Source organism: Streptopelia decaocto (assembly GCF_964273445.1).
Source record: "Streptopelia decaocto genome assembly, chromosome: 4".
Classification (NCBI taxonomy): domain Eukaryota; kingdom Metazoa; phylum Chordata; class Aves; order Columbiformes; family Columbidae; genus Streptopelia; species Streptopelia decaocto.
The window spans coordinates 44,821,755-44,892,778 of NC_138658.1; the positions used below are offsets into that span (position 1 = coordinate 44,821,755).

General features: G+C 39.4%; 3 protein-coding genes across 5 annotated transcripts; all 3 read left to right on the plus strand.

Moving 5' to 3' along the window:
* Window positions 1–1,717: 1,717 nt before the first annotated feature.
* FAM149A (family with sequence similarity 149 member A) lies at window positions 1,718–19,359 on the plus strand. Of its 2 annotated transcripts, none has more exons than XM_082050494.1 (14): window positions 1,718–1,925; window positions 4,366–4,476; window positions 5,481–5,604; window positions 7,065–7,207; window positions 9,528–9,650; window positions 9,809–9,985; window positions 11,788–11,981; window positions 13,449–13,603; window positions 14,753–14,856; window positions 15,013–15,240; window positions 15,552–15,672; window positions 16,516–16,656; window positions 17,044–17,122; window positions 17,990–19,359. In XM_082050494.1, the coding sequence occupies exons 4-14, from the start codon at window positions 7,122–7,124 to the stop codon at window positions 18,061–18,063; spliced, it is 1,482 nt and encodes a 493-aa protein (XP_081906620.1). In that variant the 5' UTR covers window positions 1,718–1,925; window positions 4,366–4,476; window positions 5,481–5,604; window positions 7,065–7,121; the 3' UTR covers window positions 18,064–19,359. The 2 variants fall into 2 exon arrangements, with proteins under 2 accessions (XP_081906620.1, XP_081906621.1); XM_082050495.1 differs by having other exon boundaries at window positions 16,516–16,644.
* A 6,499-nt stretch (window positions 19,360–25,858) lies between these two features.
* On the plus strand, window positions 25,859–44,248 carry CYP4V2 (cytochrome P450 family 4 subfamily V member 2). Of its 2 annotated transcripts, none has more exons than XM_082050798.1 (11): window positions 25,859–26,151; window positions 28,991–29,103; window positions 29,969–30,054; window positions 32,642–32,832; window positions 33,248–33,317; window positions 34,205–34,331; window positions 36,145–36,336; window positions 38,685–38,787; window positions 39,139–39,276; window positions 39,448–39,627; window positions 41,273–44,248. In XM_082050798.1, the coding sequence occupies exons 1-11, from the start codon at window positions 25,935–25,937 to the stop codon at window positions 41,446–41,448; spliced, it is 1,593 nt and encodes a 530-aa protein (XP_081906924.1). In that variant the 5' UTR covers window positions 25,859–25,934; the 3' UTR covers window positions 41,449–44,248. The 2 variants fall into 2 exon arrangements, with proteins under 2 accessions (XP_081906924.1, XP_081906925.1); XM_082050799.1 differs by having other exon boundaries at window positions 25,968–26,068.
* Window positions 44,249–48,705: 4,457 nt separating this feature from the next.
* Window positions 48,706–66,086, plus strand: LOC309439110 (coagulation factor XI-like; the record flags this gene model as incomplete). Its single annotated transcript, XM_082051248.1, has 15 exons — window positions 48,706–48,743; window positions 49,306–49,364; window positions 52,106–52,268; window positions 52,900–53,006; window positions 54,586–54,745; window positions 55,307–55,416; window positions 58,093–58,252; window positions 59,040–59,149; window positions 59,238–59,397; window positions 59,508–59,623; window positions 59,888–60,062; window positions 62,038–62,213; window positions 62,521–62,616; window positions 64,373–64,512; window positions 65,931–66,086. Exons 1-15 carry the CDS (start codon window positions 48,736–48,738, stop codon window positions 66,084–66,086), a joined length of 1,896 nt encoding a protein of 631 aa, XP_081907374.1. The 5' UTR covers window positions 48,706–48,735.
* Window positions 66,087–71,024: the final 4,938 nt, after the last annotated feature.

Below are 71,024 nucleotides of genomic sequence, written 5' to 3' on the forward strand. Positions count from 1 at the left end.
TGTTTTTTGTTTGTTTGGTTGGTTGGTTTGGTTTTTGTATTTTGTTTTTGTTTGTTTGGTTTTAATTTTTTCTTTTAACATTTTTAAGTGTTGAGTTGTAAGGCATGTTGAAGTGGGTGGAAGCTGAGGTGACCACAGCAATCAGCTGGGGCATGGACAGTTGCTGTGGATGTCAGTCTTCCTTGTGGTAGTGATTTTGTAGGATAATCAGTTATGTGACATCCATAACTGTTACTCTCAACACAAAGATTTTTAAAAAAAAGTTATTGATAACTTTGTGTCTGCATTTTTGCTTGCCATCCTCTGCTGCTTGTACATGCGAACAAGAGAAGTATGCAAATACATGTTGTCCCTGGACTGATGGTGTAAATCTCTGCTGCAAAGCTTGCCTGCTTCGACTTTATGCAGGGGCATGTGGTCTTGGCCCTTTGTTACGCAGTGTGTTGCCTTTCTTCTAATTTGTTCTAGCAGATTAGAAGATAGAAAAAAAAATAGTAAAATACTCTTAAAGATTACTTATGTACATGTGTGGGTAGTTCTTTAGGACAGAAGCGACCAAAAGCTAGATGATGGTGAAATCTCTTTAGAGCCTGCATAGTGCTACAGTGTTTAGTTCCCTTCACTCAAAACACAGTTTCATTATATCTAGTTGAAATAAAATGTAGAAAATATTTGACAGGGTTCAAGAAATATTTTGTTTCATGTTCTAAATATTCTTGGAAGCGCAGTTGTAGTTCTTGGGGACTTACAGTATTCTGTTCATAAAACATATATATGTGCAGTGATTTAAAGTTAAAACTGCATTTTCTAAACCTGAACGTAACTCGGCTATTTTAGATCTTAATCTGCTTGTTGGATACATGTAGCTTGACAAAGAACTATGTTTTTTAATGTGTGCGTTGGAGGTTTTGGACAAACCTACTCTTACAGAAGAATGATTGCTAAGGACAAGGAGAGTTGTTACAACATGAAAGTAAAATCTTTCTTAATATTTTACTGGATCAGAAAAAAAAATATATATCTATATATATATATATTTTTTCTTTAAAGCTGTGTTTGGCAAGAGTTCTTTGTATTTTGTTTGGTTGTGAAACTTGAAATACCATACAAATGCTGCTCTTTGTTTTCCTGTAATGAGAGGTTTCATATGCCACACTTTTTCAGTCTTAATTTTCAGCATTTTAATGTTGCCCTTCTTCCTCTTTCCCAGTAAGAATACTTATTTTCTTTTTGCTTATGGAAAATATACTTCTCCCTTTGAGAGACCCTTTCACAAAAATACATAGACACCAGAATTTATATAGTGGAGGTAGACATGGATGGTCTAGTATAAATCTGCAGTTGACAGCCTAGACTCCGCCCTGTCACCTGTGCTCCACGAGATCAATGATTTGCACAGGGATAGTTCAGAGGCGAACTCAATTAACATGGAAAAGTCTTACTCAGTTGTAGAGCACAACAGAACTTCTTTACCATCTATAAAGGCAAGGGAGAACCCCTCTGGGCACAAGGGCCCTAAATTGAGCCTTTTTTGGGCTGCGTGTTCGGAGGCGAGAGGCCAGAGAGATGCGCAGCCCCCCCATTCAGGCTGCGGACGTAGGGCCGATTTATTTCGCGGGCACCCGTTTGGGCCGGGAGCCCAGCGCTTGCCCTGGGGCGTGGCGGGGAGACCCATTGCGGAGCCACCCCGGCGCTGCCCACCCGCGGGGCGGGGGGATCGAGGCGCGGCGCTGCGGGGCGGGCGCTGCGGAGCCGGCGCTGCGGGGCCGCCGCCTCCTCGCCACCCTGAAGCGACCCGGACCCCGGCCAGGGGCCGCCCAGGGGCTCCGGCCGCGCCGCCCCCGCCCCTTCGCGCCGCCCTCCTGTGCGCGGGGCGCCGGCCCGGCAGGCGGCTGCTGCGGCGGCCGGGGGCTCCTCGTCGTGGGGTGAGTGCGGGCGGCAGGGCCGGGGGGCTGCACCCCGGTTCTTACCTGGTTGTGGGGGGCTGCAGCGTGCAGCCCGGGGGTGGCCGGGGCCGGCCTGCTAAACCCTCCTGGGCGGCTGAAGCGCTGGCGGGAGTAGGCAGACAGCGTTATTATTTTGTACCGTCATCATTTTAATGCCTGCGATTGCAGAGAGTTCGGTTAGAGCTGGAGAGCAGCCGGGAGCTGGCTGCTGCAGTCCCTGGCGTTTGCTTGCCAGCGGTAGGGAGATGTGCTGTGGATGTGCTGGGGGGTGATTTTCCTTCCGTTTTGTTTTATGGCAATCGTTTTCTGGCTCATCTTCTGATGGCATGAGGTCCGAAGAGCAAGGAAGAGTCAGACCATGGCATGCAGTGGAATGATGTGGCAGAAACTCTTTTTTTGCTACATCTCACACCATTAAGTATGATGGATATGCTCTGTTGCAGAGACAGTCTGTGAAACTTTATTGGTGGTATTTCAGGTTTTTTCATGTTTGTAGGTTCAGATTTCCCTCAAAGCCACCAAAAAAAAACCAAACCCACCCTATCTGGAGTTTTTTAAGAAGTTGGAAAGCCTTATAGATACAGGGGATCCAATCGGTGTAGTCAGCTCAGATTGCCAGAAGTCTGTCAAGTAAATGGAACATCTGGAATCTAAAAGCAAAGGTTTCTTGCACAGGGAAATCACTGCAATGGGAAACAAAAGGTAGCAGTAAATGGTTTCTTACTCCAGTGGTGATTCATAGGGTTCTGTCTCGAGCAGTTCAAGCAAGTTGACCAGGTAAAGGGGTGAGCAGTGAACTGAGAAGTGGTGATATTAAGCTGTGTAACAATACCAAAGACAAGGGACAGCTATGAAGAAAAATACTAAAGACGTTATAAGATTGCCTGGGCAATAACAGGGCAAATGGAATGACAGAGAGGCATGTACGTGAACAGAAGGAGCTGATTTTCCATGTAGAAAATGGACTGTGAGCTCACTGCTGTTGCTTGGAAGATAGGTCTTGGTGTCATGACAAAATGAAGGACTGTGTCTTATTTCATAGGACCTCTTGGTTCTGACAGTGGCCAAAAGCAGGTACCTAGGGAAGAGGGAGGAAGTTTAGGGCAAACACACAGAGATGCTTTCTAGTGCTGTTGTCCCAGACTCCAAGAATTTGCCATTCAAGGTCTTTCTTGATGAGAAGTTCAAACTTGTGGGTTTGGTGACTTTTTAGCCAAGGCATAGGAGTAGCACATGTGATGTGGTCTGTTTGAGTGGGGAGTTAGGCTTTGACATGTGCGTTTTTGTAATCTGTGCAAGGGCAAGACATATCTGAATCGTAACTGTTGCAGGGCCAATCTACAGTTCTTGGCTAAAGAAATCCAGGAAATGCTTGAACTCTCAGCTGTTTCCTTACAGTTAATAATTCACAAATGTACTCTGATGTTATTCATGGTTATGACCTGAGGATTTTATGAGATGAAAACAGGAACTTCCACAGATTAAATAACCTGTTGCTCTAAAGGTGTTTCTGAGGAACACTTTGACACATTTGAATATATTCTGAAGGGGTGGGTTTAACATATTAATGACAGAATTTAGTGAGATTATGAAAATATATGGTTACAAACAGTTTCAGTTTAAAAAAAAAAAACCCAAACCAACAATAATTCTTCTATCATTAAAAGGTATTATTTTAAGGCTAGCAGTAAAAGTGCAGGCATTATTCTGCTTTACTCTGTTTTAATATTCATCTGTGTTGTTTGTAAGACATGGCTTTAAAGTTTGAGCATGTGTTCAGGTATTCGGAGAACTAAAAAAAAAAGTTCTAGCATCTCATATGCTGGAAAGTTTGTGGCCTGGTTTTTAATACAGTGTTAAGGAGTCTTTGATGCTGAAGGAACAAATGCTTCGTGGCCTCTAAATGTATTGAGAATATGCCCATGATTCCTGATGTACTAATATCTCTGTTCACTTAAAGCAACCAAGTTGAGAGTTCATGGTTTTAGTAGAGGCCACTGTTTGCTTGACACCATGTCTGCAACTTCTTTTTATGTGGAGACATGTCTGAGAAAATGGGCTCTATGTTAATGAATGAACAGAAACACAGAACTACTGTGTGGACTATTAGTGGTTTGTGCCTTTGCTCTGGTCCTGCAATAGTGAAGTGCTGCTGCATTTGTGGACTTCATGCAAATTTCAAAGTGCAAAATTGAATTAGAATGCCTCTGGAGTAAAATAAGTCTCAAATGCACATTTTTCTGAAAAATACTTCTGCAAATAAAAACTACTTTAAAACAAGGTAGTTTGTTTCAAGCAAATGTTTGTGTTAGTGGATAGGATTGGAAAATTCAACAGAGTTGCTATTTTTTTTTTCTCCAGTGGAGGTGTGAGTTAACCTTATTTAATATTATGAAATGATGTGTTTCTGTGTTTTTAGGAAGGGACTGTCCAGAGGTTCTACAAATCAATGTCTCTCAGGAAAAAGTGGAGAGTCTCTTCCAGTACTTTTTGAGAGAAATGTGCAGGAAGCCATCAACAATTATACTTGGTATGCATTTATTTCTGAAATAGTATTGCATTAATGAACTCTTGGCTTAAGTAGGTATTTCAAGATTGGTATTTATTTTCATGCTTCTGGTAATTTTCATGGATGACAACTATTTCAGGATATAATGCAGGATATAAATGAAACTAACCCGATGTTTAGAGGGTTTGAACTTTATTCCTGGTTTGTGTTATGGATTTCTGTATTTTTAAAGTATAGTGAAGGGCAGTGATTGAGTCTGAAAGGGAAGTCAGACTTTGTGGTTAAATGCAAATAATGCTCACTAGCGTTGCAGTTATGTTAATTTTCAAGAAGTTTCATTCCAATTGGTGCTGGTTAGGATTTGCCTGGCCTGCCCACCTGACTGCCCCTGCTTTCACTGGATCCCAGGGTGAGTGGTAGCTGGCAGGGACCAGATAGAGCTTTCTGAGAGCTGGAAGGTTTAAAGTGCACCAAGTCTAACAGCATAAAAAACATTGTGTACAGATATGTAATGCAATGCTATTTAAAACATTTGTGGAAATGTTGTGCTCAGTTTTGCATAATTTTCTTGTGATAGCTTCTAATAGACTTAAAGAAGGCTTATGTTATCTTTAGTGTATAGTTTTGATGTGTCCATTAGCTGAACTGGAGAAAACAAAATTATTAGGGGTGAAAATGCTTGGTACGTCTGTGGGTATATATGTGTAGATATGTATCTGAATATATATGCATGTTCTAGAGTGCCCTTACAGTTGCAATGACACACATACATACACATAAAAGTGTAATGCCGTAAAAGCAATTGCCTTTGAGGCAATAAATAGTACAAAAAGTAGCATGCACTCACTGCACTCTACTTAAAAACATACACTTGCAACTCTTCACATAGACTGTAACAGCATGTTCTGAAAATCTTGCATCTGACAGGAATATGTATCACTGTCCATTTATGTGATCAGTTGCATTATTTTAAAAATGTTTATACAGAATACTATTCTGTTCTTAATTTTAATTTCTCTTAACAGTGAAACGCTTTCATCTAGTGGTCATACAACACCCACGGAGTTGAATAATTCTTGGTCTGGAATAAACAGCTGTACTACTGGTTTGTCTACTGAAAGAAGTTCAGTTGACTCCTGGAGGGATGATGTATGTCACAGAAACTTTTATAGCACATTTTATCTAAATATTGTAAAATAGATTAATTTTTACAGAAAATGCACATGCAGCGTATGTTCTGTAGGGGAAGTTAACCACTTTCATTCATTATAGCCTAATGATTAGGTATATTAATTGAATATTTAAAAAATAGTTCTGTTTGCAAGTTGGTGCAACTGATATGTAACAAAAAAAATGAAATAAAAATATGAAAAGAATAAATCTGGGGAAAACAAACCTGTTTACCAAAGAGGGTAGGCTTAAGTTTCTGAGTCCAAGAGAGTGATAAAATACGTGTTTTCAAATACTGCATAATGCAGGCAGTGTCTAAATTGAACTATTCTCAGTGTTTTGAACCATAAAGTACATTCATGAGCATGCATGTAAATGTTCCAGTCTGAGTAAATATTTAGCTCTTACCTTAGCTCAGTTCTGTTTTGTAGATGATGCAGAGGGAGGTTAAACCTGTTATGAAGGCTGACCTTGGAGGCACACCTGCTGCAGGCTGCAGCGTTGAATAAATCCAAAAGCATTGTGGTCACTGCCACTTTCATTTAAAAAAAGCCACCCATGATGGTAGTTCTGCCATACTTTTTGCATAATATCCTAATCTTCAGGGTACTGACCCTATCTGTTATTTCCAGCTCTCCAGGAGAAAGTCTCACCCTGGATCTTAGAAAAACCTGGTCATTTTCCTATTCCTTTTCAGTGAGATTCCTTTCACAGCCTGAAGTGGGTGGGGCACTTGGCTGGAAGTGAACAGATATGATCTGAGCCTTGAGTACTGTTAATTTTTTCTGTGTTTCGGTATCTAATGTAAGTGGCCAAATGTCACTATGAACGGTGCCCCAGCCGAGGAACCCTCAGCCGTGTGCTTGTTTCCACACCACTGGATGAAGTCAGGCTCTTCCCTGCTACCATCATATGTTCCTGCACTTGCCTGTTTCTGGTTGGTCTGGGTTGTACCTTCAGTGGAGAGGTATGGAAGGCCATTTCTCACACTGACAGCTGTTTCCTAACCACCAGCTTGTCATGCTGAAGGAAGGTGCCTCTTTACCTTCTTAGCCATTTTACTCAAGAACGAAAAAAGCTGCTCAAAAAAAGCAGGAGACTTTTGTGTTGTGAGTCCTAGAGGTGCAGCGTGTGTGCTTCACTCCATGTTGGAGCAGGGGTGGAGCCAGGAGTCCAGACACCTTATAACTGGTGGTGTCTCTGGACTGGTCCTAGGCAGCTAGTTCCTTTTTGCTAAATCACCCTGCTGAGGCCAGCTACCTAGGTTTTTGATTTTGCACTGCAGCGTAAAATTTGCATCTCCAAAGAAGGTTGTTTGAAGATACATTCAGAGATCGTCAGCCTAATCTATCCAAGTTGTCCTGTTCTTTAAATATTATGGGTTTTATTATAAATATATATGCATATTTGCTAACGACTATTATTTTTATAATATATAGGAATTTGATGAAGCCAACACACAGAGAGTGCGCCAGTTATTTTGGGAGATTGATGAAATGCTGTTTGAAGGAAAAGTGACCCCTCAAACTCAGAGCCTGCAGGCAGAATGTGCAGACTGGGTTGAACAATTTCCTCATCTAAGGTAAGGAAATGTCTTGCTGGTACTAGTTTTAACCAGTTATCACTCTAATTTGATTTTTTGAGGTACCCTTGTGTGAAGTGCTCTTGATATGTGGTATCAGTAACACTTGCATTCAAATCTGGATCCCTGGGAGTGAGTTATGCCGTAGTTGTGCAGTAAGTCTGGGTGGTGGTGTACTAGCAGCTAATGCTTTTTATTTTGCTTAATACGATGAGTGGAGACAAAGATATTTTGGCAGAATGTATTGACAATATAATACTGCACCATTTTCATAACGACTTTTTCTAAATAAAGAATACAGCTTTTAAAGAAATATTTTTTTTGTTGTTTTTCTGTTTGTTTTGTTTTTTGTTTGTTTGCTTGTGGTTTTTTTTTTTTTTTTTTTTTTGCAAGTGAAGCCATACTGTGAAATTCCAAGAAAGTTGGTGTTAACTCTGTTGTTTCTTTTTAGGAAAATCAATGAAAAAGGAAGGCAACCACATGCTTCACATACATTGCACAGTCTTCATGGGCTGTGCATTTACATCAATGTAAAATGATGTGTGATACTAATATGGCAATAACTAGTTGAACAGATAGGAAGGAGGATGCATGCATGATGAATCAGAATTGTTTTGCATAGATGTGTGAAACGTCTAGGCAGCCTCATAACTGCTTCTGATAAGGAAGGGGACAGTAGTCAGCATTGCACTGCGCTGTGCTGTCCTGCCTTCGTGAATGATGGCATGTCATTCTTAGTGAGATGCAGGGACTCTAATAAGCTGTTCTGAACATAGATCCACATGTGTCTTATTTTCTAGTCAGTTGTTTGGTAACACCGTTAAAATGAACACTGTCAATAACTGTGGCATGCTTTTAGTGCTTTTAGATAATTTGCACAGGTTTGTTACTAGTAAATATAAGATAAAATCAACTAACAAAGCTTGTCATGCTTTCTCTGGAACAAGAGAGAATTGTTAAATAAATGAGACGATTTTCATTAATATTAAGCCATACTTTGCCCTTTTAAAATCCTACAACAGTTAATAGAACATACATAAAATGGAGGCAGGTTTTTGTGCTGTGTAATTCATTCAAAATATTAAATAATTTCACTATATTTTCAGAGTACTTTCACTAGGTGGATTTTTTTTTTTTTTTTAAGTAAGTGATTCCCTGTACTTATGATTTTTTTTTTTTTTTTAATTCAAATCTAGTGCTGGCAATACCAACCAAGCCCAGGAGGTTGAAAGTGAACTGAAGAAATCTGGGTGCTTGGTGTCATTTGGCACGAAGGGATGTGCTACGTCCTGTGGTTTAGAAAGAAGAAAAAAAAAAGCTATTTTCATTATTAAGCTTAAACCTTGAAACTCAGTTTGTACTGACTAGTTACTCAAAAGAATAGCTTCTGGGATAACAGATTTATTGCTGAGAGTTGTGCTTCAAAGAGCTCACTGTCCTTTTAATTTGTAAACCAGCTATGTCAATATATGAATGCTTAGATCAGCATGTGGGAATAAATATACTTGAGAACCGTCATCCATAAGAGAAACATCAGATCTATTTAAAGAGAGGATTTTTTTTCTCGGCTTACAGAATAAAAGTAAAAAAGGCTGTTGCTTAGAGTTTCATGTGGCATGAAGTGCTGTTTTGTGAAAGGTAGTCTCAAGAAAATGTGTTGAGGTGAATGTGAATGTTGCTGCTTGCATTACAGCCATGATGGGCAAATTCAAGATTCCTTGTGAATTCCTGTGAAACACAGTTCAGTTAGTGATTATTATTTACCTGTACTGTGTTCTGAAATTATTTTATTGAGTAATTTTGTGTGCATTTAAATAGATTTTACCTCTTCTCTCTGCCTCTGAGCATTATGCATGTTGGATTTTGTGCATTTTTCTGAACTTTAATTCTCGTCTCAACTATCCTTTTAAACATTTTGGCTTAGGACTTCTGTTCACATTGATAGATACTGGGGCTGGATAAGTGAAGTCATAGCAGATGTTATTTGTCTTCTGCATCCATTTTTAAACATTCTTACTGAGTTTTGATAAGAAAGGAAGTGTGTTTACCTGCCTTTAGAATAATCTAACGAGTTTGACTGTTTGCTCCTAAAAATTATAAGCTAGAATCTCATGTTACATAAATTGCCTTTAATGACTTACATACCAGGCAATGTTAATGCATTACGCAAGGCCCTGGCCCCTCCATAAATTGCATTTTCAAAGCAAATGTAAGGTGTGCTTTTGCATCACCTACTGCTTGTAGGTATTTATATTCTTGATATTTGCATACAGAGTGGATTTCCATCTAACATCTCACTCACTCTCTCCTTTTTATTCAGGGTTCTAGGGAAGCAGCTCCTGTTGCCAAAGGATGAAGGCTTTCAGCATTTTCAGAGCAGAAGTGATTCTGTGGATACTAAGTGCTTACCTGGCCTCCATGAATGTACTAGTAACATAAAAGAGTACGTTGTTTTGTTTTTAAAGCTTTCTTTTTGGTCTTCCTCTTCAGAAATATGTGCAAATATTACTTTTGTATTACTGAATCATTTCAGTATAATTAAATATGCACTTTCTTCTTTCTTTGAATATTTAGTTCTCATTGTGTTTATGTTTTTTTCAGGCTCTGCATTTCAGGCTCTAAGCTGATCCCAACAGCATCTCCAATACATAAATCACTAGATTCAAGTTCCCCTAGGATTTCTGCCCCTGGCTTATCCACGTATTCATTCCTGGAAGAAGAAATCTATGATGTGGATGGAAAAATAGAAGAATATCTTGCCTTTGACAACAAGGAGCTGTAAATAACAGATATGTGTATTTTTGAAGAAAATAATGAAAAAATATCAGTGAGCCCAGTCAGTGTTCACAGACTGTGTTTCTCTTTTGTAAAATAGAGTTTCTTCTGTCCCTGTATTCAGTAGCACAGTGGTCAGAGCGCTCACTGGGCATGTGGAAGATTGGGTATGTTGTCTTTCTAGTGGTTCAAAACTCACATCTCCCATGTCAGAGGAATGTGTCTTAACCACTAGTTGTTTTGAGGTGTTTTTGTGCATGGACATTCAATAGAATAAATATTTAATTTTGAGACAGAGAGTGGGATGAAGGAATCCCTTCTTCCCAGGTGAGTGCCTTGGCAACAAGGTTGTTTAGGATCATTACACTGTATGTGCTCTCACTGGCTATCCTATTAAATCTTAAATGCTTTTTCTGTGGTGTATAGCAGCTTTGTGACGAGAGGTGCAGGGTACAACCTGCACTCTCATGAGTAACAGCAGTAATGCAGTGGTCTTTCAGAAAATGCAACCTAGGTTTCCCATGGCCCAGTTGAATGTTTCAGCAACTGAGCTACTAAGTAGAATAAAGACCATAATGTGGTGTTTGCTAAAAGACCTCTACGAGGGGGAAAGTTTTGTAGAGCACAAAGCATGACTTTTTGTGCTAAAGCTTGATGCCCTTACAGGAAAAAGTCATGGTTGTTCTGAAAAACTGAGAAACCCGACTGAGACCCAGGTTGACCCTTTCAGTCCTGTTTTTGAAAGAGGGGGCCTGGGTGCCTACCATTTGAGAAAGGATTTCAGGATTAAGAATCCTTTTAGGAGTGAATTATCACTTTATTTTGCTAAGTAAGCAAACTTCATTTTGGAGGACTTGACTTTGTGCCTCCTTGATATGTTGTTTCTTATTTCCTTCTCAGGATTTGATTCTGAAATATCTTACTCTTGATAAGTGAAACATTAGGAGCTACAAACCCTGATATGAAAAAACATGGGTCGTTTTGTGAGTTATACCATTCAGCCAAGTGTCAGTTATAGTTAAGAAGTTTGCAGTTCACTTTGAGGAAGAAGTCAAAGAAGAGAAAGGGGAGATAGTAGAAACCAGTGAGAATTTGGGATCATGCTTGAAATCTCAAAAAAATTGTGTTTCCTTAGAAGGAAATATCATGGCATTAAAAAAAAAAAAAAAAAAGAGTGGGGGGTTAAATCTTTCTTAATGAGTGTTTTAGAAGTCCAAATTAGGAAATGTTGCCACACTGTGCTTCCCTAGTTAGGAAGGGAGGATGGGGGGACAGGGAAGAAGTAATTGTCCACACAGCAGTGGAAGAGAAGGAGGTGAGCATAAGACTGCTATTCTTGTCAGGCTGCAGAAATCCTTTAAAGTTGTCATTGATCAGTGGTGAAGTTTTGCAGATGTATGCAGGTACACAGGACGTGATTTAAAAAAAATGTTCTGTGTGATAGCCGTCCTGCCAAATGCAACAGAAAATATTTATGTTATGGTAAAAAGCAAAGCATAGGATTTAGTCTCAAATGATTAAGTGTCTCGTATAAAGTTTTTCCTTCTAGAGCTGCAGATCCTTCTGTTAGAATGCCCTGACTGGACATTTAACTTTTTACCAGTAAGCAGAAGAAAAAAAAATATCATTATATGTATTTGATAGGTTCTGTTCCCATAGGTACTCCATGTGTTTGAATTTGAATTTTTTGGGGATCTACCTCTGACTTTTCTTCCATATGTATGTTTCTATTTATTTGATGTGTTAGAAAGGGGGAAAAAAAAAGTCAAAAGCCATGGGAATTCATTTGAGTTTGCTTCCTTTAGTAGTGATGATGAGAGTTGGGAACAAAAGAAAAGGCATCTCGCTGAGAAGAGGAGTAAGCGTGGCATTCCCCCTGTTTCTCCCAATGCCTGTATCAAAGATGCTGTGGCCTCTGAAGTATTTGATCGTATCTGGAGCAATGTAATTGGAATATTGGAGGAACTGATTAAAAAAAATTGGGAAACTAATATCACAGGTATTTGTTTTTTTTGATATAGTATTTATTGAATCTAACTCAGGAAAGGTTTGTGGGTGTGGGTGTGTTTTTTTGCCTATTTTTTTTTAATTTATACCTTGGGAAATCTGGTTATTTTAACAATAGCCAGGTCAGTAGATACGCAGATATGTAATGCCTTGCCATGTGCACACACAACCCCCTGCACCTAAACTAGAAACATTGCTATTATTTTTCAGGGAGAAAAAAAAAAGGAAGAAAGGAAGAACTTAATTGCAGGAGAGCATTTAAAAAAAATATTATTCACTGGCTTGGGATGCAAAAAATTGATGCTGTTAGCAGGGGATCACTGACGTGATCTGAATCTGCAGCCTAGGCATCAGAGTCTCCTAGTTCTCATTGTCTGAGCTTTGTTAATTAAAACAACCCTTAGGCAGTCAAATTGTTAAAGTGAGATAAACAGCCTTGCTGACAGTGCAGGAGTTCATGAGTTTAATATAGGATGAAGAAATGGTGATGTATGCAGTTTTATTTTATGTTTTGGTATTCTGACAGATTACAGTGAGCAAAAGCAAAAGGTGGGAAAATTAACTAGAAGGGAAATTCTATTTAGTGTGCATGTATTTTCTTTGGAGGCAGAGGGAAATTTCAGTTCTTCTTTTAATGTATTTTGAAAGGAGAGTAACAGAAGTATACTTGGGGTCCAGTTTTAGAAACTACCAAAATTTAAGGTACAGCCAACCTCAAATATAAGTCTACAACAAAGTAAGAAATGGCAACATTTCTCAAAATACTTGCAGCATCAGAACTTAAAATTTCAGGTGTTAATGAAATATAAAAGGGCTTTTTCACAGCACAGGTGGGTTGTTTAGCTCAACATTTGGGAGGATAGCTTAGCAGTTTTGTGATAGGCATGCTCTTTTATCTTTGTGAAGGTCGTCAGCTTATGACAAATAGGTAGTTAACCAAAGTATTTTGACTAGGAATGCAAAAGAATTTGCGTTTCTGATAGACATAAGATTGTAGTATATACCCAAAATGGAACAGTGTGTAGCTGCTGTCAGCCGAGGATAGAGCCAACAGACTCTTTTTTCTCTTCATCTGTGTGTGGTGTGGGTTTTTTTGTTTGTTGTTTTGTTGTCATTGTTTGGGGTTTTTTTGTTTTTTTCTTTCTCCTGCTTCAAAAGAAACTCTGGGAAATTTCAGGTAACATTCAGAAAGTCTTAGCAGGATTTGTTTAAACCATCTCCAACTTAACTTGTATGGACTGCCTTGTTCATCAGTGTCAGAGAAAGCAGAAACAAATGGGAAATGCTTTCAGAAAAACATAATTTATGGTAGATTTTTAAATACCGTGTAACCTTAAAACTATATGAAAGTCTTTATTTACTATGCTGTGTAATATTTTTTGAATCTCAACAAAAGACGGCTGGTAAATGTACAAAAAGCAAGTTATTTCCGGAACTTTTGTTTTCCCCTATTGTGCAGAGGGTGACAAACAGGTTGAGAAACTGAAAGCTGTTACAGCAAAGCTGCCACATTTGCCAGTCATTCGTATTAAGGCAGATGCTGGGATCGTTCCTCTTTCCAGAGGTTCTGAAGCACGAAGTGTATCTTTTGGGTCTCATTCTGTTTCCTCGCAGGTAAAAATAACTTTCTGTCAAATGGTGTTCATTTTTCTGTTAACTTTGGACAGTTCTGGTTGAAGCTAGAAAAGGGTTTTGTTTATTTTTTCTTCCTTTTTTTTTTTTTTTTTTTTTTTAAACCAATTAGATATACTTAAAGTAATCTCATTTAAAATGAAGGTTCATTAAATGTGCATTTCTTGTTTACTATAACTTGTTTTTTGGTGGTTCTTAAAGGTGCCATTTACCACTAAGATATTGCTGAAAACCCATTTGTTAAACTGTATTTCATCCTTAGAAAATAATGCTGCTTTTATTGTGGTCCACTCATTTTCTCTTGGTAAAATTAAGAAAACAAATGAGGCTCTTCCCTGGACTGTAGGGATATGAAGTTGCAACTTAAAGGGCTTTGCTCACAACCCTGTGAGTTTCAGACTCTCATTCATTTTCATCTCCTTTGCCTCTTGCAAAAGGGGACTCAGCTGTACATCCACCCATGTGCTGGCATGAGACCTTACCTGTCTTTGTGGAAGCTTGTGTTTGTATTGATAAAATGCCTTTTTTTGTTCCACTTGATGCCTTCTCTGTCTGTCCCCAGCTCCTGTTTTGCATGTTTGTGGTTTTTTTTTCTTTGCCAGCCACTACTTCTGTGTTTTGTGTGTTTTAGTGTTTTTGTTTTGTTTTTCCTACCCTGTCTCTCTATTCAGTTCAAACAACTTTGTTCTGCTTTGTCTGTTCTTTTCCCATGCTTGATAGGTAGATAAGAAACAGGAAAGAGAGTACAGAAGTCTTGGTGTTCCCTGCTGGCACGCTTGGCTGTAGTGGTCCCAGTGGCCAGATGAAGTAAAATGCTTAAATAAGTAACACCCAGACTCTGTGTCCTTGGGCTGGACTGTGCTGCGGGAAAATGGAAACTTGGGAGAATCAAACTCCATCTTCAACTGAAACTTACAACACAAATTGAGTAACTAAATTACTCAAGGTCTGTTTGTAAGAATCTGTTTAAAATAAACAAAACAACATATCCCATCTACTACTGGGAATTCTACTGAACTATCTTAACAGAAACTTTTCTAAGAAGCAGGTAAAATATCTCCTAACTATGGGCTTTTTGAGGTCTTCCTTCAAAAAGAGTAAAGGTTAATGCGTATTTGTTGTTTTTACTAGGTTCACCGTTTCTCCAGCAACTTCTGTAGTGATTTGAATGGTGTGATGACAATTCAAGCAAAGCCACTCCAACAGAGGCATATTGCCACAGCAGAAAAAATGCAGTAGGTGTCAACATTGATATTTTCAAAATGCAAGTGCAGCATAATTCATATTATATAAAAGATGTCTCACAATTATAAAAAGGCATCCTTTTACTTTTTTTTTTTTTTTTTTAAATCCTTATTCCCTATCTCATTCTCCTTCCTTTTTTTCCCTAGGAATGAGCAAGAGGATAAACAGCCTAGCATTGCTTCGAGTGCTCCATATTCACTGCACACTAGGTTGGGGAGAATTGCTGATAACAGTGTTCTCTCATCATCTCGGGTACTGATGGCATCTTCTAGGAAGCTACCAAGCCATTGTAGGTTACCTTCTCTCACTTCTGACCAACTGTCCTCAAAAGCTCCTGATATGTACAATGGTGAAATCCTTCGGGAGACTAAATTGTGAGTTTCTTCATTTTATTCTTTGCTTTCCTCAGAACTTTACTGAAATTTCACCAGTGAAGGATTTTGCAAAATACCTGAGAACTAGCCCAAGATTTATTATTGATACTAGAATTTGGAGAGAAAAAGAAAGCAAGCAGAACTATGTTTTTTGAGGAGAGGCATTTGGTTTATTTTTCTATCGTTACATTAGGTGCTGTTACTTTCTGTAGCTGAGCTTTATAAAGAAACGTACTGCTCAATAATTTCATTTTATTTCAGTGAAGAAGTCTTTAATTTTTCCTAAAAGAGGAACTCTTAAAATTCTGTAGGGGTGCCAGCTCGGATCGTTTATCTTCTGCTCGTGCATCTAGAACCCAGAACAAGTTACCACCAATAAACTCAAAGGCTGTTGAACAATATCTTTCAGCACCTCGACAGCAACAGAACTCTGTAAGTTGTGTTCATTTTTGTACTAGTGAAGAACTTCAAGCTGTTTGGAAATAAATTGCTCTGTGTCAGTGGTTGAAAATGAGCCATTTTACAGTTCGTATTGGTTTGTATTGGTTTGTATTAGGGGAAATTTAGGCTAGATATTAGAAAGAAATTCTTTACAGAGAGAGTGGTCAGGCATTGGAATGGCCTGCCCAGGGAGGTGGTGGACTCGCCGTCCCTGGAGGTTTTTAAACTGAGATTGGACATGGCACTTAGTGCCATGATCTAATAAACGGACTAGAGTTGGACCAAGGGTTGGACTCGGTGATCTCTGAGGTCTTTTCCAACCCAGTCGATTCTGTGATTCTGTATTTAATACGTGGTCCTAACATGCTAATGTGTGTTACATTGGGCTACCATTAGAATGCAAGAGAATCCTGTTTAAAAACTCATGTCACAAACAGATCATGATGACTTTCATGTCAGACTTTTCTCTGACAACAGAAAAATCTGTTTTGAAAAACAACTAACCAGATAGTAACCTTGCACTTACATGCTTCCGGGTTTAAATAGCTCTTTTCAATGTTTTATTCACTAATTAATGCATTCTGAAATCTGTTTGAAAAACATGAGTACTCTTAAATTACCTTAAATTGGTGCTTTTGGTTGGTGAAAACATATTTTTTCTTTTCTCCTTCTGTGTGTTTTTTTGTATGGCAACAGAAGAGGTTTGGTGTGGTTTGGTTTTTTTTGTGTGTGTGTGGTGTTGTGATTTTTTTTTTATTGTTCTTTGTTTTGTTTTTTGTTTTTTAAACCAATTCAATTACTGCATTCCCCTAATGCTTCTTTTAATTCTCTCAGCATCGAGGACGATATGTTCATAGTAGAGTCTCAAGTGCAGTGGCTGGCAGTACAGAGCAACGGCCCCTCAGAGAAAGAACTGTTATTATTGATCAGTTTTCAAGGCCCAACACAACTCATACATTCAGGGTATGTTACAGTGTAAGTAGAGACATGGAAAAGTGAAGAACTTTCCATTCATGCCCACTGTTGGTCTACAGAAAATCTCATTTACTAGCTCTCTCCTGATTTCTGATGTACAGGGATTCCTGCTACCTGTAGAGAGGAAGATATTATAAGGCTTTGGGAGAGTGAGGGACCTTGAAAAGGAGGACTAGTGTATGAGGAAGGGATTTTTTTCAAGTCTAATGTATCAAGCAGTTCCTTTGAGGGTGTGTATGCACTAGAACTGTGCGGTTTTAGTACTATTTGGATTTTTGCAGCTTGGTAGAACTCATTCTGCTGGACTAGATTGTAAAATCTGTAATCAGACCATTTCAGTAGATAAGCTTACCATACGGGCTTATAGTATATCTTTCCTTTCTACAGACAGACACACCTCAAAGGACACCACTGACTCCCATGGATTTTGCTAACCACCGAGGAACAGGTCAAGCATTTTTAACAGGTAGGCAAAGCAAGAATCACTTGGAAGGCAAAAGGCCAACAAAACCTATTAACCCACAGTACGACTGAGAAGTAAAGTGCTCAGTGAGAGCTGTGCTCAACATGGAAGAAGAACAGCTGTGCTTGGCAGGATCTTCTGAGTTTGGTTTTTAAGTTTCTTCTCACTTGGTCTGAGATAGCCCTAACTTTGAGGAACCCTACAAAGCTTCTTTCATTGCTATGACATGGAAGGAAAAGGATTCTCCCCCATTATGTGTTGTGGTGTTTTTGTGTGTATGTGGTGGGTTGTGGTTTGGTGGTTGGTTTTTTGTTTGTGGGTTTTTTTTAGACTTTAGCGTGTTTACGATTATGGCAAGAGTATGTGGTGTACAGACTAGATGTTCTGCAGCTGCTAGAGTAGCAACACAAATACATGTTTGTGAACTGTTTCATGATGTAAATTTTATTTTTAGTTCCCATATAAATTCACCAATCAGTAAACTTTTTATGTGGGGAAAAATAATATGGAAAATGTGCATTTTAACATAAATCTAGAGCTTTACTGAATAAATAAAAAAAATCAATATTGATTTTCAACTATGTCTTTCATTTATAAGCTCCACATGGCTTATCTAGTTCCATGGTTACGGTAAAGCTGACTTGCTATTTCTTGAAGTATTTGAGTGCTTGTACGTAACCTTCATTTGTTTGGAAGTTTCTTGAGTTTAAATAATTACATAATTGGCATTAAAATATAAAAGGTGATGTAAGAATAAGGGCAGGTTAGCCAACATTACCCTGAGCAGGCTGATGGAAGCAATTAATACATAATCTTGGAGTGTCTTCCAGATTCTACCACAACTAACAAACAAGGTTTTATCTTTTCTAGGCTCACAGCATTACTACAGATCCTTCCAGAGAAATGTTCCAACTTCAAGGAAAAGATTTCAGATTGCTTCTTAACCCAGCTTAGGAAGAAGCAGAAACCCGCTGCACTGAATGGAAGACTGAAGCACTAAATTTACAGTTGGACTCTGTGATCTTAAGGGTCTTTTCCAACCTGAATGATTCTATGATTCTAATTTGACAGCTAGTATCTTGTGTAACAAAGAACACGTGCAGTATGCTGGTTTCTGCCGACCCTTGCAATCTTCAGGATGCCTGCATTGCTTTCTTTTAAAGTTGTCTGAGCAGAGGCTAGAATAAAAATTAGAGAAAAATTAAATACATGGTTGAGATATCTGCTCTGTTTGCAGAGTCCAGATGCTGCTGCTGCTGCTGCACTTTCTTCTTGGGCATTCCTCCTTTTTTCTGCCTTTCCTTAGGGAACTGTTATTCTGCCTATAGAAGCAAATGTTTAGACCATGAAGTCCTGTTCCCACTTTTTTGTGTTTCTTCAGTGTTAAAGATTTTTCTAGTCTATCCAAACATCAGTTGTATATAAAATTTATACTTTTAAACAGGAGTTCATAGTATCTCCTCTTTAACTGTTGTTCTTTTTTTTTTTTCATTTTTCAGTCTGCTTATTGCAGTTGCTCTCTTATAAATATTGTCTGTCCCTACTTTTTCTTCTTCCTTTAATTCTCTGAGATAGAATTCATTCATTGCCTCTACTTAAGTCTTCATAATCTTCAGTAACTATGGGAACTGCTGGGATAAACTTTGTTTACAGGAAGCAATGTTTTTCCTGTCAGGCCAAACATGTCTATAGATGCTGAGCAGTTGAACCCGTATGCTGACAAGTTGATAAGACTGTTCCCACTTCTTGAGATTGCCTGTTATTTTACAAATTAATCATAGCTTGAAATACCCGAGCCTTCAAAGTTTCAACATGAAAATATGTACTTAATGGATGAAAGCATTATTTTGTTCCTCTTTGTGTAGAGCCAAATAGGAAGATCAAAGAGGAGACTGGAATTGTGTTCTGCCCAGGGATCACAGCCCTGATCAGGTCCCTGGCTATAAGCACTGTGTGCATTCACAGGCAGGGATTCCTTCTTCCATCAGAGAGCCAGCAGTTTAGGTGTATGTGGTTGAAGAGCTGTTGAAGGGGGAAGGGAGGAGGAGAAAAACTTATTTGCCCAAATTGTGCAGTTAAGAATAGAATCGGTTTCTTTTACTTGGGAACTAATACCAGTTCTCACTTCTTTTTATGAATGTTCAAGGATTGGTAATCCAAGGCAAAGCATTTGTAATGTATATTTTATATTTGTACTGTTAATCAGATCTCTGTGGGTTTTTTTGTGGGTTTTTTTTTTTTTTTTGGTAAATGGTCATCAAGAACTGCATTATTTTGAGTAAATTAAAGCATTTTTAAATTACTTTCCTGGCTTAGTATTTTTCTTCTTTGGCTATGCTAAGTTTACTAACCAATGATATTATGGTGCAGTATTTGAGAAAGCAGAACACTTTTGCTTTGGAGTTGCAGCTGGATTTTATGCAGTTTCTTCAGAAATCTCAGGTCAAAGATGTTACAATGTTCAAAATTCACATTGAAGTCTTCTTCAGCAGTATGTTGTCCCGTCCCAACAGATGGGATGAGGGATGAGTTAACTCTGAATCCGATGTGCACCCTGACTCAACAGATGAGACCAGGTGTGAGTTAACTCTGGGTTAATTCTGCGCGGTTATGTGAAGTGAATGACAGACAAGAATGACACTCCAGGGCTGCAATTCAATTATGAGTTTTACTAAAAGTATGTGTTGGAATACTAGTTACAGTGAATAGTGGCTTGGCAAAAGTGTTTTATGATATCACAGAACTTATCAATACATTAACAGCAAGAGTCCTTCTACAAGCAATGTATTGGCAACCATTAGTAGCTATAAGAAAAAATTTTAGCAAGAATCCAACAGCAGAGCTTAAGATGATGTTTCTCTTATATGTTCAAAAGGAAATGAGAGAAAGAGAGTGCTAGAAAGGGTAGGAAAACTCAGGTATAAGAGAGAGAGAGAAAGAGAGTAATATGTTACAGAAGGAGAGACAAAGAGATAGGGATATAGAAAAAAAAGGAGAGAAGGAAAGAGCAGAGAGAAAGGAAGAAAGAAAAAGGTGAGGGATCCAGCCACTCTTATGGCTCCACAGCGTGGATGACAGGACTTGTATGACGATGTATGGCCTCCGTGTCCCGCGGCGAGGATGCTGGGGTTTGTAGTTCAGGAGCATAGTGTCCTCTGATGTCTGGTCTAGTTCCTGCGGCGAGGCTGGTGGGCTGACGGTCCTGAGGGTGGTGGGTTCCCTATTAGTGCTGGTTTTGGTGAGCTTTTTTATAGCTCTCAGAGTGGAGGAAAGTCTGGGGGTAGGGAGTGATTGCAAAAGATTGACAAGTCTCAACGAGTCCCAGGCCATGTTGAAGGGTCTCAGCTTTTCCCCTTTGTGCCATGCAGAAATACAGGGGGAAGGGGTGATTGCGAAAGATCAACAAGTCTCAACAAGTCTTGGGCCATGTTGAAGGGTCTCAGCCTTTCGCCTTTGTGTGCCAGGCTGGGCATATCAGAAGATGGGGCTATGTGCCTTCCAGCTCATCCACCACCTCCGGTATCGGCCAGCTGGCCTGGGCTGTGGCTCGTTAGCTTGTTGTTGATATGTAAATCACGGTCCACCCTATACTGAATGTGTCATCTCCTGTGGCTGGATGCACTAGTTTCACCACAATGTTTTCAGCCATGATCCTTATCAATACACAACATGTGTCCAAAATATACTTCTGCTCTTGTGAGTGCTCCCTCCTGTGCTATACAGACGTTGACAAGAATGCAAGATGGCAAAATGTGCCCCTTGCCATCTTGTAGCATTTCATGTCAACCTAGATCTTATGTTGTGGACTAAATGAAAATATAAATACCCGCCAGTTTGGTTCTATAATGGCAGAAGTGGAAACCACACAGTGAATAATGGTTCATCATCTGGCACTTGGTGAAAGAGAGAAGATTGCTGACCTCTGCAAAGCAATGGGGCTCAGTCACTGGATTTCTGAATGGAGGGAAGAGCAGAGAAACAAGCATCTGCTTCTGCAGCTTAAAAGGAAAGGAAAATCTGTTATTTACTAGAGCAGCAAAGGAACACTCTCAGTGGCTGAGGAGAGGGAAGAGTAGGGATATTTGCTGGCTACCAAATGTGTTTTAACACTTTTCTCTTTTGGTCAGTTTTTGGACACCTGACAGAATCATAGATCATCTTACATCCTGATAACCAGCATGTTGGGTGGAGTTCAACACTCTTGATCTTTGTTTTTCTCATGGTCATGGGACTAATAAGTCTCACTTTCCGTACTACTTGCACACCCAAGTATTTAAGAAGCCTACTTGTGCACAGGATTGGTATTGAAGTGAATGTCTTTGTAAATCTGGATCTTTATGGCCATGATACAACAGCAGCTGCTACAAATTGGGCCCTGTACTTACTTACACATAATTCTGAAGCCCAGAGGGAGGTTCACAGAGACATGGACAATGTATTTGGTGTGTTTTCCATTCATCCTTTATCAAGGTTGAAGAAGTGGACGTAAGAATGGGTCTTGTGGCCGTTCTGGAGCTTCAAATACCTAGAGGTGGTTGGGATGGGTGCTGGAGGGTCTTCAGGAGAGAGTACTCAGGTTTCCCAAGTAAAGGGCAGGGTTTTTCTCTTTTTCACTGTGAAGCAGTTTATGGAAAGTCACTCATTTGCTGTTGTTTTGACCCTTCTCCTCCCATTGCCTTATCTCCCCAGGAGGATATGGAGTACCAAAAGGCAGAAATATTCTTGCCATAACTTATGCCCTGCACAGAGACCCCAAGATCTTCCCCAACCCAGACAAGTTCAGCCTGGCCAATTCTTCCCTGAAAATTGTAAGGGAAGGCACCTGTGATACTGTCCAGATATTTAACATTGCTGACTATTTGATATATCTATCACTTAGTAGCTGACATCTCTGGTCTCACTAGGGGGCAATGCAGAGGGAATTTCACCCCTGTTTTTTTCCTCTTCAGTCTTGCAATGATTTCATGGTAGGCTTTTTAGCTGGGTGTAGGTGTCGGGGTGTTGGCAGCAGGGGTGCCGCTGGGGTGGCCTTTGTGAGAAAAGGCCAGAGAAGAGAACACAATTAATGCCTGCTGGCTACTTAGTGGGCCCGCTGTAGGATGCAGCTGAGCCCAGAATCCAAGCTGGTGGCACTTCTGTGAAAATGTATTTAAGGAAGGGTACAAGAATGCTGGACAGACAGAGGAGGTGAGAAAAAGAGTGCAACATCAGTACAGACACCAAGGTCAGTGGAGGAGGAGGAGTTGGTGCTCCAGGCACCAGAGTGGAGGTTCCCCAGCAGCCCATGGAGAAACCATGCTGGAGCAGGTTTACCCTCAAAAGCTGCAGCCCATGGAGGGTACCCATGCTGGAGCAGGAGAAAAGTGTGAAGAAGAGGAAGAGGAAGCGGTGAAGAGGAACTTTTTTGTCTTTATTTCTCACTTCCCAACTCTATTTTTAATTGACAATATATTAAATTTTCCCCAGTTGAGTCTATTTTGACCATGATGTTAACTAGTAAGCAATCTCCCAGTCTTTATCTTGACCAATGAACTTTTTCATCCTGTTTTCCCTCCCTGTCCTATTGCGCAAGGTGAGTGAATGAGTGAATGGGTGGGTGTCTGGCTACTGACCAAGGGTAACCCAACACAGCTTCTAACAGACGGTTCATCTTTCACTGTGTATACACATGTGCATCAAATGGATTCACTGTGACAGTAAATTTCATAGAGCAAATGTCAGACACCAGATATTCCATGTTGCAAGAGTGTGGGCGGGCAAATTTGCAGTCTTACCTATTTTTGTGACCCACCATCACAAGTTATTCTACATCTTGAACTGACCTTTTTATTTGTGCTCCGTGACCTCTGGTTTGTTTCATGTAATGGATAGCACACTGCTAACTGCTTTCTTTAAACTTACTTAGCAAGGAGGAGGCCCTGTAGGATCTAGTCAAACCACAGAGGAGTAGGCAGAATCTCCACCCATGATCTTGGGGTGAGCTGTGGCCATCTAACTCAAGAGTATGCTTTTAACACACAGATGAGTAAACATAGGTATGATGCTTAGGTAGCTACTTAGTATTGATGTCTATTAGTTATGACAACATCACTGGTACATTATTACAATTGCTTTACAAGAACAGGTTGTGCTCTGGGGAATGGTGGTGGCCCAAGCTTCAACCTGCTTTGTTGCATACTCTGGTATGCATCTACCTGGCATGGAAGCTTTGGGTTTCGTAAAGAGGAGGCAAACTTGTATATTCTGTTGGAGACAGTTAATTCATACAAAATTTCATGTTGTGAAGCAGTCCCAAATGATGGCTACAGAACAGAGCAATTGTTGGTGTATGGTGAACACCAGGCTTCAGGAACCATTGCAAAGTATGGTTGACTAAGCAATCAGTCTGTCTCTGAAAAACCTAGCTGTGGTCTCTGTCTCAAATGTTATTAATCTCTTTTATCTGTGTGAGGAAAGATAATCCACAGAAGGATTTGAAGCTGAAGTTTTTGTCAAGCTCTGGGCTTTAAAGCCTGGGCTTTGTGGATGGGTGAGATCTTCTGAGCTGTTCAGAACTGATACTATCTTTTCAAATAGAGACATGCTGTGGTATCTTTTATTTGTGCAGGTGATAGTTGTGACTACAATTTGACTTTCTTTTTTTTTTTTTTTTCAGTGCAAGTAACTTTCTGCACTAAGTTTAATCGTGTTCTAATTGTCTGTATTTAGAAAGAGGGAAAGTCTTCCTAAGAAAAGCCTTTCCTAACTGCAAATTAATTGTAGTGATTGGTAAGTTATCAACTGGTTAGTCTTGCTTACTGTGGATGCTGTGTGCTTTCTAAGAGATGCCAAAAAGGTCAAGTATGGCTGGAGCAAAGGACTGATGTAAAGAGCACACCACAGTTTTTCAGAATGTGTTGTGTTCTTCTCTTTTGTCCTTCTATTGGACTGGATCCATTTTAGCTTTGCTTTGGGTTTTTGTTTTTCTTTCTGGTAATAAGGATTTTATGAGTTTCCAGATTCTATTAATAGATGTGTGCCTCTCCTACAGGACATCCTCTTTTGAAACTTATAGTAAAAGTTTGTAATGATTGCAAAACTTGATGACATAACTATGCCTCAGAGATGCCAGATCTCTCATTTCTACTTTCCTGGGTATATCTTGTATATCTTGCAGTATAGCTGCTGCCTTCCATTAGGAGCAGCATTGCCAGCTGCTGGCAGGATTTTGTAATGCTAGTTCTGCTGTGTTCCATACTGCTTTCCTTGTAGCATTTCACCCTGTCCCTCCTGTTTCGCTGTTTTGTGTGTGTTGGGTGTTTGTTTCCTGCAGAAGGAGTTATAAGCAGTTAGAAATGCAGATTTTGACTCTGATTCACAATTAGTTTCTTCATCTAATTATCAGCTCCATAAAGGCAACAAACTGCAAGGTTTTTTTATAAAGAGACTATAATTACTATGCTGATATTCATGTTACAAAGACAAAAGGTGAACTTTTTAATACTGCATGCTTACATCCTTACTGGTATGTCACCTGAACGAAGATGGGACTGATGACAATGTAGCTTGCCTTATGTGTTTACAAGACAGAGTACGTATCTGCTGCTTTCTGTCACAAATTATTACAAATAACAGCAAGAGTAGCAAAGTTCATTTCCAAGTGTTTACCATGCAGAAAATGTAATGGTCAGCATTTATGATACAGTGTTTGCTGGGAAACTGCAGGAACCAAGTGCCAAAACTTAACTCCCTTCTGCTGCCAAGGGTCATCAGCCCTACCTTAGCTTCTGATCTTCTGAGCTTTCTCTATTTGTGTTTCTTATCATAGGTGCTTTGTTTATGCTGTTTGTTGGTCTACTAAAAATGCTGGTGCAGTCAATTTTGGTACAAAACAGAGAGGAAAAACATGACCATGGCTACATGAAGCTTTTGTGTTATCTTCAAGGGGTGAAGTTTTGCAGATTGGGTGTGAGCTGTGCTGTCTTTTCACCAGACCACAAGGTTTCTGAGCATTGGATGCTTTGAGGAGCAGGTGAGAAGAAACCCTGGGTCCTTCTGAGGCAGGAAAGGCAGTGGGGTTTGTAGTGGGTATGGCACCACTTCTACCCAAGCACTCTGCAAGTTGTGACACAGGTGCTGGTGCTGCCACTAGTGTCACTGGCACCTGTTAGCCTGTGATTGAGCGTTCAACACTGAGATGAGTAAAGGACATTTGAGCAGAGAAGCATCAGTGTGCTTTGCAGTGCTGCTCTTGATCGTGGGTCCGTATGGGCTCTGGTTTGTGTAACCTCTCTGAACCATTAACCCAGTTTAAGAAAGGTGTTCCCCATCTGAAGCACTTGAAACCTTCAGGCATCATGTTGAAGAGCGCTGGAGCAGTTCTGTATGGCAAACCAGTGTTTCATGGGCACCTGAAAACAGATGGTGAAAGGCAGTCTTAAGAAAACCCATCCTCTCCAAATCAGCAAAAAGGTGTTTTTTTATCTCAACAGGGGTTTGTATTTTTTCCTTCTGAGGTATTGCACGAGCCTGATAAGAACTTCCTTGCTCTTCACTTGAGTCAGAGAAGCCAAGTGAGGGAAAGAAATGGCACTGTTCCCTGCCGCTGCTCTGCTGTCATGAAGTGCTTCAAGTCAGCTTCTCTACGCCTGTGGTTTTTTGTCTGTCTGTTTTCCTGGCAGGAAGCTGCGCCTCGGGGCCATGTGACAGCTCCGCCTCTTCGGTGCCCGGTGCCGGCACAGCCGGCGTGCGGCAGCGGGGGCGGCACAGCCAGAGCAGCCGGTACAGGCAGCGCCAGTTCCCTGTAGGGATCAAGCTCGGAGGAGGAGACTAGGAGATGGAAATGGAGGTCATGCAGGGAGCTGCAGGGGGACCCCAGCTGCTGCACCTGGGGGCTGGGGTCACGGCTCTGTTGTTAACGATTGTGGCTGTGTGCGCCCTGCCCGCCCTGATGGATTACTGGAGGCAATGGTGGGTGTTGAAGCCGGTCCCCGGTGTCAGCCCCTGCTATCCTCTGCTGGGAAATGCTCTACTTTTGGAGCGGGGGGGAGAAGGTAAGGGCAGCTCATGCCGTAGCCGAGCTATGAGGTCCATGCACTGCTTGGGGCTTTGCTGGAGCGGCCAACGCTTGTCAGGGGGGTGCTTGAGTGGTGGCTGGCTGGGGAAGGTGATCATCTTTAGGTCTGTCTGGGTCTGTGGGCAACCTGAAGAGGGGAACTGTGTGAGAAGTGGACAGTGGAGGGGAAAGGAGAGGAACTGTATAAATGTGGGGTTATTATCAGTCGAAGATTAGCTGGAGTTTCAATATGACAGTGGCTTCCAGATGCTGATGCTGGAGTCGGATCTGTTTCCAGTTGTTGGTGAGGTGGAGCATGAACACTGTGGAATGTTGTTTTTGGGACAGGGAGGTGTACTGGGTGCTCTCACAGGAAGTCCTGTTTCGCAGTATGGAGCACTGTGTCCTCGTGACTGTTAGCTGCGATCCAGACAAAGCTTTTAGCTGGCGAAGGAAAAATACTTCTGTAAACAATTATCTTCCCCAAAGTGAGCATGTGCAGGGGACTTTAGCGGGCTGAGTTGCTGGGTCATTTTCAGAATTAGCTGTGCCTTAGATTTGTGCATTCGATGCAAAAGAACTTGCTGAGTATTTCCAGTACCTCCCTCAATAGCAAACCTTTCTGTTCTCACAATGATCAATGGTACCTTCTTTTGCCAGGTACTTGAGAGACTGTTAATGTGCTACATGTTCCCTTTCTATTTGCTACTCAGTTTGGCACAGGAGTGTATTTCTTGAGGAGTGCGGGGTGTGAAAGTGGCTTCGGCTGTGCTGTCAGTGGACCAGCAGACTCTTTGGGGTGTGTTTGTGCTGCCTGTGTATGGCAGTCTGCTCTGTGCACATGTGATCCTGGCTGCTCTGCCAGGTGTGATGTCAGAAGAGAGAGCAACTGGGTCATGGTATGTGAGGAAGCCAAGCACATGTACAGTATGGGTGTGCACATTGCCCAGTGCTGACACATGCAGAAACATGGTGCCTCTGTCTGCATCTTTCCTCTAGATCCAACCCCATATCAAAATACAAATATGGGAGGTCTTTCTTTGGTGGAACCGAGGGCAAGCAGCTTCCACTGAAGTTAACTTTGGAGAAGCAGTAACAGGATTATAGTCAGGATGTGTGTATGGCCTGACTAAGAGACAAATATTTTTTTTTTTCTTCTTTTGAAATCTTAAAAAACAAAACAAAAAAAGAAAATTCCTTCTCTCTCCAGAAAGCAATTTGATGAAGACTCCTGTGTTCTATGGAGTACCTAATTTCCTTTGTTAGCAGGAGTCACATAGTTAAGTACATGACCATTCATCATTGTTCTTGTTTATTTATGTGAAAATGAGTGAAGTTAGTGGTTTATAATATTTTTCATTAAAAATGTGACAGTTTAAAAAGTAGTTTTTAGAAAAAAAAAAAGCATAAGGTTTTATAGCAGAAATAAAATGACTTTTCAGCTGATGGTGATTTTATTGATATCGCTAGACAAGTACTGGAAAATTGCAATATTTTAATTGCCATCATGTTAGAAAGAATAATATTTTGAAAACAGGGAAGTAACCCGACATTCTTAAGTCTTTTGGATGGGGTGTCATTAGAACTTTGCATAAGACTAGGGAATGCTCTATTTGGGTATTTATTAGGAAACTATGTTTTTTCCCTGTTTTTCTTTTGATTTGGGGATCTCTGAATTTCAAACTCTGCAGATGCCTCGGAGGGAGCAACTTATTATTTAATCTGGTTTCTGAAAGGGCAAAGGGCAAAGGCCTTGAACATTCTGATAACAGCCACCTCCTCTAGAATTGCAAAATGAATCTGATTGCCCTCTGTGATGAGATACCTGGATCTGCGAGCAGGGAAAGAGCAGGAGGTAGTGCTTGTTTTGATTCAGCAAGGTCTTTGATACTACCATCTCCCACACTTTATCACTAAACTGACAAGATGTAGCCTATGTAAGTGGATAATATGGGTGGAGAACTGGCTGGATTGCTGGTGTGAAGTCCAGCTGGCAGCTGGACAATAGTGCTATCTCTCAGGTAGTCTGTAGCATAAATGATCCTATGAGTCTTTGTGCCCTTAGAGATGGGGATATCTGAATTGCCAAATCCACACTGACCCCATGATCAGTTACCCTGCAATAAGGCTTCTAAAAGTACAAGAGTGGAGTTTAATCCCAGAGCAGCTAGCTATCAAAAGCCGCTGATAGAATTGCAAACTGTCACTGATATTTAGGGCTGCAAGAAAGTGAGAGGATTTGAGCATGTTGGAATAAGAAGTAATTTGTTTGCAGACAAATGATAACGATGTAAGGGCTCCAAAGATTTTCTTCAGGAGTCCAGCTATCAGAAACTAAATATTTCAAGTTATACTGGTTCCTGCGCAGTGCTCAGTCATTACCGTGCATGGCTTCACTTGGGTGTGCACCACAAATGTAGTGCCTGTCAGTGAGGTCTCAGATGGGAAAAGGCTTGATGCTTTACTTGAACAGTAAAGAAGCAGCTTGATATAGCATTTTGGCTAGTGTCAGTTAAGCCAAAATGTAAGCATAGCCCTGATTAAGTTTAATTTGTCTCTAACTGTTACAAAGAACATTGCAATACAGAGGACCCATGCTGCAGTGCTTTGAGACTGATTAAATCAAACTGCCTTATGTCCTTCAAGAGTGCAGCCATAAAGAAATGCTTCTGTAATACAGCTATATGCAAAGTATGCTGCTTACTCATAGTTGCAAGATAAAACTAAGGAAACATAACTAGAGGGCATCTGGTGAAAAAGAGTTCATTACAGAAGTCTTGTTTATTCAGCAAAACCCCCTTTTTAAAAAAATTCTAATCTGTTTTTTTTTGTTCCAGGTTTTTTTAAACAACTACAAACTCACATTGAAGAGTTCAGGAGCTGGCCGATGCTTAAACTTTGGGTAGGACCACTGCCTGTCATGGTTTTGTTTCACCCTGACAGTGTAGAGGTGAGTGTGTTTGCCTCATGTCTTACTGTCATGCAAAGCAGTATCTGACTTGTTAGTTTCTATTCGTTCAGTGTAATTTTTGCAAAAAAGGACTTGGACTGATTTTACTTGAGCCTGTCCTTTGACCCAGTGCTGAAGAAAAGCTGAAAGTGGAAGAATATAAAAAGCTTAGTCTTGAAAAAAAAAAAATACTGAAGATGACCAGCAAATGAAAGCACTGACTTAGTATGTTTTACACAAAGAAGCATCTCCTTTAGCTTTGTTTTCACATCTGTGAAAACTTCTGTTCCCAAGATCAGAATGGACAAGCAGATGGCAGGGAAGATGAGCCCACTGAAATAGGGATAGAACTTTATGAAATGCAGGTTGCAATGGTTGTGTCTAACTGACTTCTCCATTAGAACTTGGTGGGTCTGTCTTGATACCATGAAATGTAGTTGTTAGTTTTGCTACTGATAATGGTTGTCCCTGAACTGGGAAGACAGAGTTGTTTGTTGGAGTGTTGACTGAAGAGAGGGTACTTCTTGTGAGTTTGGTTAAGGCTGGAAATTATAGCTTTTCTCTGAGCTCTCTCTGTGACTTTGTAACACAGATTTTTTTTTTCAGGAAGATAAGAGGAGTGGGAGTAGTACTTTTTTGAATATTTGATTGTTTCTCAGAATTGGGATATTTACTGAAAGACTTGAGGATGTGAACTCAATGCTTTCTTTGTGTATGAGCTTGTACTGAAATATTATGCATTTTACTGAGGGTCGGGGTATTTTTGTCGATGAACTGAGGTTGTGTGAAGTAATTTCAGGTGAATAAATCTCTTTCCATCTAACAAGTGATTTTTTTTTTCCCTCTGCTTTCATTTTTCTGACAGGCTATTCTGAGCAGTTCAAAACATATTGAAAAATCATACCTGTACAAATTCATGCAGCCGTGGCTGGGCACTGGACTTCTGACAAGGTACAGTGAAATGCAGGTGCATTGCTGTCATCTTGAAATTTGCAGGGTATGTGATAGGAAGAGGGCTTGGTGGCAGGAATGCTATGTATATCTCTGGACAGAGATATAGATGATAGCTGTAGAAGTTTCATTCCTTGTGATGGTCTTGGTTGCTCTTTAGCAGCTAATGTCAGATTGACAATTTTGCCCATTGTTACTTTTTTTACCCAGAGGCTTGAAATTAATGTGAGTTTTGGGAAGTTGTATCCTGTGGCAAGTGGTGACTTGTAGTCTGCAATGCTACATTCTGGATGTTTCAAATGTTGTGGTGTGTGTCAAGTGGTTGAAATGTGGCAGAACTGTGACTGCATGCATTGCTTATCTTAACTAGTGTCACCGCAAACCAGTACGATGGGCCTGACATTGGTGATGCTTTGAAATAGGATGAGAGAGTATCTGCACCCTGTCATAGAATCATAGAATTTTTTCAGTTGGAAGAGATCCTTAAAATCATAGTTTCCAATCATAAGCTAACTCTAGCACTAAACCATGTTTCTAAGAACCTCATCTAAGCGCCTTTTAAACACCTCCAGGGATGGTGACTGTCCTTTGTTTCCCTCATGAAGTGGAGGCTCATAAGACATGAGCAAGAGTGCATGTCAGGAGTGGAGAAAGGGAGGATCAATGATGTCAGGGTTTAGTGTCCTTTGGTCTTGAGAGGGTGTCATGAAGGCACCCCGAAGTCAGTTTTAGGCAGACAACAAGTTCCAAAACAGTCTTTATTCTGGCTGGAAAAGTGCAGCCAATAAAGTGGCTAGAAACAGGGTTTATACAATTAGCTAGCACTCCAACAACATAAAATACAGGTTTGGATATCAGTTGAAGAGATTATTGGGGTACAACAAAATAAGAATAATGAGGACCCACGGTGTGCATGAACACACTCACAAGAAACAAAACTAGAGCCCTCTGACTCCAGGGTACCTACAAGAAATAATCACTCACCTGGGTTAGGCAAGGACTCATGCTTGCCTGATTAGGCAAGCACTCATTCAAGGATATATCCAGTAAATTGCCACTCACACAAATGAGGAGGTGAGGCGCTCTCAATCCTGGGAAGCCTCCTTAGATGGCGTCCCAGTCTAAGGAGAGGGCTCCAGTTCACAGACCCACTGCTCTGAGAAGACCACTCCAAAGGGGGCCTTTGGCAGGAACCCTGTTTTATGGTTGGGTGAGATCTGCCTGTGGGCCAGATTACAACATGGTCCAGAAGCTTTGCAGCTGCTCTGGACACCTCCTCTGCTAACGACCCTGTCAATTGACTCAGGGTCCCATTAAGGACACGGTCAATTGACCGAGGGTCCCACCCCTCGTGCCCCACCAGCTGGTAGCAGTGAAGTCACCCTGCCCCAGGGTAGGGGAGAGTGTGACTGTCAACACCTTGGTACCCCCCTAGGTGTGTACATGGGGACAGGCACAGTGGGGCACAAAAGGTGCTAAAAGAGCCATCAGCTGCCACATTGAAGGCTCCAGATCACAGGGGGATGTGCAGCTGCCACACAGAGGGTCAAGGAAGGTTTGGTCTGGTTGATGCAGGTATTCAAGAGCGAGGTGAGTGTTGAGTAGCTCTGGTGCCTTTGTGCCTCTTCTGTGTTTTTTTGAGAAGGTCAAGGTTCCCCTGTTAGCAATGGCGCTTTGCCCGCTTGGAGCCCTCAGAGGTGAACTCCATGTGCCTCGTGATGGGACCATGGTGTCACAAGTTGATGTGAGAGGATGTGGAATGCCTTTTATTTTGAGTTTCCTTCAAGGCCATTAAGAAGGCAGTAATCAGCAGCAAGGTGCAGAGAGTTGAGGTCCATGGGCATCAGGCATGGTGTATCCTTGCTGTTAGTCTTCTTCCTTACTGGGTGTTTTGTCTCCAGTAGATTTTTAGAGGTATTTTTACTTGTGCTTGCAAAAACATAATGGAGCATAATAAAGATAAGCTGGCTTGAGGAGTGCCCCACTAGCAGGTTAACAGGAGAAGTGGTGTGATGGTTTACCCTGTAAGCAGAGCTGCCAGATGCCTGTGGGCATGTGATTCAGAAAAAGTTTGCCCATTGTGGCTCCATGCTCTTTCACTGACATGTGGGAGGTTGTTGGCCATCTCCAAGGAAGTACTTCGTAGCCAGATCTTGAGGCAGTCATTTGCATAATGTCCGTGGACCCTAGTTCTCTGCATGGGTGATGATTCACAGAAATAATGTGATGAGGTGAGGCCTTGATGCTGAATAGCTGGTTTGTGCTATAGGTGGCTTTTGCTCAGTCCTTCTGAGTCCATGCACTGAGCAACCATGAGGCTGTATTGCCTGAAGGTTTGTTGGCATCTACTTCTGTTGAGAGCAGCTATAGAAATCATGGCTTGTGCTTCAGAGACAACTGGAGCAATAAATATTTCCATTTTACTCCTTCTCGGGGGTGCTATGGAGAGCTTGAAGAGTCATCTACAGAATGTCCATCTGTGAAGGTATTCCAGGCTGCAGATTTTACTGTGTACTTCCTGTGATGGTGAAAGTTTTATTTTTGACTTGGAGTTTTTAACCCTTCCTTCTCCCTGTTAATTTTGCAGCACTGGAGATAAGTGGCGGTCACGGAGGAAGATGATAACTCCCACATTCCACTTCTCAATCTTAACTGACTTTCTAGAGGTTATGAATGAACAAGGATGTATTTTATTGGAGAAACTTGAAAAGCATGTTGACAAGGAACCATTTAATGTCTTTCTGGACATCACTCTATGTGCCCTTGATATAATCTGTGGTAAGTCCTCTTCAGTTATTGTGGTTGGGCTGTGAATGATGCCGAGGCTCATGAGTACAGCTGTGCCACATTGTATGAGGAGACGGTTGAAGAGGAATATCCCTGTATGTTGTGTGAATGCATTTCCTTCCTCCCAAAGCCATTCTTCTAGCATGTCTTATGTGTGTCTGAGGAGGTGAGGTTCTCAGAAGACAGGGCAGAGGTAGCAGTCTGAAGTGAGGTTGTGTTGAGGAGTGGGGTTCCTGGGCATGGAAATGTAAAGCAAGCTCATCACCTGGAAGGGGATATGTAAGTTCACCTGTTGATGGGATGGTGTGGTGACAGTTGGAAGTTGGCAACAGTAGAAACTTATTGTGTACATGGACTCTGCATTTCACTTTGCACTCATGAACGGTTGATGATTTCCTCCTACTAGAAACAGCAATGGGCAAGAATGTGGGTGCTCAGGAGAATAAGGATTCTGAGTATGTTCGCGCTATCTACAGGTAAATGGACATTTTCCTTGACTGCTTTGTAGCTGGGCTGGAATTGATGGTGATTGATGTTAGGAGTTCATCTGCTGTGAGCCAGGAGGGAGGGCTGGGAGGTCACAGGTGGAGGCAGAAATTCAAGAAGACAGGAAAAACTCCTGCAGATTTTGATGCATTTTCTGGTTCAAGTATATGCAATGGGAGCCTGAGTCTTTGAAGAGTGTTGGTTGCCATTCAGTTAACTCATTGGTACAGGAGGTTAAAAAAAAAGGAACTACAACCTTTCATATCAGCATGACTGGCAGAATTGGGAGGGTGCTGCTTTAGACAGCATGTTATAGCTGAGGCACTGCTGCTCTGCAGTTTACAGCAGTATTTACACCATTCAAATCATATGTGACTGTCCAGTGGATTAGGAAAAGCATGGTCTATATTCCTACCACACTGGTGTGTCAGCCTAGATCAGATGTAGCTTGTGGGATCTCAGCCGTAGCCTTTGATGGAGCTTTTTGAGACAGGTGTGTTACAAAAAAGGAGTGGAGATAAAGGGTCTCATTGTCATCAGTTCCTTGGCCTTTCCCAAACTGTACTGCAAGTGGGCCCTAAGTTGGCCTAAGTGTAATAATGTCTCTTTCAGGAGTATTCCATCTAAATGAGAATATGGTCTCTTCTCAGAGATCAGTGCTTAAAGATATAAATCATGGTGATGCTGGGACACGTGACAGAAATTTTGAGGGAGTTTAAAACTGGGAAATAAGCAGCCTTCCCTTCAGATGAATGGGTTTAAACCCATACAATATAAGGGAGGTAGAACTTTTTATTTGGTTCTTTGAGAGTGATTTGTAATTTTTTTTTTTTTTTTTGTCAAGAAATGTTACATGATGTAATTGTTATGCCCCTAGGATGAGCGATCTAATCCAAGAACGACAGAAGAGCCCTTGGCTTTGGCCTGATCTTGTATACATGCTGTTCAAAGAAGGGAGAGAACATGAGAGGAACCTCAAGATCCTTCACAATTTTACTGATAAGGTATAGATTATTTTTTAAATTTCTTTTTTAGTGGCACGTGTTACTTATTGGTGCAAAGTCTTGCACTCAGTAGAGAGCTTCCAAATAGGGGTGAGGTTCAGCCCCCTTGATATGCATATATTAAGAGGAGAACTATCTCTCTGTTGGCATGACAAGGAATTCCCTGAAAAGAAGACAACAGCTGACTTCTTCTGTCAGGATCTCTGTTGTATTCCAGCAAGAGACTATACTACTCCAAGGCAGTAACAGAACTTAGAGGACCTTGACAACCGCAACAAACAACAGAAAATCATTGAACTCTTGTTCTGCCGGAGTTGCTACATATCTGAATCACCTGCAACAGCTCACTACCAAGTTTGTAGCAGTAAGCACAGGGCTCTGCCTAGCAATGCCACTTGGACCAGCCCTCAGAAGTGGCAGACTTTATTTGTTTTCCCCTATTCAGAGCATAACTGAGGAGATGAGCAAACACATGCAGGTCCTCACATCAGCAGTAAGACACTTTGACATAAAAACCATTAAGCATATATCACTGACTTGACATAAAATGCAATGTTGTCTCACCATATTAATCTGTGCAATTAACACCCATTTCTCTCATCAGATAGATCCAACACTATTCTTGCCAGTGGTTGCCCTTTCAAATCTACTCTTAGGATGCTGCCAGAGAGGCTGCTATTCCTGAAACAGATGTGTGTACACCGTGATGTCATTGTATCAATGCCCACAACAAAGGAAATAACCTCTGAGCTTTCACTACATGTAATGAGCCAAACTGACTCTGTATTGTTTAGGTAGTTCATGGTTTGCTTCCTTTTATTGGGAATTTCAGCAGTGAAGTATGAGAAAGGCTCATAAAGGGACCTAAGGTAATGCTCTCTTCCCATGCTGGGCTGATGCACTGAATATAAGAAGCCAAATCTTAGAAGATGACAAAGGAACAGTAAATAACAATATCACCTAGTGACAGAAAACACTGAGACAAAAAGTGGTTCAATAGCTGTCTTTATATGTTCAGTGAGGGGAACTATATGTGTGTATATAACTGTATTTTTTCCCCCATTCAGTGCTTCCTCTGAGCAGAATTTTATACTTTATAGCCCTTTTAACTATTCTGTTGTTATTGAGAGCAAAACTACTGTATTGTGGGGTTCTGTTTTGCTGTTACAACAATGGTGGTGACCACAAGAAGTTTCTGTCTGTCACTGGGGCTGTGATTTGACCTAAAAAAGGGAAGTTCAACCATTGTTCTTATACTGAAGAAAATCTGTGAAGCTTTAGTGTAGTGGTTCCAGCTGTGCTATATGTAGTCCTGATATAGGGCTGTGGGGTGCCCTAGTTTCTCTTCAGTCCCCTGGGTTCCACAGAGGTTTGAGATGTGATCGTTTTCTTAGTTATTGGGTAGGCTAGAGAATATCTTCTTGGTGATCGGTCTCTTCAAATTGTGGTGATGTTTTTTGATTTTCTGTTGCTGTTGTTGGCATGCACAATTGGCTTGTTCCAGATAATCTGAATGTGTTTACACTTCTGGATCAACAAATAGTTTGCATAGTTTGGCTATCTATATTCTTGATCACACAAAGGCTATTCATGGTTCATTTTTTTGCTTGGGACAAGAGGGGTTGTTCATATTTCACCTACTAACACAAAAAAATCATTGAAGTTCATGAGCTAATGCTGACAGCTATGCTAACTAGTGCTTGTAGACTGCTACAGATGGATGTTGTTTCAATAAGATGGGACGAACCTGTTCAATGTAGACCATGCACGTGTGCTGTGTGCATCACATCTAACGTAATGCTTCTGATTTCAGGTAATTGCAGAAAAAGCTGCAGAACTTGAAAACACCAAGAAAATGAGATATGATAATGATACCAACTGTGAAGAAAGTGGATCCAGAAAGAGAAAAGCTTTCCTTGATATGCTGCTGAGTGCAACAGATGATGAAGGGAACAAATTGAGCTACAGGGACATTCGTGAAGAAGTGGATACTTTCATGTTTGAGGTACCCAAGGAACCCCTTAGGTGTGTTGTTTGTTTTCCCAGAACCTGAGATTCATCATTTACAGGTAGTGACTCTTCCTTGTCTTAGTTCAGGAGTCTGCTTTTAGTATGAAGTTGTTTTAGCTCTGGAAGCCTAAGAAGAAGTATCTGTGGGATAGAAACTACTGAAGGATAGAATCATTTGATCTAGAATTGTGTGCCCTGTCAAAATGTTGGGCAGCACATGTGGCAGGCCCTGTCTATGTGAACAGGCTCTACTCATGAAAGCAGTGAGTAATAAGAGCTTTATGGTTGATATGGGCCATGGGCGCTCAGCTCCTGTTGCAAATCTCATTAATGCTAAAGGGGGCTCTAAACCCTCTACTGGCTGGAGGGACGGACCCAAAGTGGTGTGGTGAACGGAGCCAGATCCAGTTGGCAGTCAGTCACGAGTGGTGTTCCCCAGGGCTCAGTATTGGGGCCAGTTCTGTTTAATCTGTTTATCAATGATCTGGATGAGGGGATTGAGTGCACCCTTAGTAAGTTTGCAGATGACACCAAGTTGGGTGGGAATGTTGACCTGCTGGAGGGTAGGAAGGCCATACAGAGGGATCTGGACTGGCTGGATCATTGGGCTGAGGCCAGTTGTATGAGGTTCAACAAGGCCAAGTGCCAGGTCCTGCACTTGGGTCATAGCAACCCCAGGCCTGGGGAAGAGTGGCTGGAAAGCTGCCTGGCAGAGAGGGATCTGGGGGGTGTTGATTGACAGCCGTCTGAATATGAGCCAGCAGTATGCTCAGGTGGCCGAAAAGGCCAACAGCATCCTGGCTTGTATCAAACAGTGTGGCCAGCAGGACTAGAGAAGTGATTGTACCACTGTACTTGGCACTGGTGAGTCTGCACCTTGAATACTGTGTTCAGTTTTGGGCCCCTCATCATAAGAAAGACATTGAGGTGCTGGAGAAAGTGCAGAGGAGGATGGCAAAGCTGGTGAGGGGCCTGGAGCACAAGTCTTATGAAGAGCGGCTTAGGGATCTGGGGTTGTTTAACCTTGAGAAAAGGAGGCTGAGGGGAGACCTTATTGCTTTTTAGGACTACTTGAAAGGAGGTTGTAGCACGGAGGGTATTGGTCTCTTCTCCCAAGTAGCAAGTGACAGGACAAGAGGAAATGGCCTCAAGTTGCACCGGGGGAGGTTTAGATTGGATATTAGGAAAAAATTTCTCATGGCATTGGAACGGTCTTCCCAGGGAAGTGGTGGATGTGTTTAAAAGGCGTTTAGATGAGGTTCTTAGGGACATGGTTTAGTGCTAGAGTTAGGTGAGTTTATGGTTGGACTCGATGATCCTGAGGGTCTCTTCCAACTGAAATGATCTACGATTCTATGATTCTAAACCATTTCGGTGTTCTGCCTTTCATTTTGCCAGCTCTCCTTGTGGTTTGTCCCTTGCCACATTGGCTGTAACCTCCTGTTTCTGTTGTCAACTGTGCATTGGTGTACTGTCATCTTATGTCTGGTTTCCTCTCCAATGAAGGAGCTAAACAAGACTTTCACAAGTTTTCCACACAATTCTGTGGACCTGAATTCTATCTCAGAAGAGCTTAATTCAGAGTCATGTTACTGTTGTTGTAACCTAGAGAAACTCTTCCCATCACACCATGCCTGTACTGCTCCATAGCTGGATTTGGAAGAGGTGCAGCATCCCAAACTTCACAACAAGTGCACCTTTTTAGTACCAAAATCCTTTATTGGTCAGATTTTCCATTTTCTTTTCCCACCTTTCTTTCTCTCCCTCTCCCTTGTCCCTTCTTCCTCTTTTTCTCCTTTCTTCCTTCTCCCTCTCCTTTTCCCTCTCTCTCCCTCTCGCCACTCATCAGTTTTGTAAAGGTTACAGATTGTGTCCATTGTATCTCTCCTGTGGTAGTCGTTGGCATCCCGGATGTTAAGTTGTTGACAGTAACCAAAAAGATGAATATTCAACTGTTACATTATATAGATACTGATACTTCATGCAGCTTCTGTGAGGCAGAGAGGAGGGATGATTATGTGGGTTATTTCAGCAATTTCCATTTTTGTCACTTTTCAGGCATCTGACAGAATCATGGATCATCTTATATCCTGGTAATCAGTGTGTTGGGTAGAGTTCTTCACTGTTGATTTTTGTTTTTCTTGTGGTCATGGGACTAATAAGTCTCACTTTCCATACCATTTGCACACCTAAGTACTGAGTGTTTCAAAAAGATGGACCCAATTTGAAATCACTACTGCTTTGAAATCAGGTCCATCTTTTTTGAACACTCTGTATTTACAAAGCCTACTTGTGCACAGGAATAGGGTTGAAGTTAATGTCTTTGTAAATCTGGACCTCTAGGGCCATGATACAACAGCAGCTGCTATGAACTGGGCCCTGTACTTACTTGGACACAATCCTGAAGCCCAGAAGAAGGTTCACAGAGAACTGGATGAGGTATTTGGTACGTTTCCATTCCCTCCATCATTGGGGTTGTGGTGGTGGCTGCATTTGTGAGTAGGGATGTGGTACATTGTAAGCCTACATGTAGAAGAGGAGGTAGGAACATGCCTTATGGCCCTTTTGGAGCTTTCAAGAGCTAGAGGTAATTGGCACAGGTACTGGAAGGTCTGTAGGAGAGTATAGACAACCTTATTTCTTCGGGGCAAGGCATACCTGTTCAATGTGTATGTAGCACCTTCTCCTGTGTGGTCTTAATGCATAATGAGAGTTTCTGGAGGGAGCTGGGATGAGTTTGTTTAACCAAAAATGGGGAGTTTTGGTCTTGCTAATCCCCCTATTTGGTTTTGGACAGGAGGCAACACTGAACGTCCTGTTACAATGGATGATTTGAAGAATCTTCGATACCTTGAGTGTGTTCTGAAAGAAGCCCTTCGGATCTTCCCTTCGGTTCCACTGTTTGCCCGGACCTTGAGAGAGGATTGCTGTATTAGTAAGCAGTGTCCTGTGTTTGCCACTTCCTATCCTGCTAACATCTCCTCAGTGGGGGTATTTCCCAAGTAAAGGACAGTCTTGTTCTATTTTTCACTGTGCTGTTGTGTATAGGAAGTCACTTATTTGCTGTTATTTTGACCCGTCTTCTCCCTTTCCCTTTTCTTTCTAGGAGGATATCAGGTACCAAAAGGCACAAATGTTGTTGTTGTAACTTATGCCCTGCATAGAGATCCTGAGATCTTCCCAGACCCGGAGGAATTCAAGCCTGAGCGATTCTTCCCTGAAAACTGCAAGGGAAGGCATCCGTATGCTTACGTGCCCTTCTCTGCCGGTCCCAGGAACTGCATTGGTACGTAGCTGAAGAGGAAGCCCTTGTAGTGTGACAGTGTTGCTCCTGGTGTGGTAATTGTGGCAGCAGCAAGCATAACAGAAATTTAAGTCTTGATGTGCCTGCCGGTTGTGTCATGTCCTCCAAGCTCCCAAATTCTGGACAGTGTCTCCCCTGCAAGCCTGGTGCTTCAGCTGCCATATTTTATTTCTTCCCAAAGGTTTTCTTTCTTTCCAAGGTCCAATGTCTGCCATGCTGCTGTTTCCTTCTCACTGCCTGTGCAGCCTGGGAGCATGTTAATGGGCTCCCGTGTTAGGACAAGATTGCTTCCAAATTTCTGATCCTCACTGTCAACAAGACAGAGCGAGAAAAGGCAAATGTCCTGTACTTGTTTTACTCTGGAAACATCTCATCTGTCTGTCTCATGATCTCAGCTGGGTGTCCCAAACATACAGTCTGCAACTGATGTGTTCTTTCCCTCTTTCTGACATCATTTTTGCTCTGGTGTTTTCACTGTAGTCCCAGAACTTGTTAACTCTTCAGGTGCTGCTGAGACATTCGGCATTTATCTTTGCTCAAAGTAGAGGCATTGTTGTTTATATTGTAGAACACATAAAAAGACTGTTTGCTGCACTGATCTTAGGTGCAGATGTTGAAAATTCAGCAATTATGCCACTTACAAGAACAGAAAATACAACTTCTGAGTTTTTCATTTTGTTTGTTTTCTTTTGGGGGTGTGGCGTTGTTTTTTAGTTTGGTTTTAATTTGTTTCATGGGGAATAGGTGCCCTTCCCATAAAAACAGCAGGCTGGGTCCTTCCATGTTCCAAATTGGAATCTGATTTAATATTATATGTCTAGCTAGTTCCTGAGTGTACAGGAACATGTGCAGAAGAGTTGGCTCATTAATATCATTGCAGGAATGCATCACTGTGTACATGTGTGCAAACATCCATCTGTGCATATTATATAGAGGGGAGAACAGAAGAAGTTTTGAGCACTGGATTTTGTGTTCTGTTCCCATTTTCAGTTTAGTTTGAGTGAAATGTGTGGGTTGTAACAGTTGGTTTGGTTTCCCTCATAAATCTCTGTTCTTCCCTTTCCTCCTTCACCTTCCTCTGAGATGTAAATTGAACTTTGCACTCTGTGGTAGCAAATCATCAGTGTGTGTGATGCTTAGTGTTCATTGAAGGAAGGTCTACCTGTTATTCTCTTGCAGTTGTATCTTCTTTGCCTTCTCTCTGCATATAGGGAAGAGTGGGATTCACCTCCTCACAGTCCCTGTGCTGCACCTTCTCCTGCTCTGGTCTGTCAACCATTCCCTCCTACCTAGTCCACCCAAGAGACATGACAAGGCTGTGTTTTGTATTGGTTCCATGTGAAGTGTTGACTGTTTCCTCTTTGCTGTTTGAGTTCTGTGTGCTATGGGAAGGAGGACATGCTGTGGATTGTCCCAGGAAGGCCAGAGTTGTCCTGCTGAGAGAAGTGCTGGTTCCAGTGGTGTCCCTCTGACCTTGATTTTGGCCTAAAGGCTGTTCTGTTCTCAAGGCAGATGGACAGACCTTGCTGTTTTGTGTGTGATAGGGCTAGCACTGTGAGCATGCAAATGCAGCAACTGATGATGCAGCCTGACAGTAACATTTTTTTTTCTGCCCTGTAACTCCTAGGTCAGCGCTTTGCACAAATGGAGGAGAAAGCTCTTCTAGCCCTTATCCTGCGGCGCTTTTGGGTGGACTCATGTCAAAAACCAGAAGACCTTGGTATAACTGGAGAGCTGATTCTTCGTCCAAATAATGGCATCTGGATTAAGCTGAAGCGAAGGCCAAACACTAGATCAGTATGAAAGGAAATTCAAGATTTAATTTTTCAGAAAACTTCCAAGCTATTTAGGCTGTGATGTGTTTTTAAATCAGATATTTTGATGACAGCACAGTGATTTGTTGCAACTAAATTACTGATTGTTTCACCAAAGAAGATGCTGTAACAATCCTAAATTGCTCTACTTTTCTAGTGCATATGAACTTCATGTTAATCTCTGAAGTGCAAGTTTTCAAACATCAAATTTTAGTGCCATGCATTAAACTTTTCTATTGCAACAGTGCAAACAAAAAAAAATTATGGGAGGAACAACAGTAATGCCTGTGATGGAGTGATCTGGTTATATACCATAGCATTTGGGAGGTAAATTACAGTCTCAAATCTTTGTATGGTTTTTAGGTTTCTTTGGTTCTGAAAGGTACAAGTGATCAGTTCTTCCACTTGGCACAGTTTGATTTTTTAAATTTTTTTCTGTTTTGCTGATGACTACATCTATGAAGACGAAGCAAAAATCTCTAATTTCACTTCCTTTGTAAGAATGTACAGTAGTTCTTAAGTAGTGAGTGCTCTGAATTATTAGCAAAGTGTACCATAAGCATTAATCTGTATAATCTTACCATGAACTAGAATGTGTGCAAATTACACACAGGATTTCATAATGGATTTCATTATTACAAGTTTTGAGAATAAATTTCTACTGTGCTTCAATATGGAATGAAATTGTATCTGTAAAAATTACATGCCTAGGTGCAGGTAGATTACTGATGGATACTTATTTACCATCAATTCCTCTGGGATGATCAGTTGACCAGATTTTACTGTGTTAGTCAAAGCTGAAACAATGAGCTAGTCTGCTCTTTCCTTACAGGGTCCTGAAGACAATGTAGGTAATTTCTTGCTAATTGATGTTAAAGAGGAATTAAAGTGATGGAATGGTGAAAGTTTCTGTGAATGTTTCTGACTATCTTCAGAACAGGTCAAAATCTTTAACAAGCCACAAAGCTGGAGAACAAATGCTCCATGGCTTTTGGAAGCACAGAAGAAAAGCTGGTGCTAGACCAAGCTGAAGTCCTCTAACTGGTCTGCCCTGTGCTTTGGCACATCTTTGGGCTGGTGTGTGTTACCCCAGGGTGACCCCTGGCACTGTACAAAGAAGGGTGCACACCAATAACCACACCCCTGTCTTTACCTGCTGGAGCAGCAGTTGCTCTTGCCACCATGGTGTGTGGTGGGGCTTTTAGGTGTGTATCACCTTTAGGCTGTTCTGGGGCTGTGGGTACTTACAGAGGGGAACTGGATGAGAAGCTGAAAGTCAGAGCTGGTACAGCTAATACGGACTGGTCCACCTGTAATGATTAATGTGTTGCACAGTAAGAAAGGAGTGATCTGTCTTTATTGGTTTTGTTGACCTTTACAGATTATTTTATGTTGTTGTTTTCCTTTTGCTCTATTAACAACTTAGTGGCTTAATACCCGAGATCCTGCTGTGCTTCGTAGAACATCAGAAAAGAGAGAAAAGAATTCCTGTGTTTTCCAAGTAAATTAGAGGCTTCCTTGAACTTGAAAAATCCTTTGCATTCTGATAAATCTAGCTTTTACCATTTTCTGAGGATCTTATTTAAAAAAAAAAAAAAGGATTTACCTGCTTAGTTTACATAAATGAAATCATAGACCTTGACAGTTACTTGTAATTCCTACATTTCTTTTGCTGTTAAGAAAACAAAAATAATGTAACAATAATGTGGCTACATTCTTCAGCCTTCATGTTCAAAGACAGGTTTCATTGCTAGATAATAACAAGAATTTAAGTTTACAGGAGTGATTATAAAAATTATTTTCTTTATAATGAGAACTTTTGAGCCTACCTTCCACATAAAACAAGTGGAACGTCTTCCAAAGAGACTCTAAATTAAGGAATTGTTTAACACTTTTGAGTACTTGGTAATGTGAACTTTGCAGGTATACAAGTTTTGCACCCAGAATGTTTTCTCAGGACATTCGATATGTAGTTGAAACCTGGAGACATACCTCCTGTGTTTTGTTAAGCTATGTTCTTAAATTGAGGACTTTCAAAACAAATGAAAACTAATATTAATGATTTTTCTTCTGTGGGATCTGTGTTGTGGGAACGGTTTTAAAAACTGACCAAACTATAAAAATTCTCTCCATAAGGAGATAATTTTTGTGACATCTGTCTACAATGACTAATATTTTTGCTTGTGCTTTGTTTTTGTACCATAGTCTTATCATTTAATAGGATCTCAAATTGTGGTTTCTTTGTCATCTCTGATGGGAATGAGAAAAATAATTGAGGCAACAACTGGATAAAACTGTAATAAGAAACTCATTATTAAAAGTGTGCGACCTTAAACACTGGCACAAGGTTACCAAAGTGGAAAATCCCCATTTAATGATGCACACAGTATCTTTGCCAAGTAAGCTCTGATGTAATCCCGTCATCTTTGTGTTCAGAGCTGTTCTGAAAAGGCGGTCACCTTGTCTTTTGTTGTGAAAACTGGTTCTGAAGCAATCTGAGGCCACTAAGGAAAGAAATATTTAGGAAATCAATACTGAAAGAACAGGAACTTTCTGCCTGTAGGGTAGATGTTAGATACCTTGTGTTGTGTAGAGTGTGTGCTGTTATTAACCTGAGTCAAGTGGTGTATGTAGTCAGTCAGTTGTGGTCCGCAACAACCCTTTAGGGTTTTTTGTCTGTTTGTTATGTTTATTTTTTGTTTTTAACTCTGTAGGACTTAAGAATGGTTTCCTGATAAAGTAACGGGACAGTAAAATACTGTTTAATAAAAACTACATGTGCATAGTAACTGTTTGTGATTTTTGTCCTAATGGGTAGGTATCTGCTGATAGTATGAAAGTGGTGGCTGAACAATAAACCCAAATATTACTTCTGAGTAATAGTTCATATAGGGTAATACCAATTATGCTAGTTGTGGGGTGGTGCTGGATCTGTGAAATATGACCACCTTGCTGTGAGAAGTTGATATCCTTATATCATATAAAGATCCCTTTTGTATGGTGACAGAAAGGACACAACTTTCTACTGGGATGACAGAAATAGAGCATGTGAATGTTTATGGATCATGCTTTACAGCTGTTATGAAGAAAACTGACAACAAACCCTCTGTGTGATCTCTTGGGTGGTGCTGCTTGAAAGTGCATCCAGGTCTGCCTCAGGAGAACTAGAAGTTTCCAGCCACCTTGATAACAAACTGCTTTTTGGGCTCAGAAAGCTGCATGTTTGGGACATCTAGTTGGTTACTAGACATCTGCCTGCCTTCCTGAATGTAATATTCATGCTGCAAAGGACAAACAGTCATGTAAAGATGTTAGAACACTGCTGCATACAGATCCTCTTGCCATGTGTGATGCAACCTGCCATTTCACTGATACTCCTCTTCCGGCAGGTAAAAGACTCAAAGAGCCTTTGGTGAATCCTACCATATTTAAAAGATGATCTTCATGGTTTGGATGGATTAAAAACTAAATGAACTCACTTTCTAAAAAAACCCACAACCCCCCAAAAAACAAACAAAAAACCAACCCCAAAACCCCCACAGACCCAAACCAAACAAAACCAAACCCAACTAACCACAAACAAACAAAAACCCAAACAAAACCAAAAACTCTGAGGTTCTTTGGAAAATGGGAGTTCTCTGCCCAGTATAACTCTCTCTTTTACTCAACAAATGGGCTTTTCTGATCCATGGAGTGTAGCTTGTGGAGATGGGAAGTGTTCATTGAAAAAGCAAATTATTTTGAGCAAAGAGAGGCAGTCAGCAAAAAATGGTATGGCCAAATCTCCAGACCTCACTCCAGGCTAGTAATTCAGGGACACACATAGCATGGTAAAGAGTTATTGTTTCACAATTTACAGGGCCTGGTCAAGACACTGGAACCCTGCAGTACATTTACATTTTCTGTCTTCTCTAATGTCTAACAATAACAAACATCAGGTGTTTTAGCTGCAAGAAGCAAGACCTTGGGCAATGACATGATTCACCATTTATAACAGAAATCAGATCTATTGATAAGAAAAAAAAATCGAAGAAGCCCTCTTACATAATAAACTCAGTAGTGATTTGTTGTTTAATATTTGCGACTATCTTATTTTTTTTTCCTAGATCCTCAATTTTGTCTGCATTGATTTCTTATTTAACATCTGATGTGCGGTTATTTCTGGGCTGTATTTCTAGGAAGGCTACTGTCGACATGTAATTGCAGGATATTGAACTCCGGTACTGCTTGTATTTTGCTACAATACGCAACCCAGCACTTTCCACAAATCAGCAAATGAGTTATGCTAGCCATCTTTTTGCGACTATTTTAGGTGGAATCAAGTCAAACACAAGAAGACTTTTGCCTAGTGAGAGAGTGGACTTTTCACTCAAGTAATGTCATCAGGACTCAGATGAAAAGGCTCCAGATTGTTCACTGGAAGAAGGAAAGATCAAGATTTGATTTTCAGAACTTGTTTTAGCCACATTTTGTATTTCACTGTGTACTTTGTCATATACCAAATGATAACCATGCAGAATTGAAGATACACAAGCGAATAATTCAGAATTTTTTTTTCCTATGGGAACATTCAGAATCAGGTTCGTAATTTTATTATAGCATCTTCATTCAAATGGAAGGAGGTCAACAAAGCCATATTGAAATGAGAACTTATGTTGTTCCTGTCTTACTGCTACCTTCCTTTTCTTCTTCCCTCTGAGATATTCTTCCTTTTGTTTCCATGTCATGACTGATGGGTGTCTCATCACAAAGAGTAAATCCTCTGCCATGTTGAGGCTGCTTTTTGAATACAATTGCCATAAGAAATGTGGGATTTTGTTTTGTCAGGCACAATTAGACCTAAATTAGACTGAAGTACGTGAATGACTAAAGTCATTCATTTCCGAGGGTGAAACAATTCAGTAATTCCTGACACCATTGCAGATGAATGAGATTTTGCATAAATCACAATAGGAGTCAACAGAAAGTAGGATCAAACTAGTAGACAATCGCACTTCTAAGGTGAAAGAATTTGCTGATGGCTTAGGCTGAATAGGTTTTATATTTTTCTAACCATCAAGTAAAAATGAAACTGTCAAAACAGAAGCAAGAACTAATTTTTTTTTTCCAGATGATTCATCTAAATTTTGTACTTGAATCATCAAAAAATGTTTCCATTTTATCAAAATGTTTTTATGAGCTCTTTTTTTAACCCTGCCACATGAATTACTATATCTTAACTATAATATCCTGATTTAGTTGCCAGAATATTATTGATAACTGAATGAATAAGCGGGAATTCAGACAAAAGCAACCTTATATGTGGAGCCTTTATGAACATAAGGAGTGTTAGATGGTTTTGATGTTCTATGCACTTTGAATTTCTAGCTTTTCTAATTTAAATAATGTAATCTCCTTGGATTTCAGTGACACTCAGTAAACTGATACTAGCTGAGAATGTCTCAGCACATTATATAATTTATCTTCAAAGAAATAGGTCCTATAATATAATAAACAATGATTTATTTGAGAACATAGAGTTCATAACATTCTTTTCTCTGTAGAGGATTACAACCCTGATTTGAGCAACAGTGCAGTGATATAAACTTTTAAATTATAATTTTTTAATTGAATACTAGTGCAGGTCAAGCAGCACAAAAACTTGTGAGTTCGGATACATGGTAGGTGTTGTGATTACTTTCAGGATTATGAAAATTCTATAATTTGAAGTAAAGGTGATAATTTTTCCAGATGTGTGAAAGATTATCATTATTTTAGAGATGAGAAAAGAGAGACTAAGTGACATACCCGTGGCTGTAGAGAAAGGCTTCAGTGGTGTTGGCTGGAGCTGGCATGGTATACTTTCCCAAAGCTGTACTCCCATGATACTCCATTGCTGATGGAAAATCTCATCTTCTGAGCTGAAGGTCAGAGCTGTACAGGCATCTTAGTCTCAAAACACTTCACGTTACAGGAATGAACTATCATTGTGTTTTGCAGTAAAGCCTTCTTGCTCTCTCCCTTGTCACTGTTACACACTTAAAACAAAAGAGAGCACATAAAAATGGAAGCTGTTGTACTGAGAACATTTTAGTCCTCTCCTACAAGCATGTCAGGGTAAAGCACATTGATACACAGGAGACTATGAAGACCTTCTTTGAGACAGTTCGTCCTCTGTACGAAAGCACTGGAGACCTTGCTGGCCCATAAGTCATGGAGAAGTCATTTCAATTATCAGGATGCTTGAAAGGGTCACAGTTGGGTGAAATCTTTTGATCTAGATATTTTTTGAGTACAGCATATTTATCAGTTTTTTCAGCGTATTCAATCTAAAAGAAAAGAGAAAAAAGAGTGAGGACGAGGGAAGAGTTGTCCCTTTGGCAACTTCACTATGAAACAAAATACCTTTTTAAGATTTGGAAGAATATTTTGTTCGCAATTTATTTTGCTTTGGTTATTCATGTTGAAAAGAATTGTAGAAATAAAAACAAGTGATTCAGATCAGCTAGAAACTAAGTTGGACTTGTTGTTGCAACATTTCATATCAGTGAGCAGATTTTTGTTTTGCTTTGTTTTTAATGGCTTCCAGCAAACTACAGATGGTCTTAGTTTAATCTAACAACAAAACAGGATAGTAGAAAGGACCACAGTAAAACTACTTGGAAGATGAAGACAAGATAATTTCTGCAGAGTATTGAAAAAGAGGAATAAGAATTTGAACTGATGCTAAAGAAAATAGAGCACAGAATACGTAGTTGAAGAGTATGTCTGTCTCTATTTGCCAAGGGAATGCCTCAAGAAAATGGTGTAATAGTAAGAAACCGTAGGTGGTGATTCTGTCCTCAGTTACAGTAGTTTCATAATGGTGTCATTTGCTTGGGTCTGAGTCACTAGTCTTACTGACTGTGTGGATTCCCCCCTGCCACAGCTCAGAATTTACTCTTGAGATGAATCTCATTGCCGGTTTATACAGGTTCTTCTGTTAGTAGCAGATACTCTGGCTGTTCTGAACCAGGGATTCACCTTTTATTTTAAAATATCATCAAGATGCAGATGCTCAGCTGGTGTAAATCCCAGGCATTAATTTCAGTGAAGTTTGAATGACGTAGGCTCTGAAAATGTGGCCTAAGGTCAGTAACAACATTGACAGAAAGAGTACCTGTTCAAAGTAAATATTAACATAAGTTAGCATTGCAGGCACAGTAATATTTAACATAAACTGTTGAGTTGTTTTTTTGTTGTTTTTTTTTTTTTTTTAGTAGAGCATAGACCTTATCCATTTATCCAGATCTGCTGTATGTTCAGGTATGTGATCATTATTGCAACTCATATTCAGTGAACGGTTTTCATAACAACAAGACAGTGTAAGTTGATCTATTTATGGATTGTGTTGGTGGTTAATTTACTTGCTTCTTTCACAGCTTAAGTTGTAGCATGTAGGGAAAAAAAAGATTTAAAATTCATATAACATATACCAAAAGTAGTAAGTTCAAGTCATTTGTTTGCTCCCTTGATAATATTATCCACTTAGCTACCAGGGCAGTCAGGATTAATAATAACATTTTGATGGAATATTGCTCCCAGTCTCAGCAAGAATAAATATTCTACTGTAAAACAAAGCACAAATTCTCTGAGTGGTTGTAAGCTTTGTTGCTTCTTGCAACCATAAGTAAAGGACAAACCTTTGTTGCTCTTTATGTATGCCATAACTGCCTATCACAGCTGTAATTTGTAATTCTCAACGCCATTTTGAATTAATGGTGTAACAGTACAAGTCTAAATTGGTGATGTACCTTGTGATACTTTATAAAACTAATTATACACCTTTAATAAACATATCCTAAAGAATGATTTTGTGTTTTTTTAGGATGATTTGGATTTATCAGACTTTTAATTTCATTTTCTTACTTGCTTCCGTTTACAGTGGTAAGTGAATATATAATTTCTAAGACAGGCACACAGTAACGCAACTCTTCTAGTAGGGGAGATGGTTAGTAACTGCAGCCTGTTCCCGAGAGAGTTGTCTTCATTCCTGCTGGGTTGCTCTCGGTTAAGTTTGGGTAACTCTCATAACCCTATTGCCTTACGTGGAACTTTCTAATGGGGCTTTACTGACATGGTCCTGCCACCCTTCTGTGCTGTCACCTCCCACAGCACACATGGGACAATGCTACAGGCAGTTTTATCTGTTGGACCAAGGCTGCATCCAACTTGTATCTGGCATATTGCTGTGATGCTCAGTGTCCTACACCCAACAGCAAGGTTAGCAGCTTTAGCAGCAGCTTAGGAAGAGTCAATGGGTTCCAGGAGGTTGAGTGGAGCCCTGTGCTTCTCAGCTGGCTGTGCTCTAACCTGGTTCCCCCCACCCCCGAACAAATTCTAGGTCTCTAAAATTTGCAGTAATGGGTGCTGAGGTGAGCTGTCTGTCTCTTCCTGGCTGCAGAGGAGCCACAGCCCTTTCCCAGACACTGTCCTTGGAGCCAGCATTGAAGTCTTCTCCAAACTACAGAGCTGGAGTCTAAAATGTAGTGAGTTCCTACTAGGACAGGTTAGTGGGGTCTTCAATGTCAACATGGCATTCTGCCAAACAAGGAGCATCTGGTTCTGAAAAAGCATGTCTATTAATAAATCAGTGTTTTAATTCAGCCACAGTGCAGGAGCCACTCAGCCCAGCAGCTTCACTGGGGCACAGCAGCTGAGCTTCAGAGCCAACATCCTTTTCCATTTTTTTTTTAAATAAACAAACCTCACTAACCTTTGGTCCTATTCACACATTGCCTTTGAGTAAAATTATGGATTTAAAAATTGTCTGTGTGACACCTCTGTACCATCATGCTTGAAAGACTATTGCAATAAGTGTGAATAACTCCAGAATCACTTGTTTTACTGTAAATTATTTTTTAGAATTCTCTTGATATGCTGGAAAATTAGTGATTGTGTATTTTTTTCAATGTCAATCTCTGTTAATGATTTACCTTGTTCAGTTAACAAAAGTCAAACTACAAAAATTGCACTGCATTTCCCTGTTCTGATAAGTTATAACTAAGATCTAACACAGGTTTATCTTCAGTAATACATTAACTGTTTTCTCAGAACACAATGAGGTAACTCAGCTTTTTAGAAAAATCTGTTTGATAGAGGTAGCATTATTTAAGGAAATATTTTTACATGGATTGAAATCTCAGCAAAACTAAAATCTTGAAACATTTCTGAGGCCTAGGAAATATATTTTTATTAAAATGTTCAGAACTCAGAGTTTCATAGTTTTACAGCATAAATATATTTTTTTCAATATTTTTTTCTTTTGACTTTAGAATTCACTTACAGTGTTCTAAGTAATAGAAAATAAAATGCTTTTCCATTAATGACAAATCTGGGTGAAGAAACCCTACTGAGAATAATAAATACTGATTTTTAGAGAAAGATATTGAAAGCATATATACCAGAAAATATGGATGTTTATAAGGTATAAATTTTGTGTTAGCAAGTAAATAACCTTTAAAAGATATTAGCATATCTTGCACATATGTCACATATGTCTAATAATTACTTTTTCTTTTTCTTTTTTTTTTGGGGGGGACGGGGGGGAGTGTGTGTGTAAATTATCTATCTAACCCCTGTGTAGAAAACACAGAGTTACCTAAGTATAGTTTATAATCACATTAACAAATTGAAATTGACTAACCAGCTACTTAAGATGTTTTTGGTTTGGTTTTCTCCCATTCTGTAAAAATACAGTATTTTATCTTTATCTTTTAGCTAAGAAAAAGCACTTTTGTACAGGAATAAAAATGAGCCCATTTGCCGATTTGCTACATATTTGCAGAGCAAAATACAAGAAGAGAGCAGGTTCCTCTGCAAAGCCAGCCCTCTTGTGTGTTTTAAAAAAGAGATCTTACAGGCTTCTTCATTTTGAAAGATGGGTACAGATTCGTGCTGCTTGAGTATCTTCATTGCAGTGTGAGTGGGTTTAATTACAGAGTTCAAGATGGGATTGGTGATGAATGCTTGCAGATGTGAGGCCATAGTTGAGCTCATTTTTATTCTGGATGGCTCCTGAGATACTACTCCTGTGACAGTATTTTCTTCATGGTAAAGCAGAGGGGGTTCAAGGTGGAGTGTGGAGAGCAGAGATTTCGTAAAATGCTGGGAGCAACTGAAGCTGTGCACTGTGGCACCACCTGTGACTGTGGCCTCTAAGCATCCCTAAACAAAATAGGACTGTCTTCCTGTGCAACTAACTCTATTTGGTCTCTGGACATTCTTCTCCTGGTTTTCCTCTTAATGGTGCCCTGTACTAGTCTCTCTCAGAAGATGCTTCTGCAGCTCCTGAGATCAGCATGAGAAGGTCCCTTCCCTCTCCGCTGTGCAGATCTGTCTTGTGGCCCATTTTGCTGCTCGGACTTCTCCCTCAGCTCAAACTGCCTTTCTCCAGCATTGGGGACAAGGCAGGGAATGGGGGACACACCGTAGAGAGTTTTATTTCTACTGGAGAGCAAAACCAAGACTCTTAGAGGAATTGTGCTACTCACCTCCTTCCCCCTCTTCTCTTGCCAAAGGACTCTTTTAAAAGCAAGATTAATGACAAAGAGAAGCAGTGGTTTCACCCTGTCCTGGTGAACTGTGTGCATCTCTAATAATTTATGCATTTTATTATTCCATATCAGAATGTGTGACTCAGACCTATGAAAATACATACTTCCAGGGAGGTGACCTCACCACGGTTTTTACACCAAGTGCCAATTACTGCCAAGTAGTGTGTACTTACCATCCCACCTGTCTGCTCTTCACCTATTTGCCTGCGACATGGACTAAAGATCCTGCAAAAAGGTAAAATGTTTGTGTTCATGTGGCTTTTGCTTGTCTCCTGGGGTAATTTTAGGAACTCGGTAATGTTTTGACAGAACACAGGCATACAGGGTAGGCTTCAGGGTTGTAGTGGAAAACAATGTCATCTATCTTTAAAACTGGATTAAATTTGGAAATGCCCAGTCTTTCATGGTCAAATACCCACCCTTCCAAGGGGACTGTGCACTCCTTCCTCCATACCATGTATTTATCGTTGAGGGACAATGTGAGCAATTTCACATCTCCAATGGTCCTCTCTACTGCACTCCTCTCTTTAGCGTATTTTTCTCACAATTAAGGACATCAGTAGCATGAGAGGATGAGGCTGTCCTCCCTCTCTATGTCCAGTACATTTCTGTCCTCCAGACCCTGGGCTGTGCTTCTCACTTTAATGAGACCTTTTGGAGCTCCCACAAACACCGTATATTCTCATCTGTCACCAAATATGCCATTGCCAACAAAGCAGATGGAGCTCTACCATGTCTTTCTCCAAATTGCACTTGTTGTCTAAATTTTAATGGTCAGGGATATTGGGCAGCCTGCATTTCACCTGAGAAACAATTAGGAAGGACTGTGCTGTAAAAGCTGTAAACTGCTACATTTTAAAACACAGGTTTTCCTGCTACTTAAAAGACAGTGATACAGAAATGCTGCCAAAAGTGGATATGGAAGGAGCTATCTCTGGACATTCCTTAAAACAGTGTAACATCCAAATTAGTGGTAAGATATGGTTGTTGACATGTATGAATTTTTTGCTCTGTATCATGTAGCAGATGTTGGAAAATTAGCATTTCAAAACCAGGAATACAATTAGGGAAGCAGCCAAGCAGTGATTGGTATATTCTTTGCCAGATTTCTTTCATACACAGTGTGTAAAATCTTCCACTTCAGCCCCAACTATCCACCACCAAGGCTTCCTAGAGAAGGTAACGTGGAAATTATGCTCCTGCAGTCACTATTTCATTTGCTAAGGGCAATAGGAGCACATGATTTAACTGATAGCTCCAGTTCTAAAGGTTCATTTGCTACAATTCCCCTCCAGCAAGCTGTTCACAAGGCATGTGTGACCCTGCTTTGTAACTTTATAGAGTAGATACCCAGCAAAACAGAAGTGCATATTCACAGTGATGTTGCAAACTTCATGATTTTGTGTAATAATTTATGAGCAGCTCCATCTTTTAGTGTATCTGTGCTATGCACAGAATCTTAGCGTCAACATGCCATACCTGGGAGTTACCAGCAGGCGTATTTTAAGTCTATTAAATGTGTTGTTTTAAATATGTTTTAAACTTGTATCATCATAATTATTTCATTGAGAGTATAACAGCTCTAAGCATATCATGGCACTGCAGAAAAACAACATAAGGAAGAATATATTTATTCACTTCCTGACCTTGAGGCAAACTAGTATCTTGTGTATTTCAGGCTAATTCTTTAGTTTTGTTGGTATGGCACCTCAATAAGCCAGTGTTACATGGATATTTACACAAGTTCTCCATTTCAGCTATTGACAAACAGTTGTGCTTGCTTTCGCTTGCCACTTGCCGTTCAGAGCAGTCAGCACTTCCAAATACCTTCCCTGACAACATCCTGTCACATTTGTATTTCTGAGTAGCTTTGGCCCAGCAAAATAGATTTCAGTGGGATGTAATTCTTTATGCTATATAGACTAATTAATATAACTGGAGTTACTCTAGAATCAAACTAATGTCACTAAAATGAAAATCTACCCATATGTGCTTAAAGCCCTCACCAAGGATTGGCTGACTCATGTTCTGCGAAGAGACCCCACTGATCATGAGGCAAAGCCTGCACTGTGTGTGGGGAAAAGCTATTTCAAACCCCATAGTCCCAATTTTCCCTCTGTGGAATGTAAATGAAATCTTCTGACTCAAATGGGAGAAGGCTGTTTCTTATGAGGACAGAATTTACCTTTTAAACTGCTTTATTAGTTTGGAAATGGGAAAGAATGTTTTAGAATTCATCCTGACTTCTTGATTTGATTAATGTCATCAAGGTCTCAGCTGCAGCTATTAGAGCTCCACTCTCATGGAGGCAGCAGCACTCTCAAAGTCTGCTAGATTTTTCCTCTGCCATGCAGCCCTGTATTATACCTACACTTCTAATTTTGTTACTAGAAGTATATGTGAAGTATGATGTAACTGAAGTGAGCATGGGATGTGGAGTCCGGATTATGAGGGCTGTGTCATATGAGCTGCTATCTTTTGGACACTTTGGGGTGCAGGGTGTGGAAAAGAATAAAAGCACAATTTCAGTACTTGGTCTCTTTTTTTCGCAGCTTGCAGTCCAGATGTCCACATAGGACTGGATATGGAAGGGAAAATTTATGATGTTACTGTGACTGACAGCTATCAACAATGTCAAAAAAGATGTACCAATGACAACCGTTGTCATTTTTTTACATATGCCTCAGAAACATTTCACAATGCAAGCTTTCGGTAAATACAGGTTTGATCCCTCTCATTGGACAGTGCTGTGCTTTAGTAGAGTAAATCTCAGAGCAGCCTAGAGTGTGAGAATTTATTCAAGGACATAATTTTTCCTTGACTTGTCATCCTTGCAATGTTTATTCAAAGTCACAGATAGGAAAATGGCCGTGGTAAATTAGCTTCCATTTGCCCATCAATGAGAAAACCAAACTTGATTATCATAGCACTGAAAAAAATTTATATCCTCTGGAGATATTGAAATGTAAATTATATTGGTAGGTGTGCAGCATTATTGCTTTGTTAAATCTTGCTTTGCTTATTGCTCTGAAAACAGCATCATCAGAGCAGCCAGGGAAATTCTTTCATTTTTATCAGGCCTATTTTTGAGCTGTTAATCTGCTAAATTTTACAAGTTAAATATTCATCAGCTAGCTTTGTTACTTATTTGGAGATTGCTCTCGCCCATGGCCAGAACATGCACCATGGTAGGAATTATGGGGTCAGGTGGATGGCACAGACTAAGAAAGATGGCCTTTTGTCTTACTACTTTCTTTATTCTTTGTCACTCAGTAAAAAATGCCTCTTGAAACAAGCCAGTGTAGGAACTCCAGCCAGCATAAAGGTGCTTGATGAGGTTGTGTCTGGATTCTCTTTAAAGACATGCCAGCTTTCTGAAATGGGTAACTATTTAAAATCTCTGATTCAGTTTGATTTTAAGGGCTGTGGATGATGAGGTGCAATCTATTTCTGACATGTAGAAATGTTTCATTATGTAACATAATTCTAATATAAACCTATTTTACCAATATAGTTAGTACTCTCAGGCAAAAAGGAGATTCAGATCTTTTTAATTTTTCTGTTTTAACATTCTTCTTAAAAAAACAGTTGCCTGTTTTGAAGATCATAAGATTAGATTAATGAAATTGCATGTTATCTTTGTACTGTGAATACAAAAATGAAAGATAAAATCCCATCAAAATCAAAGATCAGGAAGAATATAAAGCTTTCTAAATTCTGTTTGCATACTGTCTATGCATTTAGAAATTTTTAATGAAGACCTGTTGCTTTCTAATACAACTGGCTAAGATGAAGGGATGTATTCTGTGTCTTGTGGGTGATTTGTGATGAAAGCAGTGTCTGTACTTGCTCCTGCCATCATTACTCAGGCAAAACTCAAGAGTGCAGTGTGTGTTATACCTTCATATTCTCAACTGAATCATCTTTACCTTTTTTCCTTTTTTTTTTCAGTCTACCTCCACCTTGACTTATCGTGTGTTTTTTTCCCTTCTTAATGATAGTGATGTTCTTCTGCTTCCATATACCCTTATTTTAGCTCACAGCTGGTGCTCCTGTAGAAATCACATTTTGTAGAGGCTCTGCATCTTTTTTTTCTTTATTGATATGTTTTCTTCAGACTCTGCTAGTGCTACTGTAGGAATAATCTTCAGAAACCATTAAAAAAGTAGTTATGTTCAGATCTTAAAAATGAAGACACTTAAAAATTAAGTGTGAAGAATTTTAAAAAAAGGAAGAAAAAGGAAGAAAAAATTTTGTAAAGAGAAGAAAACAATTTAGCTGTTCCTTCACTATCTGAATGAGAGGGAATGGAGGGAAGATATTTTTTTCCAAACTCTAGCATTAAGATATACTAGAAAGACACATATTCATGGTTATGATAGTGATGACATGGCAGCAACAATCATAATTTCAAAAATAGATGTTTCCCTTCAAAACGTTTGGAATCACAGCAAACCTCTATGAACATCAAAAAGCTAAATTGTTCAGTCAGATTCTAAGACCACTGTAATAATAAATATTATGGGATTTCTCTGTTTCCTATTCTGTCATCCCCTCTTCCCTCTGCTCAGTAATGCTAATGTTGTTGATCATCTAACTGCAGTTTTTTTCATGGAGAGAAATAAAACAACCCACACAGTTCTTCAGCCTTTGTTGTGTCCTTTGCCTTTAGCTTTCCTTCTCCTCTGAGCAGAACCTGAGCTCCTTTCTTAATGCTAATTGAATAGTACTGCCCCTTCTTTTTTCAAGAGTTTGCTCTTTCTTATTTGGCCTTTCATTTTGTGCCTTTGCCTTTCTGATTTTGTCCTTATGCTATTACACATCCACAGTAATTTGTCTGCATTTCTGCCCTTTGCAAAGTACCTTCCTTGAGGCCGTTGACTATTGAATGAACGATCACTGAACATGATCATCAAGCTCATGGGTTAGCTTCCCTGGAGTTCCAGATCCACATTTGTGCTTTAAATATAATTTTCCTTAGAAACTATCAATTGTCCTGAACTCTATTTCCCCTTAACATGTAATCTTACCTACTAATTGTCAGAATTAATTGACCCTTATTTCTTAGTCTCCTGTGTTTCCCCCACTGCTCCCCCCCATTCTTATTGTGTAATTTCTGTCCAGTATTATTGTCATCAACCGTATCAAATTAACAGGAGCCACATTAAGTTCTACCTCTCTTAGTGCTTTTCCCTTTCTGTAGTAAGGCGTTCCCAGTATGTTTCCATAAGTCATTGAGTAGTGTCGACTTGGCTGTTGTACTTTCTCAACAGCTGAAGTTCTCTGCTGCCACTACGTCCTATGACCTGGATCATTTCCTTGTTTTCACTGTCTTTACAGCTTGATAGTTTCAATAAACATCCTCCATATGGTACTTCCTTTTTTCCTCCTTTTTATTGTTGCACTGGGATTTTAACTAGGTCTTCAAGTATATCTTTGGAGATTGCAACTCATTCTTCTCTTTTTAAACATGCGGGTACTTCCTGTAACTCCTATATCTGTAGTCTGGTTGTGTGAATTATTCTGCTGAGCCTCTGTTATGTTATTTTGGTCATGTCAGAGGGCAGACTGTATATTACTCCTGCTTATCCTGCCTACTTTGTAAATAGCATTCAATAAAGTGTTAAGAGGATCATCTCATTATTTTTCTTCTAGTCTTCCCATGATCCTCTTCGACATACTGATTACCTTAATTATTTTAGCCTTTGCGTAGATTACCATGATTTATTCCTAATTGTGGATTTGTACATTGATCTCCACTGTTCCTAATTGAAAGACTTTCCTATTAGATTAGCAAATCTATATTCTAACATGTAATTTCTCTTTTTCTCTATATGAACCTTATCTGTTCTCAGTAGTCCTCTCCATGAGTCTGCACACTCAAAAATGTTGATGAAGAAATAGTTTTTGGTTAAAATGTGGTTTTATCTTTCCAGCTTATCAGTAACAAAAGAAGGAAAACGTGAATAAGGATAGAAACCTATAATATGTAAACCTTAATATTCTAATGACATAATACAATCTTTGGATTTTTGATATTCTGTTCTTGTTTTATACAGATTGTCAAATGGACATTTTTGAAGATCAAGAATTTTCAGGAATTAATATTACAAGTTTTTTCGCTCCTGATATCTCTGTCTGCCAAACTATTTGTACATATTTTCCGAAGTGCTTATTCTTCACATTCTTTACCAAGGAATGGCAAATAGAATCCCAAAGGTGAATATGACAACTAACTTTAATTCTCTAAGCAGCTTCTTTTCTTTTTTTTTTTTTTTTTTTTTTTTTTTTTTTTTTTTTTTAAGCACACAGCATTTTTTAACCACTAGTTTCTTATACTTATGGAAATTTTTGTTAAAAGGATATTCTCAGTAAAGCACAGCTTTTTATGTTTTGTATTCATAAGTTTATAATTCCCTGTGGGCATTTCTTCTGTTCTCCAGTGTGATCAGGGGTTTTGTTTCGCAGAAAAGAGCTATACAGATCAAAGAGACAGCAAGCTTCCAGATTGCTTTAATGACTTAAAGCTGAATTTTATGAAATTATCAAAAGAGTCATCCAGTTTCCTAGCAGTATTAAGTTATTTACTTGAAAAGATCTTCAATAAAATTAACAGGTTAAAAATTGTTTCTATTGATCTTTCACACTTATTAGTGAGAATAGTTAAAAAATTATATTCCATATGGAACTTAAGAACAAAGTTTCAAAGGAGTTTCAGGGAGAAACAAAGCTGAGAGGGCATGTATCATCTAAAGTCACCCCTTGTACATATATATAAATACTATATCACCTTTAGTAATACAGTCATATGACATTTCACAAAATTAGAAAAGTTTAGTGTGAACTAGTGAACTCAGTGAATGCATTTTCATATGAAATATGTTTACAGGTAGAAACTTGGAAGAAAAAACAAATTTAAGAAAGAACCTTCTCTTTCCAGTACCCAAACAATCAATTTTAGGATGTGAGAACAGCTTCAGTAATTGTAAAAAATTGTTCGTTTTAGAAATCTTTGCCTTCTCAAGACATCCACAAGTGGGATACCAGAGGCACTTACATCACGAAAAAATGCTGTATCAGGCTTTGGTCTCCTAAATTGCAGAAGATCCTTTCCTGGTAAACAATAAATTACAATTAAAACACTAACTTTGAATTAATCCAATTAATCGACTTCTTGATGCTTGAAATGCGCTCATTCTTACAGCCTGCAATTCTCGCACTTACACGCATATGAATTTTCTGGGAGATGAATTGAATGTCACTTATACTAAAGGACACAGAGCCTGTCAGCAGGTTTGCACAGAGGTGATCCGCTGCCAGTTTTTTACCTACTTTTCCCTCCAAGATTCATGCAATGAGGAAGGGTGAGATATATTTTTTAAATGCTCAAAGATTGCCACAATAATAATTCTGCAGGCTTGATGGGAGGGTGATATATATTATAATAATAATCTTTGCATTAATTCATTGGCAGAAAGTGTGAGTGTCACCTAAGAATGTCCTCGAATGGATCTCCAGTGAAAATAGTACATGGACCAGGAAGGATCTCTGGATACTCACTAAGATTATGTAAAAAAAAAGCCAGTACTGGTGAGTAAAACTTCTTTTGTGTAAAAGAGACAGGGTTTAACTGATTTCAGGCCAGGTTTGCACATTGTAAACACCAAGAGTAGCACCGTGAACTTGGTTTTAACAGAGTTTATGATCATAAATCTTAATGGGATAAGAATGTATCATGTATCACCTTCTTTGCAATAGATTGGTCCCAATTCAGGGATCAGCAGTGGTCTCATCTTCGTTTTTCACTGGTGAGTGTAAATTATCTTTAAGCACAGGTTTGAATTATTTCTGTAGTGTGTATGCAGCATTCTGCAAGAACTATTAGGATCGTTGGAGGGACAGACTCTGCCCCTGGTGAATGGCCATGGCAGGTCAGCTTGCACGTCAAGTTGTCTCGTCGGAGACATGTCTGCGGGGGCTCCATTATCAGCAACCAGTGGATTCTTACAGCTGCTCACTGTGTCATGAGGTGAGGCCTAGATGTAAATATACAAATAGAACCAAAATTTCATCTGAAGTGTGAGATAAGTTGAGACTCACCTTTCAGAAAAATAAAAATGAGAACTTGAATAATATAAACTGATTTAATGTAACCAAAAGGTGAACTTCTAAGGTAGACAATTCATATTCTTAACATAACTAGAAGTCCATACTTTGTCCTTTTGTAACATAGTATTGTGCTACTGATGTGAAACTATTTTAATGCATCTAGAAGATTAAATTCTAAAGCAGACACCAGATACCTACAGAAACTTAGATATTCTTATGCGATATCAGCTTTTTCTTACAGTAATATCATTTCATTTATCAAGGAAAATCTGTTGTTAGGTGATTACATTTTATAAACTTTGAATTACTTATCTCAGAGATTTCTGCATGGCACTTAGGAAGGTGGTGCTATCTGATAGCTTCAGCAGCAGATAGCTCAGCTAGTTAACTTATTTGATCTCTGTGGGAGTCCTATTAGGTTGCTCCACATACCTGAGCTACCTATCTCTGCCTTATATGAAAAATCCAGATCCCAGTTGTCCAGGAGATTTCAGCTGTAAGAATAAAAATTAAAGTGAGCGCTATCCAAGCCATTGTTAATTCATATTGATGCATAGAGTCTGTAGTGTTAATTGAATTACCATCAGATTTGGGTCATTAAATTACCTGTGTTGTGAACAGCTGATTTAATTGTCACACAGATTATTAATTTCCTTTGTTACATTGCCATCACCTGTAAACCAGGTTATCCTGTCATTTAGAGAGTGGAAAGCATAAGACTATAATGCAGCCTGGCAGAAAAAGGACAAGTAACAGATAAAGTGCTTCAAAGAAAATGTGTTGACCTAGCAACGTGGTCTGAAATCAGACATTTTTACTCATGCAGTGTATTATGTTACGCATTATTGTTTCCATGTGGAATAGTATTGCCAATATTTTGCCTCCAGTGGCAAGCATTATAAAAGCAGTCAAACTCTCTAAAAAAAACCTGTATAAAAAGTATCATTCTCTACCTTCTATTCAGTGTAGAAGTTATCAATATAATAAAAGACAAAGGGAGAAGATATGCCCGCAAAATAAATAAAAAAATAGAGTATGTTAACTGGAAATTATTAAGCCTAACTGACATTTATGGATTCTTATATAAAATCTTAAAAATATATATATTTTTAAGAGAATTTTGCATCTTCTTCATTGCATATACCAAAATTTCCTGGTTGCCCTAACAGTAGAATGCAACAATGAAATGTCCCTTAAACTTACTCAAAGTTGAAATCATAAAGATTAACTGGAACATTTCATATGGATCTATGATATCACACTTTCTAATCTATATTTACATGGCCAGTGTCATTTTCCTAAAAACCAAATGTCACAATATACTTGAATTTCTATTCCCAACCCTTTTTTATTGTGAGAAAAGCTGCTGTGTTGGAATGAATGGAAAGAATCTCATTTACTACTTCAGGGATTGCATTAGACCCCTGAAAATCCCTCTCTTTCTCTCTCTCTCTCTCTCTCTCTCCCTCTCTCTCCCTCTCTCTCCCTCTCTCCCTCTCTCTCTGTATATATATATATATATATGTTTGTTTGTTTGTTTATTTATTTATTTATTTATTTATTTATTTGAATAGGAGAATAGAAAATTTAAAAAGGCAGGGAAAGAGGATGAGGAAGGATCAGGACAATGAGAGTCTGAATATAAAGTAGAGAGAAAGCTGATGTGGGGATGAAAATATGAATAGGGAGAGGAACAGAAAGAAGCAAAAGTGGAGAGAATGGACAAAATGAAATGTTTTTTAGTTCTGAGAGTGTGAAAATAAAAAATGGAAAGAATGACCTCAGTGCTCTTCACTGTACACTCAGGAGTAATGGAAGATGCTGACATCTGCACGCAAACTCTAAATCAGAGCAAATATTTTGCCATAGAATGACTGTTTGTCTTTTTTCCTCAGTCTTGCGAATCCCAACATTTGGCATGTTTATGCTGGTATTTTAAAACAATCAGAAATAAATGAGGATACGCCCTTCTTCAAAGTGGAAGAGATTATTGTTCACCCTCAGTATAAATATGCCCGCACTGGATATGACATTGCTTTAATGAAACTTGATAAGCCTATGAATTTTACTGGTATGTAACATATTTCAGAGGAATTCTGAATATGTGCAGGATGACACAGGGCTGGTATTGGTATGGCAGTGCACGACACCTGGGCTGGCTTCCTTTAACATGCAGTTACTGGGGCTTGAGGAGAATCTCATTCTGTTTGCTTTGAAAAGAAAATGGGTGGCTTTTATTGATGCAACTGGAATGATATATTGTGTAAGGGACAAAGCATAACATGGAGACTATCATCAGGGGTCACGTAGGTACCCACAAAACCTTAATGTTGCAGTTGTTTCTGCTGGTCAAACTAATATTTTTAATCATATTTTAGATCTTCAACTACCTATTTGCCTGCCATCAAAAGAAGATGCTGACATACTTTATACTGACTGTTGGGTAATTGGATGGGGTTACAGAAAAGAAAAAGGTACAGATAAATATTTAAATAATGATGAGTAGCTCTGAAGCTGTAGATTACCTATTTGACCTTATTAATGTTCTTTAGTACAAACGTGTAGTCTGATCTTTTACAAATGTTGATCGCTTTTGGGAGTTCTTAAGTTAGTCCAGTGACTTAATGCAGCTCATGTACCATGGCAGAGTGAAGAGAGAGAAGGAGTGTCTTAACTGAGGAAATTTAAGGATATCAGATAGAGCAAGACCTTTTGATTTCAGCTTATTATATGTGTGCAAGGAAAATACTTCATTATTACTTTCTCAGTTTTACTAAGAAACATTGAGTTGGAGGTTAAATCAAATACCGAAAATTTCCAAGCCAAAGAAGAAGTTGCCAAAAAAAGGTCTGAGCTCATGATCTGAACAGAAGTTGCCAAAAAAAGGTCTGAGCTGATGATCTGAATGTGTGACTCTTGATGTCAGTTATTGCAGTAGTTATTGCATAACTTGTTTGGTTTCATTAGTCATTTTCCTGTGTTATACTGATAAACATTTGATTACAGTTAGGCCAGGTTTTGTTTTGCTGTGGGTTTTTTTAAAGAAAATTCTACTATGAGCTTGGCCACCATTATTTCTATTCGGCCAACATTGTAATATAATTGTTAAATATAATCTTCTTCTATTAAGACATCTTATATATGAAATATGTATAGAATTACCACTAAATAACTCTGTGCTCCAACACAAAAATTGGAACAGATCCTAACAAATATTAATGAATTGTTTGAATCAACACTTTGAAATATGTAAGAATGTAACCTTAAATATATGCTATACAACACTCAAATACATTTCCTTAGATTCTAGCTCAATGAGCGGACAAAAAATAGTGTATATCTGGATGCACACTCCTCTCTGTGCCCCCAGCTGAAAAAAAGCCAACAGATTTATCACTGAACTCTGTGGAGTTTTGAATTATAGTCTGCACATAATACATGCTGCTTTTTTTTTTTTTTAATGTGATTATGTTCGTATGACTTCAGAAATTAGAGATTGAAGAATGTTGCTTTTATGTTTCTGAAGGCTGATTATAAACAGTGCCAATGACCTTTGTGTTTTGAAAGTAGATGGTATTTAAACTCCTTTGATTTTATATGGAACTAGGCCAAGTAGCTGTCAATTAGCTGAGTCTGGTTTTACATTTATTTATGTATAATATATACATATATATATATTTTATGTATATTTAAAAACCTTACTTAAACAATGTGCTTTATTTTATACACATTTCTATTTGAAGGCAGATATTGTATAGGCTAATTTTTGCTGTTAATTTTGAAGAAAAGCCTGCTTCTCAATTACTCGTATTTACTCTCTGTAATCGACTAGGGTGTGGAGCAGCACAGATTTAGTGGTTGAGATGTTCCAATTCTATCAAACACATTATTAAGAAATAATTGTTAATAATACAAAGCAATGGTCTCAGCAGGAAGACAGGTTCCAAATGCCAATGTCTTGAAAGCCGTACTCATACAAGGATTCATTGCAAATCACAGGGGAGTTTTGAAACTTGCCCAGGCATGAGACAAAAAGTGTCACTATAAAAACGTTCAAATTAGCAGACAAACTACATGGTTTACTAATACAAAAAAAGGAAGAACACTCTAATGAACATCTAAAAGCAGAGGCCTCCAACTTTGTGATTTTACTGTATGGGGATTTCTAGAGTTTTAACTTTTATTTTGCCAGGACCAAACATCTCTCTGTTCATACCACCTGTTACACAGGCCGTGTAGAGGACATTCTTCAGAAGGCTACGGTGCCCCTCATGTCAAGAGAGGAATGCCAGGCAAGGTACCGGAAGCTCAGAATAGGTGACAAAGTGATCTGTGCTGGCTATGATGAAGGTGGAAGGGATGCTTGTAAGGTAATGAAATGAAGTAGTATGTTATCATATATTCCAACCATTTGTTCAAATATATAATTGAATACAGTAATTAATTTTAATTGCCATTAGAAAAATATGGTTATCAATAGAGCTGTTGATTAGCTTGTTGCTTTTGCATGTCAGAAGCACTAAAAATCAAAGTATATGCAAAATATTTCTTATGTGATGTTGAAATCATTAGGGATAGATTCCAACAATAAGAAACTCTGAGTGCGTGTGTATATATATATATATATACACATATATATCTCATCCATTTAGGGAATAAAACAGTACTCTTTTGGAGCATCAGAAATCCAAAGAGAGCAAGCATAGCATCTTAAAGCATTTCTCCAACAGGAGCAGATTTCCTATGTGATGTTTTTATTTCTTGACATGAAATACAGTACGTGAAAGCTTATTTTAAAGCATCCACTGTGTACAAACCAGAAGGGAGGGTGCTAGCAATGCCATTAAAATGCATGGGGAAAGGAGGGCTAAAAACAAGCTGAGCAGATTGGTTTGTTCCTTATTACAATTGAAAATGTCACAACAGCATGAGTTCAGTGATCCAAATTCTCTGCTCAACTGTAAACTCATACACTTCCATTAATTTAAATATTCTGAGTTAATTTATGCAAGAAGAAAATAGTCTGATTAGTAAGATTAAATTTCTACCAAATACAGTATTCTCACTTCAAGCATTTAACAGTTAACATTTTTATGTTAAAATGTTACTGTTATTATGGTCAGAATTAAGTAATTAGGAATAAAAATACCCAGAGGTGGGAAGTTTTCATTTATGCCAATTATGCTTTCTTTATCTGATACAGTGTGCCAGAACATGGAGATGCTGTTCTATAAAAATAACACACTCATTATTGTCTCACCAACTCAGAACAGCTACACTATAGAACCTTATGTTCAGAAACATAAGTTAGGAATAGGAAAAGAAAACAGAGAGGTGTTTTATCCTGAGGGGGACAGAATCACTCAAACAAGATAAGCCATATAGACAACTGAGGTTTGTGTACTAAAACCAAGGTCATAAGAGAAAATGTTGGCATTTTTCCTATTTTTATCGCCACCACGTGTAGTCTTCACTGGATTTTAAATCAATGTATGTAGATAAATTAACAAAACAAACAACCAACCCAAAACATAGTAGTTTTGAACCTTAATGCGAAGTGGAAATTTTTTGCAATGACTGGAAAGTATTTAGAAGTCGATTTACTAGAAAAACAGAAAACCTGCTTCAGTTTCCTGTTAATTTGCCTTAGGCGAAAGTAGTTGAAATCTAGGCAGTTATGCTGATGTTAACGTTGCATGATGCTGCTTTTAATCAAGGCTTTCTTTGAGAGAGAAATACTGACATGAGCTGTTCCTTGCGTGCTCTGTCTTTTTCTGTTGTGACACAGGGGGATTCAGGAGGGCCCCTCTCATGCAAGCATGAGGAGGTTTGGTACCTGGTGGGCATCACCAGCTGGGGAGAAGGGTGTGCTCGCCCCAGGCAGCCGGGTGTCTACACAAAAGTTGCCGAATATTCAGACTGGATTATAGAAAAAACTACGTAGCATGAGACTTACCTAATGATTCAAAGTGATGTCATGAAATAATAACCTTAGGAACAACGTGATAAAGTGCATTAGCATTTTTAAATGATGTTTCTTGTTAGCTTGGAATGTAAAAGGTGATTAAGAAAGCAGAAAAGCAGGAATGAATGAACTTTGCCATTACTAAATAAAAAGCAGTAATAAAAATGAAGTCTGTGGTCACTGATTTGACAGAAAAAAAGAATTTGTCTGAACCATTGATTTCTTCTGTCCTTGCTAGCATAAAATAAGAGTGATGAGGTTACAGGGCACATATGGAGGTGGGAGCTGCTCCTGACTTCTGAAGTTTGGACACAGCAATGGAGATTTCACTCCCTTGTCCAATTAGCTTGAAATGGGCCGACCAGTTGCAAACTTACTAAGGAGCTTGGGCAAGGGAAACTGAGGCAGAGAGAAGCCTCTACAGTTGTATAAACCTTATTTCCTTAGAGAATTAGGAAAAAAAAAAAAGTGACAGCACTAGCAGAGAAAACAAAAACAGAGGCCTTGGCAAAGTTCTGAGGTAACAGTTTTGCAAGTATGGTACCAGTGCTGTCTTTCACTTACATTATTCTAATTTCTGTGGAAATTATCACAAGAATGATGACGTGGATCTTCTTCCCTTGAAACAGAATATCCAGAAAGTCAATTAAAGAATAATCCCCTTTAGAGATATCATATGTCATTGGTCTTTAGCACAATATACTTTTATTTACTAGATCTCTAGCTTCCCTTCATTAAAGAAACAGATTTCTCAATTTATTTTTTCTCCCTCTTTCCTTTTATGCTTTCTCCTTATTTTGTGTCAGGAGGCAAATATGTTTTTTGGCCAAAATTAACACATATGTTTATAAGAAACAGCAGTAAAAACTTTATTATTTTCCTGTAGTAAGAGGAAGCATTTCACACTGAATCAGAAAGGAAGGCACAGGACTTAACATTTGTCTTTGCCAGACTTCGTAAGCCTGTTTCCTAATAATCAACATTAATTACTGAAAAGATGTTCTAGAGTGCTACTCATAATTGCCACACACCCACACTGTATATCTTGTGGAGGCAAACAGCAGGAGTAGCTTCACAAGTAAATGAGGTTGTGAAGATTAGAAATTAAACACATCAAATTAATGGAAGAAAACTATCAAGCTGCTGAAAATAATTTTTGTATTTAATTTTTTGATGCCTTATTTGCAGCTAACACTCAGGAAAAATGTAAATCCACAACTACAAGTTTACAAAGCGTTGTATCTGTGCCTAAGTGTCCAAACGGCTCCTGGGGTCAGGGTGTTTCTCGTGGTATGCGGTGCTGACTGCAGTTAATGAAAGTCCAAAGCCGTATTCAAGGGCTGAGGGGTTTTGTTTTGTTTGTTTGTTTCTTAAAGAATCAAAATCCCAAGCATTGCTGAAAACAGTCCAAATATAACAGGAGGGAAGAGGAAATGGTGCTGCTACAGGCACATCTTGGGAAAGAAGGCTGCTGCCTGCCCTGCCACCTGCAGTGGGCTCCGGGGGACAGGGTGTTGCATTGCACGTGGTGCACAGAATTGAAGGTCTCCAGCTTTGGGAATCGCCATGGAGGTTGCAGATGTTCAGAGAGCCAACAGACGAAGTCTGGCATGTGTTTGAGGGAACTGGATCAAGTGGGAGAGGGAAGGCATATCACTGTACTGGGACTTTTTATCAACACTGCAGAAGCAGAATAGGAGATAAAGGTGGAGGCTGATGTCCCTTTCATGTTTGGTTTGATCCACAACTAGTTTAAAATATCAGCAAACCTCATCAGCAAACCTGCCATCAAAAACCTAGAGAGTTAAATGAGAGACTGAGAAGAATAGGAAAAAACAGCAGGAAAAAAAAAAAGATGACTGGCATTCAAATGTGGTTCTGTCCTCATGGGGAAGGAATGAAGACAGCTGGAAAAGAGCTGCTGAAGAAACAAAGGAATTGCTTCAATACGAAAATAGAGACTGAAACTCTCTGAAGAATCATCAAGAGACCATTTGAAATACCCATCTGCCAATACTGAAGCTGTGTATTTGCTAAAGAGCACATGAAATGTCAAACTGGTAACCTTAATGCTTCCTCATAATAGTGTTGTCATCAGCTTCTTTTTCAAATGGGCACAAAATGTATGGCTATGCTTTCTTTTTTGTTTTGTTCTTTGCTATGAGACTCTCTGGGTTGTGTCTGTTGGTGTAATGAAGAGGAATGACAGCTCAGTAGTGCTCTGTAGACCTCTGAAGCTCCATGTTTTGTTTCTGGTGACAGCAATATGCCTAAGGAAACTTAGTCATTCCTGTGGAAAGGATAAGGGATTTTGGTGACTGCAAACATTTTTCATCAGCAGGTGTTGACTGGATAAAAGAACTTATTTCAATGTATTTTCACCTGGAGCAGATATTTTTCAGTGAAGTTTTGCATTGATTGTCTATCCATCCATAACAAATTCCTGATAGCTAAAAAAGTGAGTAAGAGGGATAGATATTATGTGGAGAATGCAGGAGTTCCGGGTAGCTATACAAAGTCCTTATGACTTCATTTAAGAACAACTACATGAGGGATATCTGACCTTCTGTGAAATGTATCAGCATAATATGTAATTCATTGAGACTTTTAGACTCACAGATAGAAACACATTGGTGTTCTTAAGTGCTATGTTGCTTAGGCTTTCTGGTGTCAATATGTAGCTTGCACTAAATGAGAGGCAGTTTATGACCTTTATTTATTCTCCCTTCTCCTCTGTCTCCCAAACTAACAACCACAAAACTTATCTCAATCTCATTAAAGAAAAGCCTGGACTTTAAATCTGCTTCTATTTATGTTTGTACAGAGCATAATCATCAGTGCTTTAATTGTTTTTTTGATTAATGGCAAGTGTCTTTGGCAGTGTCTTAAATTCAGCTCTTTAGTTACACTGAAAATCAATAAAGCTCCTAGTCTTACTTATACTAGATGAAAAGAAATCTTGCAAGGGGCAAGCACCGCTGTTGGTATATTGAATGGCAACATTAGGCTGCCCTGAGTTTTCATACAGATTAAGGTCCCTGATCCCAGAAATTTACAGTGCCATTTAGGCAGAGATGAAACCCTTTATGTGTGCTGTGATAGTCTGAAGAACAATTAGTTCGTCATCAAGTAAGGCGTACTGTGCTGCTGCTCAAGTGGACTCTTCAACTTTTAACAGCCTTCTCTGTAGTCATTCTAATAGAATCATAAACCAAACAAAACCAGCTTCCCATTAAACCACTTTTGCATTGCATTTTCTGTCACTGCTGATGCTTTGCCTAATGTCTAAGACTGAAGTATGTCTTCTTGAAAGTGACCTGAGCTGGAAATCAGATGCCACAAGGCCTCTCATTTCTTCTGCCTGGGAGAATTAAAAATTCTTAGAGTGAAAATGTGAAGAGATCACCAAGTATGCCCATTTCCTCTGCTTGTCATGAAGAGGGGAAGGGAATAAATTGGCATAAGCTTTCAGTATAAGTTTTATCTGTTCTGTGAAAAATTATTAATCTGCTGTGATCAAAACTGCATCTTAGATGCTGAAAAATATGAAATTGGATGGAATAAAAATAATTGATGGTGGTAGTCTTCACAGCAGGAGAACTCGGTTAAAATGTGGATTCTTGTTCTCTCTCTGATTTCCAGTATCTATGGAGGATTCTTTGGAAAGCTATTGCTAGCTCATTTTGTTTATGAGATATTTGCACTATAATACATTAAAAAATGCATTTCCACTTCAAATAGAGGGTAACATTAATTTGCCTCTTTGAACAATAATAGCTGTTATGAAATAGTACATATTTATAGTCCAACATTTCCTGGAATAGTAAATTAATTGTTTTTCCTGTGGTCTTTGTGTTGTAAATCATGTTATAGATATTTATAGATGTATTAGAGTTACTATGGAGTGTTGTTTTTTTTTCCTGGGAGTTATTCAGTGGAGCTGTAAAACAGTTGTTTTGCATCTCAATGTTTGTTTGTTTAGATAAGGTCCTAGAAAAGAGATCTGGAGACAGTCTTCAGAGATAAGTGCACTAGTTTTTCCTTGTCACTGAATAAAATAAGCTTTGCTGCAGTTATATTTCAGGACTTCTTGTGCTATGTGCCATGCAAATGTGCAAACGGAGAGAGGGGAAGGTGGTGGTTTGTGTTTTTGTTTTGTTATGTTTTGTTTTTGTGTGTTTGTTTGGTGTTTGTTTGTTATGTGGTTTGTTTGTTATGTGGTTTGTTTGTAAAGACCAGGAAATATGGACGATGACACTGAAGGAATAGGGCTATATGCACATGGTATGCAAGAAGAGATTAAAAGGAGCTGATAGGAACTAAAGCTGAAGTTATTGAGAGAGGAGTTGGAACAAACAAAACAAGACTTAGTGCAAGTTAAAGGAAGTCCAGCCCAAATAGTAGGTACTCACCTCGGCATCTGAAACTGAAAACATGATGGAGCACATAGACATCCCTTCCAGGTCTGTGTAACCGTACCCCAAGACCTGAAGGTTAATGACGTATAGTGCAGAAATTGACTTATTGGCTCTTTATATGTTAGGAAGTTGTAGACTTGTCTGAAGTGCAGTGTTGCCCTAACATGACTGTGCTGTGCTCAGACCTGAGCTTCTTACCACACCCCTCTGCTATGATTTACTTCTCTGCATGGATGGAGCAGTCCAAATTGTCAACCTCATCTTTGCCCCCAAAGGTCAAGTACAGTGATGTGAAGAATGCTATGATTTTAATCATAGGAAATCTGGATAAATCACTGTTATGAGGTGTTAATGGGTGATGCAGTTTCCCTGAGGTTTATTGTATTATATGTCCGTAGTACAGTATTACTTTTTCAGTAATTCCTGTTGGCTGAGTGCTGCTGATGGAAAAGTGCTTCTTATGGAAACACCATCTATAGTGCTACTGAATCCTCTGTGT

Coding starts and splice junctions, on each gene's coding strand:
- FAM149A (XM_082050494.1), top strand. CDS start 7,122: ATGCTGTTTGAAGGAAAAGTGACCCCTCAAACTCAGAGCCTGCAGGCA. Junction 7,208..9,527: donor GAACAATTTCCTCATCTAAG/GTAAGGAAATGT, acceptor CTTTTTATTCAG/GGTTCTAGGGAAGCAGCTCC. Junction 17,123..17,989: donor AGGTCAAGCATTTTTAACAG/GTAGGCAAAGCA, acceptor TATCTTTTCTAG/GCTCACAGCATTACTACAGA.
- CYP4V2 (XM_082050798.1), top strand. CDS start 25,935: ATGGAAATGGAGGTCATGCAGGGAGCTGCAGGGGGACCCCAGCTGCTG. Junction 29,104..29,968: donor TTCACCCTGACAGTGTAGAG/GTGAGTGTGTTT, acceptor TTTTTCTGACAG/GCTATTCTGAGCAGTTCAAA. Junction 39,628..41,272: donor CGGTCCCAGGAACTGCATTG/GTACGTAGCTGA, acceptor TGTAACTCCTAG/GTCAGCGCTTTGCACAAATG.